This window comes from Zosterops lateralis (genome assembly GCF_965231275.1).
Source record: "Zosterops lateralis genome assembly, chromosome: 9".
Classification (NCBI taxonomy): domain Eukaryota; kingdom Metazoa; phylum Chordata; class Aves; order Passeriformes; family Zosteropidae; genus Zosterops; species Zosterops lateralis.
The window spans coordinates 18699873-18765953 of record NC_139769.1 but is presented as its reverse complement, the minus strand read 5'-3'; the positions used below and the strand labels follow the sequence as shown (position 1 = coordinate 18765953).

At 39.5% G+C, this 66081-nt stretch overlaps 1 protein-coding gene across 1 annotated transcript; it reads left to right on the top strand.

Annotated features, from left to right (window-relative positions):
- Positions 1 to 5780: 5780 nt before the first annotated feature.
- PLPPR5 (phospholipid phosphatase related 5) lies at positions 5781 to 50233 on the top strand (the record flags this gene model as incomplete). The annotated part of the gene is made up of 6 exons (XM_083867818.1): positions 5781 to 6011; positions 26591 to 26723; positions 28968 to 29218; positions 37730 to 37906; positions 39537 to 39656; positions 48021 to 50233. The coding sequence occupies 6 exons, from the start codon at positions 5781 to 5783 to the stop codon at positions 48051 to 48053; spliced, it is 945 nt and encodes a 314-aa protein (XP_083723944.1). The 3' UTR covers positions 48054 to 50233.
- Positions 50234 to 66081: the final 15848 nt, after the last annotated feature.

Below are 66081 nucleotides of genomic sequence, written 5' to 3'. Positions count from 1 at the left end.
AACTGAGGAATGGCATTTCAGGTGTAATGCTAATGAGAAACGTCTGGTATAATTTGTAAGAACATAAGTAGTTCTAGGGCACAACTGCATGTGAGCTTACCCAGCAGAAACTGTTACAGAGGAAGTGTGGGACTCCTGCCAGCATGAGCCGCATACATTAAACTACAACCAGAGCTGGAAGCATTCTGTGACTTTGGTGCATAATTTATTATATTAGTCTATGTGTCTGTCCCTTCTGAAAGAAAGTCAATAAGTAGGTTAATTTCATCTTATGTCCAGATTTGTGCTTGAAAGTGAAGTCTTGTATACCTTCCCTGTCCAGGATACAACTGCTAGAGGCCAAGCTGGGGTAAGGAAAGAGGGAACTCTGCAAGTTTTACTCTATAACCATCACTGAATTGAGGAATCATCAGACATGAAAGGAAGATCTCACAGTTCCATGTTGGGTCTCATGCCAAAGCAACGATTAATTTCTTTACACACTTTTGGAGGGTTTTATGTTTCCCCTCCTTAGTATCGCAAAATATTTTATTTTCCAGTCATGGAATTAGCAAAAGATAATGATAGCAAGTATGCAGAGCTAAAAATTAGTCATAATTCTGTTGAAGTGTGGAACTTAAAGATGAGAGAGTGGGTTCATCCAGGTAGAGACAGTGGCAAACGTGGCCACTAAAACAGACAGCCTATGAGTAGACAAGGACTGATTTTTCACACAAGTTTTCCTGCAAATGAACAAGGTCCCTTCAGTTCAAGCAGAAGTTTATCTCCATCTCTCTGGTAACTTCATCTGTTGTTCATAGATCCTTGAGCAATGTCTCTATAGTATCTGTGAAAACATTGGGGACTTCTAGGGTCCATTTCCTATAGGCAGCTAAACTGGGGGTGAGAGCATAAGGTACCCCAGAAAGGTCTTGATGAGCTCACCATTTCCTTCCTTCACACTTCCGGATTTTCAGCCTGATGAGAGTTTATACTGACAACATAGAACCTTGAGGAGTGGGCAAACATTTACTTTCAGTGTCTCCCCTTAATGGTAGTACCGAATCTTTAGCCAATGAATGATCTTAATTAGTCTCACTATTTATAATAAAAACATACAAAGGAGAAGGCAAACTGCAGTGCAGAAAGCTGTCATAATTCAAATGAGTGAAATTAATTCAGTAATATGTAAAAAGAGAGTTTTTGAACTGGTCTGTGAAACCTTCAGGCATTGTTCAAATGTCTGAACTAATTTTAGATTACATACAAAATCAGCTGTACAAATACATGCAGTATCCTGCACAGAGTAGGTCTGTGTGATATTTATTTTTCCCTCACTTGAATGCTGCACCATGAATAGGCTAGTGCTATGTCAAATACCGTGCAGTAATCTGCTATGTCAATCTTTCAGGGTATCATTAATTACCTTGGGAAGTGGCTTTCTTTCCTTACAAGAAAGGATATATTTCATTATAAGAATTCTGGGTGAATGGGATGAGGTAGCTTATTTACATATTATGGGGCTAGTCATATGATTTTTATTGAGCCAATTATGCCAAAGATGCCAAGTTTGTATAGCATTGCAGTTACCAAAAATGTGTTTATCAATGAAAATAAATTTGTAGCTGTGGTAGTAAATTTCTGAGTGGCAGGCTTTTTCCTAAGTTTATCTTACAAAAGATTAAATAATTATTATTTGAGCTTTCAAGTACCAGTGATTTAATTAATTTCCCACTGACAAAACTGTGTCTCCATTTTTTTATTATAAATAGTGGTAGATATGCTAATACAGGCTTTAATTCTAAGAAGGTACAGGTCTTAGGTACATGGTGTCCCTCTGGTACCCCAAGCTTCTGTTATAACCTATGAAGAACTTGCATTCAATAATACTTCTTAATTTGAATACAGAAAGCAGTTTTAAAAATATTAATTATATTATTGATGTAAATACTGATTAGGCAACTAATGTGCCGTGGCTGCTGCTCATTATATCAAACTCAATCATTTCATTGCTGCCTTCTCCTCCTCCTCATTTGTTTCATCTCCATCTGCTCACTCTCTCATATTACTTGCACGGTGTCATTGAGGTAGTCAAGCTTACTGGGGCAAAATGTTGTCTTCTATGAAAAATATGGTCCAGCTCTACGTAATACTGCAATTTAAATACAGTAGTAATGCTTATGCTGCTACTAAGTTGAGCAATTTTTTCCTTGTTTGAGTCTTGGAAGGTATAATTCCAATTTTGGAGCTAGTTTATCTGTGTAAGTGAAAGTTAAGAGTAGAGTTGATGACATCTCACAACAGCCCTTTAAAAGAAGGGTGCTAGTCTAAGCTAGTCATCAAAGCTTTTCTGTCATTACTCTTACAAGTGGTATCATAAGAGGCTGATGTTTCTTAGGATGTAATGAATGACATTTTCAGATGATTCATCCTGCCGTAATGTAGTAGAGCTTAGTCACCTAATGGAGTTGTCTCTGTCAACTACAGAATAAGACCATAGGTAAAACTTAAATTTGGTGCCTAATTTGTTTTAACCATACTGCAAGTGTTCTGGGTGAGCCCCCATTTCTGATTCTGTGCTGATGCTGCTCCAGCTGCTAGGAAATAATTTTTATCTTGCATTATCATGGTCCCGCAAACATAAATTTTAGCAGTATGTGTCTTGGGTTTTAGGACTTACATCACAGCATATCATTACACAATTTACTTTATCAATTAAGATGTCCTTTTAGTTATCTCTTAAAATATCTGTAGAGATTATGGTTCATTCTTTCTTGTGCCTACTGCTGTGCCATCAACACAGATGTGCTATTCCTCTCAGAAAGGGCTGGATTAGTGTATTAGTGTAGCAGCGTGGAGATGTAACAGTGACACAATCACGGGGCTTCAAGCGGCTGACACTGAGAAAGCATGAAAGACGTAAACCAGAAAGATAAACATAGTGGGATGATTTGATATCAATTCTTATTTTTTCTTCCTATTGAGAAGGCTTTGTTGGATTGGCTGTTTCTGCATTGCCGTTTGCCAGAGCAATGTTTTACTGGAAAATACAATAAGTAGTGGTGATGTAAGCACATGAAAGGTTAGTGAATTTGGTTTGGAATTGGAAATACATCTTTGTAATAAAGGTCATTATTTCAAAATATTGCAAAATTGTGTATCTAAGGTTTCTCTTTGTCTGCCCTGCTCTACCTGATGTCTCCTGAGCTGAAAATTCACTTAAAATTAGGTAGCAAATGAAAAGAACAAGATAAACTTATGAAGAACATCAGGGTAACTCTTGCTTTGAGATCAGTGGCACAATTCCCAAGAAAGTTAATTTCAAAACAAGTCTGTCAGTTATTTGAGTTTCAGCTGACAATTTAATGTATGAATAGCCTTCTGAAACAAAAATTGTGGGTTCTGGGCTTTTCTCTGCCATTATTCTGTCATGCATATCATTGCAGTTGCAGAATATATTTAGCTGGTTGCATTAGTCACTGGGGATTGTGTTCTTATGCTTCTATATGTTTGACTTAATATATGTTTGCATATTCAACTGTGCAGGCAATAAACATGTTCATTACAATAAAAAGCTGTCTCTGCTTTTACTTGATCAGCTAACTGTGGTACATTGGTACATCTATAAACAGAAGTTGGTTTGTGATAGCAAAATGCAGGACTATTTCATCAGCTGGTTTCTGGAAAAAGATTGATTTTCCTCAATGCAAATTTTTGAAAGAAATATGCCACTGGCATTTCTATGGGGCATGCACTCAAACAGAACTGAAGAGCTGAGTCTTGTGCTCGTTGCAGTCCAGCTGTTGACTTTTGTCTTTGGATCAGGTCATACATCCTAACAATGAGGGTGCCTGTATGCAGTTTCCAGGATCACAATTTTTATGTATATGGTAATGTGCATTACACTGTGCTAAAGAAATGAGGAAAATAAAATTTGTGCTAGGCAGAATTCACCACAAGATGTCTCATGTCTCACTACAGATTTTTCACAAAGGTAGGGAGCTATCCAGCTAAGTCTGGTGTGTGCAGTGCGAATGACATGATTTAGATTCTTCTGGAGAGTGTGTTAAAAGCACATAAAAATAGACTGGATGTGGAATCCAGACGTGAAGAGCGTGTTCTTCAAGGGCTGATTAAAAATAAATGTACAGAGACTAACATCACTGAATATTGAAAAAATTCTCAAGAAAGGAAAATGAGGAGGAAAATGAACCATTAAAGGCAAAGTACACTAGGAGAATGATCACTCATTATAAAACAGGGTGAACTAATCTCATTTGCTATTTCTTACTGCCTTTACTATGTAAGATAAATGGATTCTATGGCTGAATAGTCCATTAAGAGTGTTTTCCACCCTTGTAACATTTGGGGTGGGGTGTGTACCTTTAAGTAACTATTTTATCTGTTGGCTCTGGGAATCCAGACTAGAGCCCACACATGCGTGAATCTGCACAAGCCTTGGGCACAGTTGTCTATTCTTATGTGTATTGCTGTATATGTATTTTTAAATAGAACTCTTTTGTGTTCGTATGTGTATGACTTCTCTCAGCACTGCTGCAGACTCTCCTCTTACTCGGGGATGTTACTTGACTGAGGGTAGATTCAAGGCCAGCTACCAATTTTCTTTATAGCTGTTAAATAAAAGCTTTAAGTGTTAATTGTTTTCATAGCTATTCACGTACAAAAGACCATTTATTTCAATTCCCAGCTTTGGAAGGATTGGAGGGTCAGGGTGGGTAGTTGTGGGACTGTGGGGAACTTCTGCCGTGGCCAGAAACGAGTCAGAGGATGAGTTGATTGTATAAGTGAAATGTATTTCACATATCTGATGACCCAAACAAGCAGATATGCTCAGGGTAAGTGTTATGTATTGGCAGGATTTTTAATATAAATAAATACACTAAAGGTATTGGGTTGGGGGTATGTTAAGGAATCTAATTTTAAACTTCATGATGGCCTCTTTTGTTAACACGTAACTGTACAATGTATCTCCAAAACTGCTGCCATAAAAATGTCTGGCAAGCCATAGAGCAGAAATGAAGCATGACTTCATGACACAAGAGTACATGGAGGTGTTTAAGGGAAGACTGGATGTGGGGGTTAGTGCCATGGTCTAGCTGACAGGGGGGATTTTGACCACAGGTTGACTCAATGATCCCAGAGGTCCTTTCTAAACTAAGCGATGCTGTGATTCCATGTGGAAGTGTTTCCCAGCGCGGGCAGCAGTGGCGGTCTGTGCCCGCCCGGGCCGGCCGGGCTGTGGCTGTGGCTGTGGCTGTGGCTGTGGCTGTGGCGGTGTCGGGGCCGCGTCCCGCGGGCTCCGGGAGGGGAGGGGAGGGCACGGCGGGAGCTGCCGGCCCCGCGCCCGCCCGCGGTGCAGGTGCGTGTGTCCGGGCAGAGGGGGACCACGGCGGCCGGGGGAAAGCGGGGAGGGTTCCCGTACTAACCACGGCCGGGGTCGAGCAGTTCCCTTCCCCGCGGGCCCGGGGCGGGGCGGGGAGGGGCCGCCCCTGTCCCCGCCTGGCTCCGCCCGCCCGCCGCACGAGCCGGTGCCCGCGCTGGAGCCGCTGCCGAGCGGCGGGCCGGGCCCCGCTGCCCTGCCCTGCCCTGCCCTGCCCTGCCCTGCCCTGCCCTGCCCCGCCGTGCCCCCGGCCCGCCCTGCCCTGCCCTGCCCTGCCCTGCCCGGCCCTGCCCGGCCCGCCCGCGCTCCCGGCCGCCGCTGAGCCGCCCCGCCCGCGGTGGATGCCGGCGGGGAGCGGGCGGAGCGCCGCCGGGCACAGGGGCTGCCGGAGCCCACGTACATGCCAGTGCCCTCTCCGCTCACCAGCATGCTTTACTTCCAGATGGTGATCATGGCAGGGACCGTGATGCTGGCTTATTACTTCGAGTACACCGACACCTTCACCGTCAACGTGCAAGGCTTCTTCTGCTACGAGGGCGCGTACCGAAAGCCCTACCCGGGCCCGGAGGACCGCAGCGCCGTGCCGCCCGTGCTGCTCTACTCGCTGACCGCAGGCGTGCCCGTGCTGGTGGTAAGCAGGGCCGGCCGTGCCGCGCTCCGGGACTCGCCGGGCCGGGCGGGCCGCGGGGCGGGCTGCAGGTCCCGGGAGCGGGGCCGGAGCGGGGCCGGAGCGGGGCCGGAGCGGAGCGGGGCCGGAGCGGGGCCGGAGCGGGGCCGGAGCGGGGCCGGAGCGGTCGGGCTGCAGTCGGGCCCGGCGGGGGGACGCCCCGCGCTCCCGGCCCCGGCCCCGGCCCCGCCGTGCCCACCGCGCCTCGCAAGGGTATTTTTAGCACGGGTTTATGTAACTGCCGGTGCCTGTATTTCCAGCCCCGTGCGACTCCTTTTGGTAAAAAATTTATCTTTTCCTTATCGAAACGCGCGTCGCTTGCGGATAGATGGGCAACCTGAGGAAAACTCGGATTTTAGGGACCACTTACTGATGTGTCACCCGGTGCTAATTAGAAAACCGCTCTGTCAGTTTTGTTGTCTAAGTCAGCTGGAACGTGCGAGGAGCGGGGTGCGGGTTCACTCGGTTTAGTTGTCTCCGTGTGTCACAGTTAGTGATGTATGTGCCAACCAAGCCTCTGCCTCTAATCGAGCATCATCTTCCATCAGTCAGGTTTAAACAGGTGTGTCTAAAAAGTGATTTATTTAATCGATTTTCTTCGGGGATCTTTTTTGGAAAGCAGCTAGGAGAAAGCTTTTTGGAAAAGCAGTGAGATTGAAGGTACTCTGTGTGTTGTCAGATAACGGGGGCATCAGCACCGTTCAGTGACCCCTGACCATGCTGAGCAAAGACCTGCAGGGGAACGTTTGACTGCTGGGGATAGATTATATATAGATGCACAGTTACACATACAGAAAACCCTTGTAAAGAGTTGATTTTAATTAACTGGAAGCATTAGAATAATTAAAAAATGCAGTGAGAAGAGGCCTTTTAAGCTAGCAATTATTTTTTTATCACAATAATTATTTTTCTGGAAAATGTAACAAAATAGGAGTAGAGAAAGCCTCATCAGGGTAGTGCTATGGTAATCCCAGATACAATTTCTGCTTTTGTAGCATCATGAGATCTCAGATGGTATCAAACATCAAACCTTATGGTCAGGATCAGCCTTAGTATTGAGACTTGGTTCTCTTTTTAATTTTATTTTTTTTCACCCAAGGTATTAAACCTCTTCATTTGGCAAAACCTGTTATGTAGCATTTTGGCTTTGTTTGGTTCTTTTGACTTGAACATCAATTACTTGACCACTTTATTTACCTGTTTGTTCTTTTGACCCTCTAAATACTGTTGAGATTCATAAAGGGGATTTTTATGAAGTTTTTTTTGATAATGATTTTCTGTTGTTAGCATATGAAGTTTGTTTTGCTTTTAATTCTGTTTCTTTTGTTTGCCTCAGGAAGTTCTAAAGATTATGTCAGATGTTCATGTTGAGCATCTCCTTTTCCTAATATGTGTCAGCAAGATGGATTGGTAGTTTCCATTCATTTCCTGGGTGCTAGATGGTTACGTCAGAGAAGTCTCCATGACATTATGGGTTGGCATAATCTTGTAATTATCCTTGCTAAAAAGCTAATAATAGAATTTAATTATACTTAATTTTGTTTCATCTCCCAGTCACCAGTTGTTTGGGCAGATTACATGCTTTGGGATGTCAGGGTATGGAAAACCACATTGCAGGTGCTTGTGTTTCACTTTTTAAAAAGTATTTTTATTTCATTTTATTAAACAAAAATTCAGCTCCAGGGAGTCCCATGAATTCAACAGCATTAAGTCCAATAATTAACTTTATTAAATTGATGGATTTTTCAGGTTTTGCATAGAGTTTTGTTCTGATTTGCCTTGGACAATTCTCTTGGACTTAGTGTTTACCTGGGATGGCTCTTACTCAGTTGTGCAGGACACGTACATTGCCTTTGCTTGTTCTTTTCATTAAAGGAAGTGGTGAAAGTATTGTCCTTGAACACAGGATATTAAATAGTATGATTTATGAGGTTTTTTTAAAAAACTCCTTTTTTTTTTTTTTTTGGGTTTTTTTTTGTTCCCCTGCTTGTTTGGTATATGGGATTAATCCTCTTTCTGGAGTTTTCAGGTAGAGCAACAGAATCTTTACCTTGGTGTTCACAGCATTTGAGTTTTGAGTGATGAGGCTTGTTAAATTGGAGCCATAGAGTGCTTCAAGATAAGCCAGGTTCTCTTAATGTGACTCAGTTAATGGCTCCATTGCATTGAGTTTGAATGAAGTTGCTCAAAAATCATAAAAAAAGGAGTTTATCTAGATTTTCCTTTCTACATGGCTGCTAGTAGAAAATGAAAGAGGTGAAGTAGCAGTAGCAGCACCTGTCTTGATGAACCTCTCATCAGCAGTGGTTCTGTGGCTGCTGTGAGGCTGACACATGGCCTCACCCCTGGCCAAAACCCCTGTGCCACAAGAGAGGTGCTGCAGCAGCCCTGTGTGTCAGCCCATGGAACTGAGCTGAGTGTCTGCTCACAGGGCAGCAGCCTGCCTGTGCTGAGACCTAAATAACTACCTGTGTCATTTGACAGGGATGTACTGTGAGCACTGTGTTCATCCTGGAAATTTTCTGGTTAGTTCTTTAAAGCACTGCTTCCTGCTCATACATTCCTCCAGCCCTGCTGCAGCACTGCTGCCAGGCTTTCATTCCTGAGTCAGTCTGCTTCCTCAGCCCATCTGCCCCCGTGCCATCCAGGGACAGATGCAGCTGCCTGGCAAGGCAAGGCACAGGTGCTCAGGAGCGTGATCTGAGAAGTGCAGTCCCAGGGCAGAAGCAGAGACTGCTTGCTCTACTGGAATGCTTGACTTTTGGATGGAGTTTTGGCTTCTTTGTTTGGGTTTTTTGAGGGGGGATTGGTTTGCTTGTTTTGTTTTGTTGGGTTTTTGTTGGGTTTGGTTTTTTGTTGTTATTGGGGGTTTTCTTTCTTTGTTTGGTTTTTTTGTAATTTTTATCTTTGAGTCAAGTGCTCTGATATGGGAAAGGGAAACTGTGACTGAAGGAAAGAAATTTCATGCTCTGTACTTGGGACTTACTGGATTTGTATATCTACAGTCTTTGGTCAAGTAATTACTGTGCATTTACCAAATATTTGGTCAGCCCTGACTTGGTGGGCAGCTGGACTAGGTGATTATTGTAGGTCTCTCCCAACTGAACTATTCTAAATATCTCATAGGTTGTGTAGGATCTACTTAGGAGTCAAATTATGCTATTCATTTTGGCTGTAACAAATTTATTGTCTGCTAAGGTGTCTCTGCTTAAAGACCCTGCAACTTCAGAGTTTCCTGGAGAAGCTGTGGATGCCCCATCCCTGGCAGTGTTCAAGGCCAGGCTGGATGGGCTTTGAGCAGCCTGGTGTATGGAAGGTGTCCGTGCCCATGGTGGGTAGATGGAACTAGATGAGCTTGAAGGTCCTTTCCAAACCAAACCATTCTATGATTCACAGGTGTTGCAGCAATTGTAAGAAACCTGTAGAAGAATCCAGAAATCTTTCTGTAGGATGAGAAGAGCTGCTTCTTTCTATTTTTCCAACTGGTTTCCCTTTATGTAGGTTCCATGAAATGAAGATACATTATGATGTTGGTTTTCTGTGGATTATCTCTAAAGGGTGTAGGCACTGTTTCTTGTATGTCAAATATATACTTTATGAGTTCTTCCACTGGAGAATTTTGAGGGCCCAACCAGTTGCTTTTGTTTAGTCTGCTTTTATAGAAGTGCTGAAAACAACTGCAGCTTAACATATAGTAAAATATATGATGCCTTCCAATGTTAGACTTTTATTTGTTGAAAGTCCCCTAAGTCATACTTTTAGGCACAGATAAAGTAGTGATTTTAATGAACAGATGTGTTTGCATAAGGAGCATTAGGCACACAAGCAGTAAAATCTTATAAAAAATGTAGATGAGGTAGAAATTGCAATCAGAAGAGTGGAAAAGCCCTAAGTATGATATTCTTTGAGGGAAGACTGAGACTTGAGCAGAGGCAGTGCCCCTGTGGGCTCCCTTTTTCCCCTTTGTGACTCAGGTTTGGAAGAGTACTGCTGGCTGTGCTCCTACCCTTTTACTGTCCATAGCACTAATAGCCTGAAATCTCTGGTATACTGAGGAATTCTCAATACATGGTTTATATATATATTTGTTTTGTTTTGTTTTGTTTTGTTTTGTTTTTTGGTTTTTTTTTTAATCTTAAAGTCAAATGTGAAGGTGACATAGGTTCCTGATTTGAATCTATTCAAATATTTAATAAGCATAGAACTGCTAGTTGAGGGCTCAGAGCTATTTAAGCCATTTCCCAAAGTGCCAGTTCTTGCTCAGTGGGCTGGTTGCTTTTTTAAACTTGTTATGACAGATGTAGCTTGGGAAATACACGTCAGTCTAATCCTTTAGTTTCCAGTAGAAATGATTTCTAGAATGGTGAGGCTAGTGTCTCATGTTTTCAGAATCTGTGGAGTGATCAGTTGTGCATTATTTCTTTCTGGTAGATGTTATTAATTCTGACCTCTTTCTGATACTGTGAAGTGCACTCAAGGATTCTTTTAGTGATTGCACATGCTAATATGGATTACTTAAAATGCACAATTGTTTAAACAATAAGTGGTATAAAATTTAATATATTGGAGCTACGATGTATGATGACTGTCATATAAAAGCCAGGAGGAGATACTGACACATTTTAATTAAGATATGTAAACAGTTTTATTATGCAAATGTTGTTTTTATTTAAAAATACTTGTTTTTATTTCCAAGTAACAAATATATGATTACAGTACTTATCTATAAAATATACACTTCTATTTGCCTGTGTGAGTTCCTAGCATATTTGTATTTTCCTTGCAAACCAATTAAAGACTAATTTGTTTTAGGATAGTGCTTTTAATGTCATCACTGAAAAAATATTTGCCATTTACAAGGAATGGATATCAAAAATCAGACATTTTGCCTTGAGCTTAGCTTTAGTCAGTAACTTTTTCCTTTGAGGAAGAAATTTTGAGTCCTGGCAAAAGAAAGACTGTGAAGTGAAAGATCCAGTATCATTGTTCTTGTATCAAATTTACTGTTCTCTGATGCTTAAGAAAAAGTAAGATCATTCTGTGAAAATTGAAAAAGAGGAGCTATCTTTAGAAGTATCTGCACAGTCTTCCTAGGTCTCGTTTTTTTCTTCACTGTCTTTGCTGCTGAGTAGCTCAAGAGCAGTTGAATATGCAGACCTTAAGGAGATGCAGCACTTGATTCCAGCACAGAGATCTAGCTGATGTGCCTGGACACCTCCCATCTCAGTCTTCCTTTCTGAGCCTGCTAGTACCTATTTTCCTTCTGACATCTATGATTCTATGTGCTGTGGCATCAGGGACTGATCAAATTTTATCAGGCTGAGTTCTCAAAATGCTCCTGGCAGAGAAGCTTTTAGTTAACCTGAGTAGTTCACTGAAACTATTCTATTAGTGTGTAACTTAGTGCTGTACGTGAGAAAGGTTCTAGATTGTGCCATCTGGGACATCAAAATACTTAGTTGTCTGATATAGTGTGAGGAAAAGCATAATCTAGAATTAAAGTCCTGAAGATGTTTTCTGTGAATTTGCTGTGTCTAATGCCTGAGCTGTTTCTTCATTCCTCACCTTAGTCAGAAAAAGCCTTCACAAGTGTTCCTTCAATCTACTTCAGACTGATTCTTTTTCTACTTTGTGGCTGGTACCGAGTCACTTTGGCTTCTATAGATGCCTTGAGTGTATTGGAAAAAACTAAAGCACAGGGACATTCTGGTTTTGTGAGAGCCCCCTGGAGTACTGCATCCAGCTCTGGGGCCCCAGAATTAGAATAATGTGGACCTGCTGGGGTGAGTCCAGACAAGGATCACAAAGGAGATCAAGGGGCTGAAGCATGTCTCTTGTGAACACAGGGTGAGAGCTGAGATTTTTTAGCCTGGAGAAGAGAAGGCTTTGGAAGGACCTTAGAACACCTTCCACTACATAAAGGGGCCTACAGGAAAACTGGAGAGGGGCTTTTTTGCAAGGGCTCATAGGACAAGGGTGAAAGGGTGTGGATTTAGAATGAACATTAGGAGGAAACTCTTCACTATGAGGATGCTTGACTCTGGAACAGGTTGCCCAGGAAAACTGTGGATTCCTCATCCCTAAAATTGTTCAAGGTGAGGTTGGATGGGGCTTTGAGCAGCCTGGTTGCAGGACTGGGAACCAGTTTATCTTTAAGGGTCCTTTCCATCTGAGGCCATCTTGTGATTTTAAGAATTGAACAGACTTTTCTCTTGGTCTGCTACTTGAACAAGAAGTGACCTCTGTGCATCCTGAAGAAGATTAAAGTGTTTTGTCATTTCTGCCAGAAAAGAATCAAGGAAGCTTGATAAATAATGCAAGGATGAACAATTGCCAGCAGCTGTGTTACAGGGCAAAAAATCCCAAGGATATGTAGCAAGGTATTCAAGTTTTCAGTTCTATTTACAACCTATTGAGAAGGTTAAGGAATTGCCCAGCAAGGTATGCAGTCTATCCTAGTGCACTTTTTCTGAGAACAGAGAACTTTTATTATGATCTTTGAACGTCTCGTGATGCTGTTTTTGATAAGATGGTGATGAAGCAACAGAAGATTAAAGTTTTACATCCTGGCTTGTGAACTGGGTAGACTAAGCAGCCTCTGAAATCAAACGGAAGTGGTTTTATTTGAGAAACTAATTAGCTAATCAAAGAAAATGATTCCAGTATTATTGAAATATGATATATGTCAAGAAGCGAAAGCTTTCTAGCTTTATGTGCCTTTCTCTTGCTGGTGCATTTTTCAGCTGTTAAACTTTACGCAACTAAGGAGTTGCCAGAATACTTTGTTTACTCTCTGATCCCATTGTTCTTGCAGGACTCATTTGGTCACTGTCATCATAGCTCTGTTTCAACCTGTGTGCACAGCTGCAACTTCTTTACTTTATAGGTTTCTACTTCCATTCCCACATATTTGTAGGAAAGATATAAAACTTACTGCTTTTTTTTTAAATTTTATTTTTTAAATATGGAAGTGCTGGGGACTTCAGGAAGCCTTCTTTTTTGGGAGGAGGAATGCCCTTTTCTGGAATTCAGAAGCTTAAAGCTAAGGGCCGGTTTATTTCATGATCTTCCTTTATGACTGGATAATTGCTTTGCAAATTTACTTAAAAGAAAAAAAAAAAACCAAATCACACTGTTAGGTCTGCAGTAACTTTGTGTACCAGATGTCAGTATTGGCCTGTTGGGACACATAGCAAGACAAATACATGATTTGATAGTCTGATGCAGGTTTTATCTTAGCATTAAACCACTAATCCAACAGAGCTATAACCAGGAGAAACAATTAAAAATTCAGAACCGCTGTGTGTTTTCTTGGGAATTCTTCTTTATCTATCTGTCTTCCTGTAGTGGTGTGATGGCTTACAGGAACGGTGCCTGCCGAAGTTATGTTTGTACTTCCACTTGAATGTATTTCTGCTGTGCTTAGTATGCCTGTGATTTATAAACACTTACAATATCGAGGCCATATGCTTCATCCTTTGATGGGCTCTCTGGAAGTAAAGTGGCAAGCAGATGTGAACAAGGCAGGCAGGGTTCTGTTTGCAACAGCTGAATGCCTGCCTGTCCTACAAACGATGCACTTATGTTAAAGTGAGAAATTGTTAATCCAACTAATCCTGCACGATTAAGGAATCTGTGCAGTTGTTTGTAATCTAAAATAGTAGGCTTGAAGTAATAATCAGTTTTTCAATGAAACAGTTCTTGCTCATTGTACATCATGCAGGATTGAGGAGATGGGTGTCCATATGATGCATAATAAATGACAGCCAAAGTAGAATAATAAGTAGCTTTAGTGTTTTTCAGCCTTAAAAGCAGAGTGATGTTTAAAAAGCTTTATATGCTCTTGCAGCATCTCTCAGATACACTGAAGTGCATGATGGCCCAGCTTTCATCACACGTGGTTTTTATTTAGCAAAGGTGTTGTAATCCCGTAGATTGCAAGTTAAAAGTCCAGCTGAAGTGGATATACCATATCTCTGGCACACAAAAGTTGTACTTGAGACATACTGTTTTAAGGAGGAATGTCTATTGAGAGCAAAGTCCTTTGTATGTGCACATAGTACAGTGAACATGGTGTTGGATGGTGACTAGCAAAGCAGAAGTTCTAGGACTTGCTATCTCTGATGGACAAAATGCCTTTGCTAGGATCACTTCTATTTACCTGTAGATCAGAAAATATTTATTTTCAATGTAAAGTGCTAAGGAGTCTGCAGTAGAAAAATTACTGTATATATTAAGGCATTTTAGAATCTGCTATTAGTGTAAAAAATTGTTCAGTGTATATTCAAAACTGACTCCTAATTCTGGATGCCACTTCCTGGGGTATGAGGAACCATAAAAAACCTTCCTGGTTATATAGTATGAAAACTTGGGTTGTGGGTTCCTCTTCTGGTAGCCAGTCTGGACAACGTACAGTTATCTATAGTTCTGTGTGTATTGTGTAAATGTATCATGAATAGCCATTGTTGAATTATCATACATTATGTATTTATATGAAAATTTCATTAACCATATGCACTTGTTAATGTACAGCCAGTTATAAACACAGTTTTAAAAATGTTTTAAAAAATTTGTTTTTCTTTTTCTGCCGTTATTACTTCTTACCTCTCATCTATGTCAGATTAAAGACTATGTATGAAGGCACTCAGAATTTTTAGTTTTCTAAATAATAGTTAAGAATAACACAGCTACCAAGAACAGAAGTCAGTCTAACAGTATTTTGCTATTCAGGTTTTATTTTTGTCTTTCTCTATATAGCATATTGAAATACCTGTTGTTTTAGTTTGGTAGATTTCATGCTGTCTCTGAAAAGAATCAGTCATATATTTTATTTTTTTATCATTCAAACTTTAATATTATGAGAATTTATTCAATACATGTATAGTTTGGCTCTTTATAAATCAAGTATTGATTATTAGAATCAGTAAGTGGAACTCAGCTTCCCAGTGGGGTTATTTTGTGTAATAGTAGGGATTTCAGTGACCTGTCTGTAGCAATTTAGGGCTCAGACATGACTGAATTAATTCTGCTTACAGATTTCTTAATCACGGGTCAGCTGAGCTGCAGTAGCCAACAACATGGACTTGCAGCCTGTGGGGGAGCATGAGGTGAAGTATTTGAGCTTGACCTGCTTTAATCAAGACTCAGCCCAGATGTGTTATTTTTTTGGTTTTACAGTTGGGTGCACAGGCTGTCCATAGCAGGGCTCTGCTGAGAAGGGGGGACCTCCCAAGGTGCAGCAGCTCCTGGCTGGTGCCTGACCTACCAAATGCAGGTCGGTGCATGAGTTCAGCTCTGTGCAGAGCCATGTGTGGGCATGCCCAAGCTTCAGCACATACTTAATAGTACTTTGATCATACTTGCATAGATTGAGCCTGATATCCAGAGCCTCTCCACTGCTCAGTTTCTGCTTTTCCTGTTCCTGTGAGGAGCATCCTTGGCCCTGTTGGGGTATATCAGGGCTCTGTCATAAGGCCAGGCCTGAGGCTGCTGCCATTGCACATTCAGAGTGCACAGACATGAGTGTGAGCATCTGAGAGCCCAGGGGAGGACTGGAGAGCTTGTGCTGCATTAGACTGTGGGCCATAAGTGTGTCCCATGTGGATGGTGTGGGGACATTCCAGCTGTTAGGATGGGCCCCTCTGCCAAGTGCTCACGCTTGACTGAAGTCAGCGCTCCAGTCGGTCACGGGGACTCTTTCCAGAGCATTTAGCAAAGGCAGATGAGATTTATAGGCAGATTGACCTTGGGCCATGTGAGTGGTTTGGGGACATCTGCAGCTGGCAGAATGAATGTACAGAGCTGGGCTGTGAGTCTGTCAGGCTTTGCCTTGGTGAGGGGATCTGCCCACTCAAGCGGGATGGACACGGAGCTGTTAATGCCTAGCTGTCAAATGGTGGTTGTGAAATTAGGCTTCTCTGTAAAGCACCAGGAGATTTGTGTATGAACAGTTATACCAGAGCTAGATTGGTACTGTTAATGAATTATCTTGCTATTGATGGAGTTTAATCACATGCTTCAGTGCTGTTTGAAATCAAGGCTTTCCTGAGGTGGAGTGCTGTGTGTGCATGAGTTTGGTGCTGATAGAATCTTTTTCTAGAGCCACATTAATTTTAATAGTCAGTACTGCAGTTTTACTCATTTTTTTTTTTTTCTTTCTGAATTGATTGTGATTGTTGTATGATTTGGAGTAGATGGAAATCATCAAGCAGAGACTATTTCTTTAAAAACCTAAATATGTTTGCATATGCAATGCGTATGCCCAATGTGTTGCCAGAAGAAGTCATGTTTACGTGGTTGACTTGTATCCCTAGTTTAGTTCACATGTACTTTTAACCTTGAATACCAATGGCAAAAATGTAATGCCTCAAAGAATGGATTCATTTACACCGAATACTTAAATTATCATCATTGAATGTGTGCAAGCAGCTTTCATTGCAGCACACTTTGAGCTTCTCTTTGTAGTAATTTAAATTGTTTCAATAATGAGATTGCATCCAAGACTGGCTAAAAACTTGTCTTTGTACATTTACATAACAGTGTGTATTTTATATAATATCCTTTTTTGTCTTCACAGAGAAGACCAAAAACCAGCTATTATAAAGTCTGCCTTGAAGACAGTCAGTGTCAGAGCTTCACAAGATCTAAAAATTTTAAATAGACTCATTCATCCTTAAAACACTTCTCTCGCCACTTGAGCTTTTTTTCAAGATATTTGATAAAGCCAGCAGCATATTTGCTATTATTTTACAGATCTGTGCAAAGGAGATGATCCTTGTTAGGGTAAATCATTATGCACTATTTTATGAGTGGAAAGAGATACAGTCACATATTGAAGAAGAGTAGCTGGGCTTACTTCAGCCAATAGACTTTGCAATTAGATTTCAGAATACCATTGCATGTCTTAAAGAGCTGTTTTTATGCTCTGCTGTCTTCACAGCAAAGTATACAATCTCCCCTCTGTCTTGTAGGCATTTCCTGTACTAGGAAATTTTTGCTGAAATTTCCCACTCTTGCTACTCCTGTTTCAGCTCATTGGCTGCTGTGCCAATGAGGGCACTTGGGACTTCCTCTTAATTCAAGCACTGCATTGTGTAAACTTCTAAACAGGGTCAGACAACATAGTGTTGCCAGCTGCACATCTGCAGCCATCTGGATTTGTGGCAGGAGCAGTAAAATAGACATTGTGTAGCAAAGTTGAAAGAGTGACAAAAGTGGTGCAAATCATATTTGCAGAAAACCCACCATAGAGAAAAACCCACCATAAAGAAAATCCACCATATTTGATCTACAGAATATACAGTATCATCATTGAAAAGGTCTACTTACTTGTGTATTTGGCAAATAAAGATAAATAGGATATGCTACTGCTGTGCAATGTTTTGTGAAAAAGCTTACTCATTCCCATTGCATTGTTAAGAGCAGAGGTAAGTAATTATTAAAGCTTCTGGTGCTCATAAAAAGGCCTCTAAGCCCACCTGTATGACTTCATTACAATTCTGTTTCTAATAAACAGTATCTTAATTTATTGTAGTAACATTGTTTAGGAGAAACAATGGCACACTGAAATTGCAGCTTTCAAGTCTGAGGGAGGAGATGCTGGAGCAATGGTCACATATTGTTTTGTATCTGGCCTTTCCAGTTTTTTGAGGTGAGGCTAGAAGAGGCACTTCTGACCTCTTTTCTTTTGGATTCTTTCTCCCTGACCATCTCAAGTGACCTTTCTGAGAACAGCATCATGAGTCTGCCTGGTCAGTGAAGCTTGAAAAGTTAACTTCTGTAGAGTCATTCTCTTTGACTGTGTTACTCAAGTGTCAGTACAAGGTGCAGTCTCTGCTTTTCTCTACTTGAAAGCTTTTATTTGGTCATTTGTTTCCTGGTTCTCAGAGGCACTGGAAGTGAGGATTAATACTGACACGGTTTGTTACTGTGTAGTTTTACTGCTGGTTTTACGTTGGATACGCGTATTATGTACAAGTAACATAATGTGAGACAGCTCAGAATAAGTTGCAGTTTTAGACCAAATGCCTCCATGCATTGGCTTTTTAAAGTGTTTTAAACTCATTTTGAATGACACCTGGATTCTTTGCAGTAATGCTTACAGTGTAAAGACATAAGGTATATTAGAAGAATGACTTACAAGTTAATATGTTCAGGAATGGGCATTGCATTTTTTGACTTGTCTTTCTGATTTATCTGACCTATTAAACCTCTTTCTCAAATATTTGGTACTGCTTCCCTGTAAAATTGGATTGTCTTCCTAGTTTTGTTTTATTATTTCCTTGGGACAGTATTCATAGCTAAGACCTATTTCTGGACTTTAGATGAGGTATTGCTCCTAACCTAGAGTGCCACAGTTTTCACAGCGAATCCAGCTCCTGTTGAAGTTAGTGGGGTTGCTACCTTTGATTTCAACTGGAAAAAGTTAATAACCTTAATGTATTTCATTTATTGGCAATTATACTGTAGCCTAAGGTAATGGAAAGAAAGGTGCTCATACAGAGGCCATTATTAGTACGAGTGGAGCTACTTACATGATTACAAAGAGAGCTATTTTATTTTGAAGGTCATTTTTAATAAAAAGCTTAGAATTATTTTATTGAGCTTTCTACTTAAATTTATCATTATGAATCAAATACTAGATGATAATAATAAACATAAGTAATAAACCAGTTGTGTGTATGTTTTGTAGACATACATATTTTGCCACAAAAATCCAGAAAACAATTTTTGTGGAATCTTACAGATAATAATCTTATGTACGGCATGTTTTTCTCATCACTTTTTTAAAACACAGGGTTCTTACACTGTTCCAGTGTTTAGTCCTCCATTTTCTGTCGTTTGATGGCAGTGGCAATTCAGTGAAAGTGGCTTTCCTTGAACTGATTTCAGGGATAATGTATCTGCAAAATGTTCTCTGGCCTTGAGTAGAAGTGAGCTTGAAGTAAGACAGTGGGAAAAGTGAGAAATACAGATATTCTCCTCCTTCTGAGCCTCTGAGAACAGTTGGCTACAGTCATACACTGACTGTAAAACCACTACTTTGTGACCAGAATCTTTAAGAGATGCCTTTTATGTGATCAGATTTTATTCAAACAGGGATGAAAGACCGTTTATGCTGAATTTTGCAATTGGATGTTCATCCTAGATAGAAAAGTGCAGTTGCATAGATCACCTAAGGCTTTAAATATGCAGTAACATTGCTGTTGGAAATGATCACTGGTACGGGTGTCAGATGCATTGGTATTGTGTTTATCAATATGCACAGAAGGGTTAAGACACCAGTCTGCCTCACCAAGAACAATGTACAGTTTTCTTGGCCAGTGAAGAAACAAAGGGGTTCACCAAGGCCAGGTCATAAAGAACTGCAGTCTTTTCCACATGTCACTTGAAGTCCAGTGGAGGACTTCCTTGACACGGCTGAGTGCAGAGGTGAACATATATGAAATTCATCTTCTAATAGAGAAGATGGATCATAGAACTTTAAACATTTTGTTTTTCCTTCACAAATACCACAGTATTTTAAAGGTTGACGTTAAAGGTTGCCTGAGAAAAATGAAAAATTTTGATGTAGAAGTCTTTTTCAAACTGCTTCATGAAATAATTATATTTAACAACAACCTTTTTCATGTATCCATTAGAGATCAGGAGACTAAAATCAGTTGATATTTGGTCATATTAACAACTCATTTTCCTAAAGAGGTGTGTGTTTGTGTAGTGTGCAGTTCAGAAACTTTGCATAATGGCATCCTTGGTGTTTGTAAAAAGAAAATGAGAACAAAAATCTTTAAGAATTTCCTATGATAACCTTATCTGGAGTATTTGAGCCTAAAGTAGCTTCACAGTTTGAAAATGTGAATGTATGTCTTTAGAAGGCAGTTTTGAATTAATTTTTCTCTCTTCCCCTAGGGTTTTTTTTTAGAGGTAGTGATTTTCTCTAGATTAACTTTTTTTCACTAGTTTTTTGGTATTATTTTTTAAAATTAGAAAAGCTTGATGCATAGGCAAGAATTTTCATGAATGTCTCTTATCTGCTCCCTCTTGCAATATGTTCAGCAAGAATACTTGTGTCAGTATTGTAAAACTGCCAGCATTTAGGTAGTTTCAGAGCCAGGTGCCAGACACTTGGTTGGCCCCAGGCTGCCACGTTGGCGTTCCTGAGCGTGTTTTCCTCATGTCCTGGCCGTCCCTGATCGCCTGGAGAGCTGCAGGCAGAGCAGCTGTGTGTTCTTCATCTCCCAGCGGTAGGAAAGGCTCAGAAGACGGGGCAGGAGCTGTGGTGGCAAACACAGCGGGTGGAGCAGGCTTCATGACCACATGAGAGGAAAAAAATGAAGTATTTTTCACCCTGCTCAGGGCGCAGGGGGAGCCCGGCGGGGCGGGCACAGCTCTAGGCTGTGTGTGCCCAGTGCCCGCCTCAGTCCTGGAGCATCCAGCCCTGCAAGGCCTTGCTCTCATGTGCCCCCAGTCATGGGCTGGCCATCTGGGGATGGCACAGGGCCTTCTCTTAGTCACCTTGGGACAGCAGGGCCGTGCTGTCTCTAACTGCTTCTCTAAATGACCTTTACATACCCAAACTGTGCTCTGGCAGTGCGTGGTGTCAGCCCTGGCGCTGCTCTGCGGGGGCTTTGCCCGTTGGACACCACGGATGGGCTCCAGGGGAGCTGCCATTTGCACACATGGCCAGGTTCTTAGTTAAGGAAAAAGGAAGTTCTGAAGAGACTCTATACTTCAGAATATTTCATTTTTTTCCTCTCATGTGGTCATGAATGAAGATAATTCAGTGAATGATGAAGTTGCCCACATCTCTGTGGCTGTGTTCTCATTTGGTTCATTTCTGGCTTCCTGCTTTATAAAAATGCTTGGTTATTGTGTACCTCTTGCTTTCAAATACCAGAGAAGTCTTTGTGAAGGGAGCAGCCTTTACCATTGGGACATACTGAGAATGTCTACAATGTATTAGAAAGGGCAATAAAGAATATTTTTTCCTGTCAGAAGTAACATTACTGTTTAATAGAGTATAGCCATATTCCACCTTACAGAGAAGTAAGTAAAGCAGATAATATTTCACTATTAGATGTGCAATCTTTTACTGCTATTTTTCTTTTGTAAGTGGACATGACCAAATATATAAAATTTTAGTATTTTTCTCAAAAAAATATGGGGAGTACATATTTTAAATCAAAATTTACAGGCTCAAAAAGACTGAGTATTTTTTTTCAAAATCTTTCTGTAGAAAAGCAATTTTCTTTTCACATCTTTTCTGTAGACCTTTAGAAGCTTCTATGCAGTATGGTCCCATGCTGAATGCAAGAGGGGATATTTTGTATTTAATCAATACCACACGAATTTATCTAGGATTTATTTTTTCATTTTCCGCAAAGCTAGTGGTCATTTGTTACTATAGAAAATGTACTTCTCTGAAAATTGACCAGGGCATTTGCTGTCAGTTTAAGCAAGCAAGAAGCAATGAGAACAAGAAAAACACAAAGAAAATGGCCTCAAGGGAAAGCTCTGCATAATGAGCTTGAAATTGCTACTGCTGGAAATACTGTTGCTGCTTTTCCTGCCAGGGCTGTCACCTCACTCAACAATTTTAGCTTCAAGTGGAGAGCAAAGCTTTACTTTCAGCATCACTAAAGGCCAAGGTTTATGCTGCTGGATTTCCAAACTCTGAGGCCACTGTGCTCATTGGTACATGGGTGGCATTTTTACAGAGGAAATAGGCCAGGAATAGCCCATGGTCTCAAAAGTTAAAAAGACAAGGTAAAGAGCAGGAATAACAAAGCATACAGAAGCCATATTTTTAGAAGAGATCTGCACCACACTTAGTGGGAACTCATAAGTGAAATGAATAGGGAGGCAATGCAATTTAATTGATAACAATTTTCCTAGAGATACTTAAATAATTCCCAAGATTTTTAGCTCCATTTCCTACTTTCCCTTCTTGCCTGATCGGGAAGAACGAGGAAGGTCATTCTAGAGAGAAAAGCAGAGCCACGCACTGCCTGAGATGCTCATTCCCCCAAGGTTATTTCTTGAAGATGATCTCATGGAAGCCTTGGTTACTGTTCAAGTCATGCCTAAATGGGAGAAATACAATGAATGAAACTAATTCAGAAGAGAAATGCACAGTATTGTAAAATATTCTTCTTAACTTGATGAGTTGAGCACATGGATGAATATTTAGTGGTTTTTTCAATGCAGGAACCACTTTTCAGTGTTACTCATCTATCTGAGTGGTTGCTGTAGTTACAGCATAACCATGAGAATTGGCAGGGAGAGAATCGTGTATTCTATGACATTCCCTAGCCTGTGTGAAATATTTCTTGAACATTTGTGTAGCCTAAAGTAGGTGTTAGCTGGAACAGTCTATAACTGTACACACAGGATTTTTTTTTCTAATCCCAAATAGAGATTATCAACCTTACATTAAAGGATTTATCTTGTTTAACCATATTCATGTACCCTCAGATATCTTGTCATGCAAATGAATATTTAAGTCTTACTTGAGTCCTGGGGCTTTACAGGGAGTTACATGAAATATATGAGAATGTAGGTCATAAAGTAAACCTCATTAGGATTTTAAGAAGTGCAGATTTAAGGTCATTTATTTGTATAGGAGCTGGCTGTAAACCAAAGGAGACAGTAGGGGAAGTTTGTTTATGGAGTCAGTTTAGTGGAAAATCAACAATGTCAGAGCTGCTCTAGCTCTAATATTTGGAATGAGTCAGGCTTGACATTTCAAGTTGAAAAGAACGCAGAATTTAGAACCAAGTTAAGAATATACTGGATGGAAGGAAAAATTAGATTTTTAAATTGACATGCAGTGCTAAAACTAGGCACAGCTTGCCTGGAATCAGAAAAATGACTAATACAGAAAAAACCTGGACTAACTTGGGAGGAAGGAATCAATGTAGGGAATGTGTGCAAAATGTTGTAAGAATCCTGAGAAGAAAACAAGGAAAGGGCAGGTATTAGGTGGATGGCAATAGATGCAAAAACCTTATTACTAGTGTAAACATACCATGAAAATCAAACAGGTAATATATTATTATGGAGTTAAGAGGTGAAACAAGAAGAAATATTAATTTTAGAGCCCACCCCTCTCAAATTCTGTTCCTCACTGTCAAATGGATTGTCACATCACAGACAGGATATGATTGCCATGGGATAGTTCCAAGAACTTCTGTAATTTAATTTTTTGCTGGGTTAATATCTTTTTATGTGATTCCATAAGAGTAAATGACCATTCTTGACTTATTCCTTGTTATGTACACTGTGTTTTTATCTAAGTATTCTGCAAGTTGTTCATACATATGTTCTTCAGGATGCTGGAGAGCCTGCACTTTGTACTGTTAGACTTCAGATGAAAATTGTTCTTTTCCTTATATTTTGCATGCTGTAAAATGGAAGGATGGCCTTAGGCAAGGATGGCCTCCCTTGCTTTTAATAACTGTTAAAATATCTGTGAGCTAGGAATTATAATTCATACCTTTGAGAAATTTGTACAGTGATCTAAAGTAGTATGACCCTGGTAGAATAAGGTAAAAGATGCTTCTAATATCCTCTCTTTTTCATTGCAATCATATTTATATACCTGAGCTTATGTATTTTGTCCAGGCATTTATGTTGTCAGAACATTCAGATTCTCCATTGCAATCTTTCACTGCCAGTTCTGGAATATTCAAAAAACTTTTTGCCCCAAGACTTATAAAAGAAGTACACAAATAATTCAGTTAAATTAAATGTCATTTGTTGGCTGGTTGCAACTTGCATATGCAGTGGAAGGGGTAAGGGTGGTTCCTGTGCCAGCAGGAATACAGAAATTGCTCCTTCCAGGAATATACCAGGCATGCAAATTGCTGTAAAGTGCAGGGGGAATATTGCTCTCCTTTTCCTGTGCCCTGTAGAGCTGATTATTGCCAGTGATGCTGGAGAGAAGAAGGGGAAGGAATTGCACTGGAAGCGGAATTTCTCCTGGGATTTATTGAGATTGAAAAGGATTTTTCTTCCATTTCTTAAACATCAATAGGCTGATTATTGAGATGAGCAGTGCTTGTTCTGAGAGATGGAGGAAGGAGAACAGCTTCAGCTGAGCTGCCAGTACAGAAAAATAAAGAACCTGTATTTATTGCCAAATTCTAGAAGGATTCTATCGAAGCGAATCCACAGAAGCATAGAGATGAATGCCTTGTGTGCTCAATGACTCTTATTACTTCTGACAGTGGAGCACTAGGCCTTCTGTAGCAGAAGTTTTGTCTTTAGCCGAGTTCCACATCCTCCTGACCTTTGCACATACGTGCCCACCCTTAAAGTATTCTTGTTCAGCTAAGAACTTGCTGCTCTTCTCAGAACAGAGGATTTTCTTCATACAGGTCACCATCAAAGAGAGGAAATGTAACAAGGAAAAACCGTTGGCAGCAGCAAAGATCTAGATGCAGCCAATGAAGACATTGCTGGAAGTGAGGATCTCCTTTCCTGTAACTGAACAAGTAGTTCTCTCTTTAGTAAACCCCAGCTTCCCTACCAGCCAAGAAGAGAACTTTTATTCTTAGATCAGCAGATTCAGTCTCTGCTCAGAGCTGGAGAGTTGAGCTTGCTGGCACTCTTAGTGTTCTTGCAAAAGGTTGAGCCCTGTATCTCACAGATGCTTCCTTTATGCTGAATTCTGCTCTTTCCTGGAGTTTCAAAATCTGTGAAAATTTTACTGAAATCTGTTGAGTTTGGCAGAAAGAATTAAAGGCAGAATCTGACTCTCTTCAGGTTGCCTAGTCCTTGAGAGGAAAGGAAACCATTACTGTGACTCACAGTAAAATATTAGTGTTTCTGTTCTCATCTTTATAAATCACATTAAAACTGATATTTTTGTACATTTTTTCATGAGAGTTACAGGGATCACTGGGTTGAATTCTTCTTCTCATAATTTGGATGATCTTGAATTCAAGGTTGAATTATTTTTCATGTATACTGATCATTTGCTAATTATAGATGAGGAAATTCTGCTTCACTGGACTGAAAATTTGCTTGCATCACAGTAGAGAGAGGTTATTTGGTAGTTCATGTATTGAAATTTCTGTTTTATCTAAAAATTCCACTAGGATCTGAAGCCAATCTAAAGTAGAAGATAATGACTGTTTAGGTGACAAATTAAATTTTGCTTTTTACATACTTGCCTCCAGAGTTATTTTTGTTGCTTGTACCACATTATTTTTAAGTAACACTTTCATGCACAATTTTGCCCAAGGACATCTGCATAATCTACGAACAACCTAGGAAGGTCATTAATTGCATCTTTCCTGTTGACAACAAAATGTGCAGGTGAGCTAGTGCCCACAGATTATTTTATTTATTTTGTAGAACTGTTCAGACCTATTGTGATATATGAAAAGATTTATATTTTCCTGATAGGGCAAATGTTTAGAAAAACCTCAGCAATTAGTCAGATTAATGGCATTATTGCTTGTATTTGTGGAGTTTTAAGATTTCACTTTCGTAGTCTTCATTTTTGTTGATCAAAGTGTGATGTGCTTGTCAATAAGCTTTAACTTTTTCACATAGAGGTGTGGAAGGGCCTTGCCTGTAAGTCCCACAGTGAATGAAAGCTAGAATGCAATGGTCAGTATTTGACTATTTTGCTCTGCTTTTCATTTATCCCTGCCATAAAGCTTCAGTATTGTAGCTTTAGAAAGATACATGCTTAAAGTCTTGGCTTTGGCTATGAAGTCTCAATCCATAATTGTAGTGAATAAATTAAAGGTCATGCTTTGTTGTACAGGTAAATACATAAGCCAGAGAAGATATTTTACATCCAAAATATTTTTTTCTCAATTGCCAACCATAATGTGAATGATAGATAGACATGAGGACTTTATTTATTTTGGTGGAGTGAATGTGAAACAGGCCATTCTTAATGTTAAAATATCAGTGGTGACACTTTGTTCAAGCATGAAGAACAGAGCTAAAGCTGGACTTCATAAATTCAGCTAGCAAAATGTGAATCAAACCCTGTTAAGTACCTCCTGGCAAACCAAACCTCTGATCTGAACAGAGGTTCACATCAATAATCTCTGTTATGATTTTTTTTTCCCCCTTTCTCTCTACCATAGTCCGAAATTTAAAGCTCAACCCTGCGAAGTACTGAGTGTCAGTGAATGCCATGTGGGAACTGAAATGTTCAGCATCTTCCAGGATTAGGCCTTTATTTTGGTCCAGATCCTTGTGCATTATACGATCTATTGTTCTTGAACTAATAGATTTCTTCTTCTTTCCCCTCATCCTGCAAACTAGGTTATGTTATGTTGACTACAAATCCTGGTTGTAATAATTTATTCTCTTTTAAGGCAAATAAGGTAAAGCAAGCCATAAGGCATATTTCCCTCATAAGAAGATTAATGTACAGAACTTGGTTCACTTATACTGTCTTTTGTGCTGGTTTGGTCTTGTTTCTTTAAGATGAGATGTCTGTCTCTGTAATATTAGTGTATTTTACTTGCTGTAATCTGATGCACTATTTCTCTCCCCTTTTTTTCTCCTCCCCTAAGATTATCGTTGGAGAAACTGCAGTCTTTTGTCTACAGTTAGCTACAAAGGATTTTGAAAACCAAGAGAAAACAATATTAACTGGAGACTGTTGTTATATAAATCCACTGGTGCGCAGGACCATCAGATTCCTTGGTATGAGCAAAATTACTGCTTTCATTTTCTCAATGGTGAGAGTGATCAATTATGTATTAATTTTGACCTGGGGAAAATATTCAGATAACTATATAATTTTCACGTGTAGTCGTAACTCAGTTGCAGTTTTCCTTTTAGGTAGCAAATTGAGCTTTTTGGAAGTTTGGATTAAAAAACAGTTGCAGAAACAGCAGTAGAAGTAGAAAAAAATGGGACCACTAGGAAAAACAACCAGCAGGCCTGAAGTGGGGTGAAGTGGAGAAAGCTGATATCCTTGTATCTACAGCTGATAGTAAACACACACACCCCCCAAAGATGAAGACATTTGGATATAAATGTGTGTTTGAAGCCAAGCCATTTAGCTGCTTTCTTAGCCTGGATATTGTACTATAGTCTCTAGCAGAAAACTGTTTCTCTAGCAGAAAAAATCCATGCTGCATTGGTTTTGGCTGAAGCTCCCCCATTGACTTTAGTAGATATGAGATGTCATCTTTTCTACTTAGTTTGTTCTAAATATATATGGAAGGAGAAATCCCACCACTCAAAATGTGTATTGAACATTTCCAGATGTTGCATTTTAATACATGTAGGAATGCCATAGCAGGGCTCAGTTCTGCTGTTTGCTTCTCTCTCACGGTTGCATCTGAAGGAAACAGCTGGAGGAATGAAGCCTTGGGGCAGCTAATCCTGCTGTGTGCCCCAGTCTCAGGGGGAGAGAGGGCATGTGCAGCTGTGTCTCTGTTTGCAGTGTTTGTCTGACAACTGTGCCTGCCTTCACAGAGTGTGATTGCTCTGGGTAAGGAGACTGTCTTTTGTAGGTCTGGAGAAGGTGGGGAGTGATGATGAGGAGCTCCTCCCACTCCAGTTCTCTGTGTAATCAGTGCCTGAGTTTTCTTCCCACTAAGTGGTCCCTTCCTTCTTCGCAGAAGCAAAAAACAGTTTGGTAGGGGTGGCAGGAGTGAACAAAGGCCTCTCTGATGTTTCAGTGGATGAGGCGTTGCTGCCCATTATGTCACCCAGAGTGATGTGTCCACCTGTGTTGTGCAGTGCACACCCTTGTGACTGTCTAAAAGGCCCTTCTGTGAAGGGGCATGGCCAGGTACAATGTGCTGCTCACCAGAGTCTAGCACCTTGGGAAGAATTAACATTAGTGTGACATTGCTGGCCAGTCAGGATCCCAGAAATCACCCCTGGTCCTCTGGTTTTGCTAAGGAAAAAACCTGACCTGCATAAATGCATGTTTCTGTGGAATTACGTCTGCTCTGATGTTGATCCATTAAATTCTTCATAGTGCCCCATGAAATTGGGAAATTTGCCAGAACTCACCCTATATTCACAGTGAATTGGAGTATGGGAAAGGTACAGTGTTTTGCCCATGGAAATGCAGGAGGAAATCTATAGCTCAGGTGGAATTGGAACCAGCACCCACTGGCTTTGCCTGCCGGTCAGGCTGCTGTGCTTGCATGTTCTTCCAGAGCTCATTTTCTATTTACAAAAGGATAGAGAGGGACCTTAGAATAGCAGAAATCTGTTTTCTTTTAAGTAATCAGATACATGCATTTACATTCTAATGAATGAGTACATGGAGTACGTGTGCTTAATGCTTTGCTGGTATGTCTGATTAAAAAACCTCTTTAGCATAAGTAGTTCCTCAAATATATAAATCTTTAGCTAACTGTGTTGATACTGTGATGAATATGCTGTGCATAGAGATTTACCCAGTAGCAGGCAGATGAAGACAACTGGTGCATGGAAATATTGAATTATTCAGTACTTTAGATTCTTTACAGCTGCAAGGGGATAAAAAAAAGTTTGTCCAGTTTGTGTTATGACTTTACAAGTTACTTCTCCATCAGGGTCCCACCTTGGTTTTCAAGCAGATTTATCGGGTGAAGAATTTCCCTTTCGTCACTTCTGTTTAGTGAACATGGGCAAAAGTTAGGTACCAGTAAAGCCAGCCACCCCAAACAGGGGATGTGCATGCCTACAGGGCCTGGGAAAGCAGGCTGCTTGCACAAGGGGTGAGTGTTCCTACAAAAGATGGGAGAGCCATCAGGTGTGTGGGTACATTGCAGTGCTGCTGCTGCAGTTTTGTGGGGAAATACTATCCCCAGTGTGAGCTATGGTCTTTAGGTTACAGTACATGGGAGGATTTTTCATGTTTTTGAGTGGAAGAAGCTGGTATATTGCTGTGATAAATACTGTTAATTGTCAGGAAATTTAACTCTTTGTTTCCCTCTTTAGGAATTTACGCATTCGGACTGTTTGCAACGGACATCTTTGTAAATGCTGGACAAGTAGTAACAGGGAATCTTGCACCCCATTTTCTTGCACTTTGTAAACCCAACTATACAGCACTTGGATGTAAACAGTATACACAATTCATCAGTGGTGTACATGCCTGTACTGGAAATCCAGACCTTATCATGAAAGCCAGAAAGACTTTCCCATCCAAAGAAGCAGCACTAAGCATATATGCAGCTATGTATCTGGCTGTAAGTATATTATTTAATATCTCCATATTTTTGAGAGCAAATGGCTGGCGCTGTGAGGGGGAGGAGGGAGGAATGGGCAGAAGATAAGGCTCAAAATTGGCTGATTTTCTGCATGCAAACCTTCTGTGAGAATGATTCACTGGGCTTAATTCTGACAAGGTGTAGTGGTTTCTGAGCCTTGAAAGCCAAAGCAATGCTAAGAGAGGGCAGGTTGTCCATAAAGGGTTTGGTTTACTTTTTCCCCTTTTCCAGAGTGTGTGGGACAATCCTTTGCTGCATGCTAAGGAGTAAGGGTAGGGATTTCCACTGACTGGTGGTGGTACCTCTCTGTGTTTTAACCCAGTGCAGATCAATAGAATTACACATGTCCATATTCTTTGGTGAGGTGAAGCAGAAGGGTGAGCTATATGTATGTCTGATCTCTGCATGTTTCTAAGGATTCCTGTGTGTCTTTTGGTAGCACATGCAAAGTCGGTTTGGCTCTTATTATGCAATAAAGTGGGCTACAAGACAATCCACCTTTTTTTCCCCTATCTCCTCTCTTTTTACACTGCTGAACAGTGCTGGGATAAAACTTGGTGTTTACTACCTGAATCAGAGCTGTTGTATAGGTTGTAGAAGGGCAGGAGAGAGGACGAGTCACCATTTAATCTCACTCAAGTAACTCTGGCTTAGTTTAGAATGCATATCATTCCAATCCTAAGCAGGAGCAAGCACATCTTGTTCCTTTACTGAGAACAAGTGCTCCCCAGCACATGCCTATGGGAGTGTCTTACCTGACCTGTGCTGGTAATCACAGCCCTCTGCAGGCCTTTGGATGAGCCCAGGGCTGCCTTCATAGTGCCAGTGGGAAACTAGGCAGGTGTGTGTACCTTTGTGCCCATTACAGGAGTCAGCCCTTACATTACCTCAGTATTTGAACAGTGGCTTGCCCATAGATGAGTATGTGTGTGTATATGTGCACATGTGTGTGGGTGTGTATTGCTTTTGAGCACGCACCAAATGAGCCAGCTTTTGGTTTCTGATTGATTGGAAACTGATACTTGACAACATGGCAAAGATCCCAGCCCCATTCACAGACTGTGTCAACTCAGTGCTTGTGCACAGAGTTTTAGAACCAGTTGTTTAAAATGTGCAGCCCTGATGATAGCATTTACCAGCTTCCTTGTGAGCAATGTCTGTTTAAGAAATGCTGATCATCAGTTAGGGTGGGCAAATGTTTGCAAATAAGAGATGAACAATAATATTCTCTGCTAACTTGAGGCAAGTATAACTCTTCTACTGGTATTGTCTTTATTTGGGGAGATATCTAAGGATGAAACACTCTAAATTTGATGCAAGCTATTTTAGAAAATACTCAGAATTTTTCAGTTTAATTGCTCCTATTTTTCTCATCCATCTGTGAAGTTGGATTTCCACTGTTGCCATGAGTCAGAGTAACTAAGAAACCAGGTATTCAACTACTGCAAAGCAGAAAGTAAAACAGTATTAATACATTTTAAAAACAAAAAGTAGACATCAGTAAGGTTTAATACCAAATATAAGTGGCTTTTGACATGAGCCAGAATACTTTGTGCAAACCTTGTCTGTGGTCAGTATAAAAAATTAAAGATGCTGAGATCCATTTCATTACTATTTGCTCTTTCAGTAACTATAGAAATAAATATATCCTATGTCAGTATTGTCCTGCTGCATGGTGCTTGACACTGCTGTCATTTAACTAAAGCATTATAAACTACTCTCTGGACTTCTGAGTTACTATAGTAGCTTGTTACAATATTGGCAGGTTTGTTGTTTTGGTTTTCTTTTCTTAAATCCTATGGCATGACTCAAGCTAAAAATATTTTGTATGCTCCAAGGGAAGAAAAAAAATTTACAATGTTCCAATATTGGGGTCATGACCTTGCACTGCCATGATGTTTATCAGGATAGCTGGCTCTAAATAACAATTTTCTCATCACTGTTCACTGGAGTAGAAGATGTAAAACAGTAGCCTAGTCTTTGTATAAGCCATGCTACAACAGTTATTGAGAGCATGGACATAAAGACCTCCATATATTACTCACTGTTTCATTAGCATATAATCCTTGGTACAAAATGTGCTTTCTTTTTGGTTAACAGAAATTCTGGAGAGAGGGAGAGTTTATTACAGATGGAATCTTCCCTGGATTTTTCAGCTAGCTGTGCACAAAACAAAACCAGCTTAAAGGAAAAAAAAATGCAAAGAGCTGACCCTCTTGAGGTCCTTGCTCTCTGAGGTTGTGAAGTAAATGATTTTAGACTTGTGTGATTTCACCAATCAACCAATTTAGAAAGAAGGCTATGCTTTATCTAATAATTCCCCTATCTGGTTCCATTTAAGTGCAGCCACATCCTTATCACCTAGCATCTCTGCATATTGTCTTGTTAACAATAGCTTCTTTTTTCATCTGAGTTCTTGTGTCTTCCATTTTTCCCCTCTTCCCCCTTTTGAGAGTGGGTGGCTGCTATGGTAACTCAGAATTCCCCTCCTGCTTGAAAGTACAATAGTTTTCAAACAGTTGTTTTGCTGATATTTAGAGCTTTGTAGTGCTTGCTTCCATTGCTTCCACTACCTTTTAAGAGAGACTTAAGCAATGGAATGTTGAATGGCAGTGCTGTGATTAGGTGTTTTCTTTGCCCTGCTCCAAACATAGATGCATTGCCTTTCTTCTTCAGACTTTCAGGCTCATTCTTTCCAGTGTACCAGTGTTTTCAAAAGAGATCTTTTGTGAAATCTCTAACTAATCTTGCTGGTGCCTGGATTTTTCCTTAGGTGTCTGTTCTGATCTCACTGGAGATCTTTTGTTTGTTTGTTTTTGATTGAGTTGGGATAAGAAGCTGACTGCATCTGCTTTCATTTCTTATCAATATTACAACTCACCCTTTCTCAGATGGAACAATATTTACTATATAGGTATTAAGGCAAACAGTGCAGCTTTATTAAACAGTATATAATTTTATAAGCCACATTTTGATATGCATAAGCCGACATAGCCTGGACGATTAGAGGTAAGATTGGAGCTAAGTTTCGAAGCAGCTAAGTATGCACATACTTGGGATGTTTTCCACAACTGAGATGCAGGAAGTCATGAGTCTTTTTTTGGTAGGATTTCAAAGTGTTATATGAAGATTTTGTCAGCCTGTTCCCATAGATTTAAATATAAGAATTGTGACTAACAGTTGTCCTTTGATACTGCAGACCTAGGAGATTGGTCATAGCTAACTGTAATTACAGGGAAATTTTAATTCATTCTGTAAAGTTATGCCCTTTTTTTGTTGTTCTTATTGCATTGCACAAAAGCAGTTGGGTAGGGTAGCGTTTGAACTTTGTATTACTGCACACATTTCAGACTTGCTTTGGGTTTGTAATGATAGAGGAACTGGCTGTATGTGTTGATAGTTGACATAGCCCTTAAGTCTGTAGGCAGCTTTTGTTGCTTTGTACTGTGAACCCAGTCTCAGTTATGACTTCAGACAAAAGTAGCAGATTGTAAAGCCGAAAAATAATTTTTTCCTCTCATAGAGCTTTTCTTTGGCCCATGATCATGTTTTCTGCAAGGCTCTTGCTCCTGGCATTGTGCTGCATTTATTTTGCTGTTTAGTTCACAAGTCACTGGGAAGAGACAACAAGACAGTCTGGGTAACAGTGCTGGCAACAGGGTGACATTCTCCCCAGTGTCTCTCCTTGATCCAGTTATAGGTGGAGGTGTAGTCTCACCTGTCCTTTGTCTAGAAATGCCTGTTAGATTCCAGCTAAATGGGCAGCTGGGGAAGGCATGATAGGCCTCTCGGGCAGACTTAAGGGAGTATTCAGGAAGAAAAGGACTAACAGAGCCACCTCACTGAATTGACTTCGTTGTCCATTTTTTGTTAGGAAATTAAAGGATTCCTCTGGCTGCCTTTCAGGGACAGTGCTAGGAATGTGGAATTTCTTTTCAGTATCTGGTGCAGCAAGTATCCCTCAACACTGATAATAAAATGTAAGCCATGAGCTTCACATATTGACTATATTGGTTTCTTTCAGACCAAATAATAAAATAATATTACCATTTGATCCAGGAATATATCTAAAGACCTCTGTAAATTTCGTGTCAGTCAGCTCTTCATTACAATTCAATTCCTCAAGGAAACATCCTCTGTAATAGGTATATCTTACGGTCTTGGTGCAGTGAAAGATACCTCTTTCCTTCTCCAGTTGTTTTACAGTTACAGCTGTGGGGAGCTTATAGTGGGAAAAGTAATAGTAAGGTCCAGAATTCTAGAGCTTCCTTTTCCTTTTGTCAAGCCAGCCCCTGACTTTGAAAGCTAATTTTTTCTAGGGTGATAGATAATTAGATCAAAACCTAAAGAGAAAGCTGGAGGAGGCTTAAGAAGCACTACAAGCAATCTTCAGTGGACAGTTGCAGAAGGACCCAGATGATTCAAGAATATGATTTTGATTTGCTCTAGAAATAGTTTGACCCATTAATTATTACCAAAGGAAGCTGAAAAGATTTTAGATTGTCAAACAGGATTCTAACCAAGCACTGAATCTGTTTGTAGCCCACTATTTTTCAGCTTTTTGATATGAGTGTCTCTTTTCTTGTAGGTCTGATGAATATTGAAAAATCATTGGGTGGAACATTTATAACATTACTTATATTACTTAAATAGTTCAAGATTATATCTTTAATGCTAGCACATTGTAAAAACAAAAGAAAACATGAGATAATTTATGTTTGAAGTGCTGCCTGAGATGGGTGCCTGTACAATGATTTCTTCCTCATTCTTCTTGCCTTATGAGTCATTATTTACTGTCCACTGAGGGGACTGGTTTTTGTCAGTCTCTCAGGCCATCTAAATCAGGGAGGAATGAAATAGCAGACACAGAAGGGATCTTCTTACCCTCATCCCTGGGCCCCAGGTGATGAAATCAGCAAGGAAAACTGTCTTCCCTCCTGGCTGGAGTACCCAGCCTGATGTGTAGCTCGTGTAACTAAAATGGGATTCCGAGACCTGTTACACCTATGTTTGTGTGCAGAGATGATGGTGTGGGTGGGCCTAAAGATAGCTGAAAGATGCCTAGGAAAAGCTTGCAGCATAGCCCAGGAATTCACTTTGTCCTGCACTTTGCATACAGTTCCTGTTCTTTTCTTAGCATGTTTTGGAATGGTTTTATTTGTACTAGATTTAGGACAAACTTTGTGTGAGATTTGCAACCTTGCAGTTTTGAAATACTTTCCCAGTACAAGCTGAATGCCAAGGCTGTGATTGTTCCTTGCACTGTGGCCTGAGCCAGTCACATCAGAAACCTCACAGGTAGCTTGCTTTGTCTTTGGTGGTGATAGTGATAATTTCTTTCAAATTCATATTTTCAAACCCACTTCAATAAAAGGTTTTCTTTCAATTTATGAGGTTCTCTTACAGCTTCACTTCCAGTATCTTGAAGACTGAAGGTCAGACGTTTGTGCTTTTCTGAAAATCTAGTAAATATTATTATATTGTGTAACCAGGTAACAATCCACCTGCTTCCATGACTCTGCCGGTGTCTGCTTACTGGTGACAGCTCTATATATTTTAATACTAAAATCTTACTTCAGGAAAAAGGAACAGCAATAGCAGAAGTTCTTCAAGAGAAGATTTACTACTGATGTTGCAGGAGAATGTGCAGCCTGCTATATTAATTCTAACTACTGTATCAATCCTTGACCTGTATACAAAATCTCTGCTAATGGTCTTGCTGTTGACCAGTTTAAAAGTTTGCTTTCATTAGAAAACTCCTCTCCCAATTTTTGTTCTTAAAAGGAATGGAGATGTTTAGTAAACATCTTTAGCCATGTAAAAAGTTATATTGTCATTCATTCTTACTAATGTTTTAAAAAGCAACACAGTGATTTAATCTGATGTTTTATTCTTTGTGTAAATCAGGTCTTTGACTGAGTTGACTGTGTTAATGTATTGTACTAGAGGTGCAAGAGGCCAAGTTTAAAAATGGATGTCTATGAATCCTATCTTGGAGGAGGCTGTATTTGCTGTAGAGTTTAGCAAATACAGACTTTTCGTCATGCTTTTCAGGAAGGTTTGGCTTGTTTTTACTGATTCTCTTGTGTTGTAATATAATGCTACTCCTTACATGAGTGGTACCTGTTCTTTAAGAAAAAAGATAGGGATGGTACCTATGCTGGCAGAACCCTCAGATTACTTCAAATAATGAACTGGGCATGACAGCCATGACTGCTTATATAAGGAGGGGTTTTGGCAGATGAAGGTCTCTACTCATGTGAGGCACAGCATGAATCTGCAGTTGTTTTTTCTCAGTGCTTTAAATTTGAAGGACATGCTTGGTTGTAAAAACATTCAGAGACTTTTATGCAGAACATTTTTTGGGTTCAGCCTTGTATTAAAAATGTTGAAATTTGAAATACTGCAGAATAAATTATTTGTACTATAATGTGTTTTGTCTTATTAAAAATTGAGATAATCTTCTTGGGCAATGACCAGATAGTTGTTACAGATGACTGAAATATGTCACTATGACTTGCCTTAAACAATCAGGTTTTTCCTTCTCAGTAGTCATTCCAATTTAATATAACACAATAAAGAATTAAATGTGAAATAGCTTCCTGCTAACTCCCCTGTGTCATCTTCACCCAAGCTGTGTTTGAAATTTGATTTTCTTATTGTGTATTAAGAATATTCCAGTGTTTTTCCTAGCACCAGCTGTCCTAACATGTAGTGTGAATGTGGATAATGGGGGTAGTATCCAGGAGAGCAATGAGACTTACTAAAATGGGTGACTGCTGAGTTAATTCAGTGTGCAATAGTCTGTCCTTAGCTTGAAGAAAACCAGTGAGGCTAAAAAGCTGGAAATTAAAGTTGCAGTTCTCTTATCACCTTTCCGCATGGTAAGAGTAATAACTCACTGAAGACAGCCTGCAAAAGTACAGTGGTGTAGGGAGAGGAGAGGAGAATCTGGCTTGGGGATAAAGCAAAAACCTCTTTTTTTCCAAACCTTTGCTCTGTCTGAATTAGTGGAAATCTTTCTACATGTTTCCTTGTTTCCTTTCTACTCATTTCATCATGTAAAGTACACTGAAAGTTTGTATGTTGCACTTCTCTGGTTTCATCCTCTAAGCCATGGATCTTTCTCTAGTGTTTTGAATAAAGTTACTGTCAGATGTTGCTCGTTTTATACGAGTGCTGACCACTTCTTCTACAGTTCATTTATTATAACTGTAACCACACTTTCTAAACTGCTTCTTGGCTGGATTATTACAGCAGTTCATAAACTGGTTCCCTGGTAAATTCCACTGAAGTGGAAAAACCCCAAACAAACCCAGAGGGACTGTCCCTTTGTCAGCCAAAGAAGTGGTACTGGTGCTTCAATGCAGACTCATCTGTTTTCCTTTGCAGGTCAAAGTGATGGCATTACAAACTTGGAATCTCTAGTGAAACTCTATAGGAAATACTTGCATTCTTCAGTTCAAAAACTTAAATCTTGTTTAAAATTTGAAGATTTAGGCTTTCAGTGTTTTAATTACAGAAACATCTTCTGCAGAGAGTAGAAACTTCTTTCGTCAAAAATCTTGTTAGTTGAAATATAAGGGTTTTTTTGGAGGAGTGTCACAAGCAGTCTTAAGGCCAAGATTCAAGAGAATAGGAAGTCAAATATTTGGTATTAATTTCTTCTGCTGTCTCATCAGAGCTTGGAAAGTGCTGGCTTAAACGTGGTAGTCACCAGTGCACTCTTAGGGCAGAAGAGCTGCTCTGTTATCAGGAACTGCTTTTAATTCAGTAATATTACACAGGGAGAATTAGACTGCAGCAGGGCAAATGGATTTCTCAGTCTGATGCATAAAACCTGCAGCATTTAGATTGGTTTGTGTGAAGCATGGGATTGTAGTAGTTCAGCACGGAAACTATTGCTCTAGATTTATAAAAGTAGATGCTGGCATTTAGTTCAATTTTCAGTGCTCTTTGACACTGTTTTTTTACCTTTTCACTGATTTTTGACAAGTCACTGATTAATCATGTGAAGAATTAGTTTATAAGGAAGAAAGGCTTTTGCTAATAAAAACAAGGTCTTTATGTATTCCCTCTCTTACTCTGCCTGGCAGCTTGTAATAGTACTAATAGTACTTCAGGGTAAAGATCTTTCTCTGTTACTGTCAACACTGCACAGTGAAAAATCAGTCCCTTCTATGCATTAATAAATAAATACATAGACTGAGAGTAATCAGATAGGATTGTCCAATTGCCCGGCTTTCTGTAGGCTTTTCAGGTTTACGTAAAATGCAGTTTTGCTGTATGGTTTAATTCTTTTTCTATATCCCTAGGAAAAGGGTTTGATGACTTTACTACTTTACCTCCTAGTTTCTTTATACCCTCCCCTCACTCTGGAAAAAAAAGTACCTAATACACATAGTCTGTTCAAATAAAATATAGAGCTTTTATTCATCAATTAGTAGGAGATACCATCAGTCTTACACTTTCTTCCTTTTTAATTTTCAGATGTATATCACCAACACAGTGAAAGCCAGAGGAACAAGGCTTGCAAAACCTGTTCTGTGTTTGGGTTTAATGTGCTTGGCCTTCCTTACTGGAATCAACAGAGTAGCAGAGTATCGAAACCACTGGTCAGATGTAATAGCAGGATTTGTAATTGGAATATCTATAGCAGTATTTTTGGTAAGTAGTGTCTGTGTCACTTCTGTTTGAAAAAAATCAATGTATAGGTTTGTATCTCTAAAAAAGCCTTCAGATAACTACATAACAGAAGACATGTTTATTAGGTTTTTTAATTAGTCATCAGTTTCCTTAGTAGTATTTGCATACACTCAGAAATGTGAAGTCGAGAAAGGACTGATCCATTTAACTCTTTTGACTTCCATGTAAACCAGATTGTAGCATTTCAAAAGTAATTTTTGCAGCAAGGCCCACTTGCAGGAAGTATATATTCCTCAGAATAAGACATAGTTATGATTTCATGTATGAAGTATTAAATTTGATATAGTGGTACCCACACTGGTCAAAGAATAGGTAGTATTTGTTTTTCTGGCTTGACAGTAACACTAATGAATTTATTTCGTAGTGATTCAGGTTTGTGTTGAAATTTCATATTATTCTGTATCAAAAAAATCTTTGTTTAGCCTTTTCCTTTTCTGGAGCTGTGCTCCAAAACCAGATAGTTAATCACAGTTGCCAATGACTACTGTCTGTGTCATAAAACTATTTCTAATCTATTAATCACCTTCACTAATATCTGCAGTGCAAGACTATAGAATAGAACAGTCACTGCTGTTTAATGCCTGTAGGCTTGTCTGCCTGTCAGCTTATAATAATACTAAATACACCTTTGAAATTTTTCCCCTTGAAAACATTTTTGAACCTGACTCTGGGATCACAGGGTCTTGGTCTCAAGATCCTGGATCTGAAAGGATGGCTTGGCTGAGAGCACTCCCAGGGATGGCTGGGATGGGTGTTTTCACTCCTCTAGACATGTAAGGGTAGCTGAAAGTCTCCTTTAAAGTACATCTGCTTGTATTTCCAAACATTCCCTTCTACATAAGGTATCCAGGAGTTACATTTGGCTGTCTCATTTAAGTTTTTCCATTCTATTTCATGCCCCTAAATTAATAAAAGAGAAGAGAATAGAGAGGAAATCTGTCCCAGCATTTTTTCCTCATATTTTGTCATATGTATGTTGCATAAACTCCTTTGAGTACCATGACATCAAATTTAATTGTGTTTTGAAGAAAATGCAGTTGGCAAACATTACTGCTCAGCTGAGTGTTGGAATTAGTAGAAGCACAAACTGTTACACATCACATTTCTAAGTCACTGTGTGAGAATCTGCTGCCCTGAGCAGATTTGTAGTTACATTTAGACTTGGGCATGGTCCTTGCCTTCTTATTCCCTTTATTACTCTTCATTTGAGAAAGTCGTTGCTGATCAAAACTGAGATGGCACTGGCCTTCCCAGGAGTTTAAGGTTAATGCCATGTGATGCTGCAAGACATCTCTTCATGACAATGATAATAATTGGTGTTCTATTATGCAGCTTCAGTAATGGATTTTCTTTTAGATAAGAGTTTTTTGGTTCTCAAATGATACATGTACCCATAAATTGGTAGAAAGACTTTGTCTTAAAATATTAATTAAGGATTTTCCGTAAAACATGAACTTCACATTTCAGTGTTTCTACTGTAAAGCTGTGACTAAAGCTGGTGTCATTTCTGCCTGATGATAATTGTCAGGATCAAAGCTTGAAAAAATGAGTTGTTTCTTAGGTATTCTGTTTATCTTCTAATCCCTTTTAGGTTGTTTGTGTGGTAAATAACTTCAGAGGACGTCAGCCAGAGCATGAACATTCTCATCTTGATAACCTGACCCAGATGCCCATGATCAGCATACCCAGAGTAGAAAGCCCTTTAGAAAAGGTAATGTCTGACTTTTTAGAAAACAATTGATAAAACGTAGCTTTCGTGGAAGGATGAGCACAAACTATTCTGGAAAGAATGCCAAGGTAGTCAGAGTTAAAATAAAAAAAACATATCAATGAAAGAGAAAGAAGGAAAGAATTTAATTCAGTGACATCTCTTGGGAGGCACTTCATGTCGTCATTTCCCAGCCATAGCTGCTGCTAAGCACACAGAGTCAGGCTGAGTAGATCTGAGGCCCTCTTCCCTCATGTTCCTCAAGTAATTGTGACTAATACTCTGCCTGATAGTCCACAGAACATAGAAAGTTCTTGGAATGCTCAGAAAGGTCTAACCCCTGGCCCAAGGGGCTCTCTAGTTCATATACAAGTGGCATTTATCCCATTTGTTTGCGGAATGTCCTCAGCCTGGTGTAGAGCATGGGATGCCATCCCTTCTGCATCAGCTGTGGGGCTTCTATCATCAGAGAGGTGCTATCCTCAGGGCAGGGCACTCAGCTGGAAGCAAAAGTAGCAATGGGCTGCACAGTAACTGCAGTAACCCTGTGATCTCTTGTCAGAGCACAAGGGATTGTAGGCTAGGACATGCTAGGGAGAGTCTCCTTGGTAGGCCAAGACTTTTTGCCTAAGTATCACAATGAAATTTATTTTAGTTTACTGTGGTAACCATTTATATTTTTGAAGATGATGTTGTGCTATGTGTTAGATAGGATTGTCTGACTAATTTTATGAGCAAACAAATACTGAAATAGATAGCATAACCAAATAAGAAAATATTCTGGACATTTTTAGCAAGGAGAAACTTAGAACTAGTAATGCAAAGTTGAAAGGGAGGTTTACTTTTTCTAAGGACTTTATCTGTCATTATTCATTAAAATCTATTGAGCTATCCCCATATTTGAAGATAGTAAACAATTCTACACTGGGTAGAGCACCAAAAATATTTTTCTGTGGTACTTTTAAAATTCTGGATTAATTCTGATTTTTTTTTTTTTATGTTAAACAGAAGAAAGGATTTCAACTACTTCTCAATCTATCTTACTCACTTGAAAGTGGTGGAAGTTGTCCTTTAGTAAGAATTGCTGCTAGTCCTGGGTTTTTTATTCCTTTCCTTGAAGAGAAAGAAGATTTCTTTTCAGAATAGTCTAACATGCATTTTTTGAACCAAATATGTCTAAGTTACTTCCACTGATATCTTGTCATAAGGAGATCAGAGTCTCATTTGCTTGAAGAAGCATTTCGATGATGAATGTGTATCTTCAAAATAATCCATTCAGTAAATTTTCTGTAAAATGTCAAAACAAAACAAGCTGTCAGCTGGCCTGGAACATACCACATTAATAAGAGCATGTTTTATTTACATGTTAGCCTCCCATGCAATAGAAACATTTTCTGTGGCTCAAAAGCCATCATAGGTAGTAAGTATACATTCTCTGAATATTGAAATATAATGTTTTTTTCTGGGGATAAAGACTTCACATTAACTTCATGTTACTATCATCACCAGGTTTGAGAACTTCTCACTCATGGTCAACAATGTTCTTTTCCTGAGACTTGGCCTAGTTTGAGATGCTGTGGGGAAAGCTATGGGAGAGTGTGGGAGGATGGTGACAGGAATAATGTTTGCTCTGCTTGAGGGTAGCCACTGCCATTTGTGAACTGCCCAGGACTCTGTCATCTGAATGAGCTTCTTTCCTTCTGAACCCATATTCTTATGGCAGTAAATGATAGCTGCTTGCTCTCATGCAAATTCTCTCTAGATAACTAAACTGGAGACTGACCACAGTGATACTACTTGTGGAGATCCCATTTTATGGGTTCATCTTTGTTGCAAAGCCTTTTTCCTTTTCAGACAGAGAGGATGGGATGCAAGGACAATAAAGTGAAGACTTTGCTAATTGCTTGGAAATGCTTTCTTCTGTTTCCACTTTCAAAAAGTTTAAAATTGAATTAGTAAATAATTGATAAAGAAGTTACTTACGTGTGAGTGCTTTAGGTTTTGAGTTTCTGTGGATATTTTTACCTTTTTTTAAATCTAATTTTTTTTGTGTAATCTAAAGTTTTTGTATAGAAGACAGACCCTGTTAAATAAAAGGCATTAAGAATAATACTTCAGGGAGCTAAGGTCTAAATTAAGTTGGCTAGTCTCAACTGCCATTGCTACAAGAATACGTGAATTAGTCTTTGCTTTTTAACTTCCTTCTTATTTTACATAACTTGTTCTCCAGCGGAGAGAGTATGATGCTAAATAATTTGTGCGTTATTTGCCTCTTCCTTCTTTAGACACAAGAGTTACTTTTCACTATGTTTCAGTTAGGACTGTTCCAGATCAATATTCTGAATGCACATAGATTTACCTTTTGCTTATTTTAAACCTGTTTTTTTCTTATTTTCAGTCTGCAAGCTTCTGTGCCAATATTAAAGACAAGTTACTGTCAGAAATTAGCTACTGGGAATAGCATAAATCCTAACTGTCTGAAGTCATCAAAAGCTAAGGCAGTGCAAGCTGGAAGCAATGCAGCTATGTGACTTACTGAAAAATAGTAACTATATAGGTATCTGGGAGCAAGCAATTAAAAATTCCTGCCTTAAAGAATGACAGAAAGTATAGGACCCTAGTCACTGCTAATTTGTAATAAATTGACCTGTAAATGAGTAAGCACATGAGGCATCCTGCAGACCTGGAAGCACATTACTTTGCTGTTTCCAGATCTGTTACTTGCTATTCCAGTGCTTTCTGCATGGAGAATGACTGCTCCTGGCATGCTCACCATGCTGTCACTGTCTGAGCTCTGGTGGAGGTCTAGCTATGTTTGAAGTGCACTTAAATAGGCATAAGTTCTTGTAATACTCCAAATTGAGCTGCTGCTGCTTAGTGACAAGGTTAGATCACTCTTTGCCTGACACTTCTGTTTCATTGTGGTGCATGCAGATGATGTAGCTGCTCTGCACAGATGCTCATGCAGGCAAATAAGGTGTAGGTGCAGTGTCTCTTTGAGGGATGCTTCCCAGAGCCTGCTCAGCAGTGCAGACTTAGTGCTTTTACCTTCACTATAATCATCCTCAGAACTAATGAAAAGAGTGAAAGCCAAGAAACCTCATCACTTACCCATCTGCTTCTTTTTCTCTTTTGTCTCTGACCTTCTTTATCTCTTACAAGACAATTGGTGTTTCAGTTAGCTCGCAGTGTCCTGCTGAGAGGAGAAGCTCTCATCCTACCACAGTCAAGGTTAGAGAATCCTATTCTTTTGCAGGACTTACTGAGACATGGAGATATTCTGGATAGTACCTGAAAGGGTTTGAAGGTTCAGCTTCATGAAAGTGCAGTCAGAAACTGTTTCCTGTTTCAGGGGAGACTGACTGTTACTTCATGCAAAAGTTGCATGAAATTGGCCAGGGCTTACAGAGGTCTCCTCCTCATCATGTAGTAGCTTATGATTCTGCTAGTCTTATTTATTTTTACAAGTATTCTAGCTTTTGAAAAACCAAATACAAATACATCATGGAGCACTTCAGGACTAATGGAGGCAGTAGATAGAATACTGAGATAGAAGGTTTCAGAAGGAAGCATTGGGTTAGGAGATGCACCATGGTTCATCTCCTGTGAGATGAGATAATTACTGTGTGTGATTATCAGTGCTTTCTGTAGCTATTCAGTATTACTTATTTGCACAGTGGGTTCTTGGCAGTGCTCTGCTTGACAGCTAAACTGCATTTATTCCCTGAGGTTCTGCTTGGCATTCCTTCATACTGCTGCTTCTGTCAGCAGTGCCGAAATCTTCTCAAATACAGTCACTGTTCCTTGTTACAATGAAGTTTCTTATACTCCCCTGTAGGACTGACTATCCAGCATGACTGAACTCAAAAGAGATAGATTAGGTGCTCTCTCCTTCTGCCATTTCCAAGTTTTAAAAGTCATAAGTATTTGCACTTCTTCTCACAATATGTGACATTCTTGTTGCCCATCATACCAGTTTTTAGTGACTATCAGGGTTAATTGTCTCAGAAATCTTCTTGATTTTGTACACAGTAATTATTGTTCTGTTGTGTGTGTGTAAGGTAATGATGGTGATAAAACATTCCAGCAATAGTAAGTGTAGACATTGCAATGGATTCTGCTAGTATTTTTAAGACTGGGAAAGCTTTCCTCCTCAGAATTTAAGGAGTAGGTTTTTTTCTATTTACTCCATCTTGATTACTCACGAGACACAGAATGCCTTCTTCATAATGTCAGAAAATTTTAATTCTCAATGTTACTGCTTTTTTCTTGATCTTAAGCATGCTGGTACCAAGTCGTCGAATGTTATGTGCCCTGGTGTACACACAGCACCATGGCCTAGGGAGCCTGGCCTGCTCCCTGAAGCTCTCCAGGGAGATCACCTCTCACTAAGCTAACAGCTAAAAGCAAAACACAAAGATGCTTTAGCTCATCATACTGTGGGCAGATGGAGGAGAGAGTTGTGTCCATTTCTGTTGGACAAAATATTTTAGTGTAGAGGTCTCCAAATACTTGTATTTGTAGTGCTTGATGTCCAATAGCATCCATAGGTGTCCCCTACTTGTTTTTCCAGGACGATCTGGTGAGAGCCCATGAGCTTACATCAGCTTATAGGCAGTTTTTGGCATAATTATTCTCTCTTGATAATGCGGTCTGTTAAAGGTGATACAATACAACATTGCTTCACACACACACCAGAAACCCACACCTAGGAGAGTCAGCTCATAAAAAATCATAAGCAGTTTTGTTTCAATGTCAAACATTTGAATTTGTATTCATGTCCTACCCTTCTGCTTAAATCTGCTTCTGGGGGATTGTACAAGAATTATTTCTGATTGAATGCAAACAGCGATCACTACATCTAATGCTCAGATAAACTAATACTTAAACATGGGAAGTGGAACAATATATTCAGCGTGACCTCCTGAAACGTACGTATTGTAGGTGTTTCAGACTCAAGGCATTAGTCACAGCCCAGAAGAAGCTTTGCCAGGATCCTCCTCCCTCAAAGCACGCATCCTTAGGTGGTTCTCGTGGCTGTCGGGGCCGGAGCGCTGCAAGCGCCTTCCGCTAAGGCAATGACACCAACGTATGTGCGCGGGAGCGCACCCAGTGAGCCGTGGGCTGGCCTTCCCTGCAGGGCTCAGGGGCATCTTACTGCTCCAGCAAAACCAGAAAATACCTCTGCTGACTCAGAGTTGTATGAGAGCATCATTATTATTGTTTGATCAATTATCCTTTGCCTAAAGTACTACAGTAGTATTTTTATATTTAACAAACTCTGGGAAAAAATTGAAATTTTACAAATTCCTGTTTTCAAAAACGGGAGAATCTTCTTTTTGGGATGATGACTATTTTTGAATGTTTCCAACTGTATTGATCAGAAGAAAGCAAAAAAAAAAATTAAGCAAAAAACATTTAATATATAGAATGAAAACTGCAAATCACAGAAAGTTTAATGTATTTCTTCAATGCTTAGACATCATAGCATTGCTTATCAACAGAAATTAATTAAAACTTAACAGAAGGTTTACAGGTGTGGATCATTTGCCCCAGAAACCTGCACTCAAGGCTTAGCCTTTGGCTTCCCCTTTTTTTGTTACTGGTGTGAGAGCACAGTTATGATGCATGCTTTGCTCACCAGCCTGGTACTGTCCTCTTAGAGCGGATGCTACAGTGCTGGTCTGCGTGCCTGTGAGACTGCTGCCATTGAGCAGACCCTCAGAGTTTCTGATTCTTTTGAGAACTCTAGGGAAAATAATTTCCCATGGAGTTGGAGAAGCTGAGGTCTTGTGCATGGTTTTTTGCATGTCTTCCTGCATCTGTGTGAATCTGTTTGCTGACTGAGTAATTAGTATCTCACTCTGACCCTTGTCACAGCAAATCTAAGCAGAAGTAAAAGAGTTGAAATGTAGTTATTCCAGAGGGATGCTGTTTGTGTGGGGTTTTTTCTGCAGAGTCTCAGCAAGGCTTATTTGTAGTTTTGCCTAAGATGATAGCATGAAAAAGCACGAGTAACCAGACAGTTACATGAATCTGTATCAGTGATTCTTGCCGTCAGCAAGTGATTAATTTTGACCTAGTTATGCATCACCCTGCTGAGTCCATTGGAAATGAATTGACAGGCCTTCAGTAGGGTCCAAATCAATAGGTCTGTCATCAGCAGCTTAGCAGCTCTCTTTGAGGGCTTGTTGAGAAAGGAGGATTTTCTTCTGTGTTATTATATCCCATGCTCTGCATGTCTTCCCAGGATGGTGGCCTGCTCATTTTGGAAGTATAGCTGGCAGGAGTGTGAACCAGATTCTCCTTTCCCTAAATAATCGTTATCCACTCTTGAATTAATGCCACATGAAAGAGCACTTGGTTCTCTGCATCACAGACAAATGTGTGTCACTTAGAGACAGAGATGGCATGTAGCAGGACTTGAAAGAATTGATTGAAATAAAGAGGAATTATTTTTTTCTCTTCAATTCCTCATTTTTAGACCATCTTACTTAGGGAAAAAAGTGAATAATTTTAGACTGAGGATAGTGTGACAGGATGACTTTTGAAGTCTAAATAAAGAAAATAAAGTAAATAGTATGAAGAAAATGCCATTATAGCCTCACAGCAACTCCAGAGTTATTGAGTTTGCCCTCTGTATCATCTTTTGCATACTCAAAACAGAAGATGGCGAGCCAAACAAGATGCTTGGAGTTGATTTTTTTTTCTAATTAGGAAGTCTAATTTTGCATTTCTTCTGCTGAATAAAAATCTGCAAGCAATAGCATTTGTAACTATTTTTTACTGAGAACTTTTTCATAGAAAGTTGCACTCCTTTTTTTCTAATGATTAAAAAAAAAAACTGGCTGTGGTTTAATAATTGTTGTTTATTTAAAAATACACAAATTCCATTTCAAGGAAGAATATACATAGATGCTTGCTGTTAAATAGTGTGCTTTTATGAAAGCTGCCATAAAATACAGCAAGAACATTGCTAGAGCTGAAATCTATATTGTAGGCAAGGTGGAAGAGAGCTTCTTCCCCTGGACACAGTACAGTTATGGCACAGTGAGAGGGAGCAAAGCTGCCAGCCTGGCTTGGAGATGGGAGCATAAGGGGAAGCTCTCCAATCAAAGTATTTCTAATATCCTCTCTCTAATGTGAAAAGATGCCTGCCTATCTCCCCTGCTCACACTAATAGACAAATATTCAGGCAGTTTAAAGAAGAACTGAGAAATAGAAACTTACATGGTGGGCATTGTTTCACTCTAGCACTTTTTATGCTGTGTGATAAGAGATTTTCTGAAGGACTTTCCTCAAGCAAAAAAAAATGGGAGGTCCCACTTCCTCCAGGTCACCATATCCCCCTCCTCTTCAGCTCACATCTCCTCTCTTCTGGGTTTAATCTGCCCCAGGAGGCAAAGTGATGAGAAAAAAGATGCAGTGCTTTGCTTGGTGTTTTTACCCTTTGTGCATTTTTGTGCTTGGGCACAAACACGTGGCTTAACATCAAGGTTCCCTTGCAAAAAATGGTGGCAGTCAAGGATATTGTGTGCCAAAAGGAAATATGCTTCCTCTGGATCCTGCCCATCACTGTGTGGTTGCCTTCCCCTTCAGGTGTCTGCAGAGTCACTTGCTTAGGTTCAAGTATGAAAAAGTAGCCAAGCTCTTTGGGATGCTGCAGGGTTTTAGAGTTGCACGTAGAATGTTCATGCTCCATCTCAGTGTTCCTTATAGTTGTCCCACTGAAGGAAAGAGGAAAATGTTTGTAGATTGCAACTGGACACTGGTGATTCTGGAAAAAAAAATTTGAATAGGAGTTCTTAACTGCCAAATGCCACTTGATTTCAAGCATTTTGATACTTGATTCTGTGCCATTGATCTCATGGAGAGAAAATAATCTTATAATATATTATTATATGAATAATATTCATATAAAAATGAATATTAAAAATGTGTTTACACTGAGATAGAGTATTATAATCTGTCAGAAACTGTAATTTTTATTTCTAGAATTTTTGGTTTCAAATATGAAGAACATAGCAATAAAAGTACAGCTAACTCAATTATTCACATGTGATTTAAAATTAAACTTAATTAAAAACAAACCAAAATCATCTAAAATTAAAATATAATAGAACCATCACACGTAATTACTTTGTTAGGCATACTTCCCTATCCAGTCTTTCAGCATTTAAGAATTGCTATGGGAGTGAGTGAGAGCACTGCAATGAAAATCAGTTATATTTGTGTTATATCCTGCTGTAGTCTCCAAGTACGAGGCTGCCCTTCAAGCACAGGAGGCAAAAGTTTTCACAATGGTGACTGCTGTCTATCTGTGTGGTTTTGTGGTTTTTATCTGTTTGTTTTTCCTTTGACTCGTAGAACCACATCACGGCCTTTGCAGAAGTCACATGATGTTGACGCTGATGTATATTCACTCCATTGGACTTCATCTCTTTTCACAGCCCACACATGATATTTGCAGTGTATCGAAAATAAGAAATTTTTAGAAGTCCTATTTCTGACTTGATTTTTACATCACTAAAATGATACCAACATTTTGAAGAATTCTTAAATATTAGAACGTCACTTTACTTTCTAGCAAAAATAGTAACTGTTTACTTTTATGATGGAATGGGATAAACTGAGCACTAATTATCCGACATTACCCTCTATTTTGGCTTCTCCTTGTTTTCAATGGTTCATGTACCTATTCCAACAGTACTTTGTATTTCGGTTTAACTTTGATTTTTAAAATCTGTGTTTTTAATTCAGCATGAACTTGTTTCCATTTGAGGCAATTTCAGTGTATAAAAACTAGCAAATATTATGTTCTGTATGAAAATGCTGTTTGCACATTGTATTACGCTGTATTCCATGTAAGATATCATTCAAACAGTATGTTATATGTAAGACTGGTGCTTCTGCTTTTGAAGAGAAAAAAAATGCCAATTTTTACTGTAATAAGTATTGTATCATAATTAAAAGTTTATTTATTTGGATATTTTCCTGACATAATTGTAGTTGAATTGTTGTTTTGTAGTTCTTGAATGTCTTGGATGACATATATGTATCTAGGTTAAAAGAAATGAGAATAATATAGAAAGTTTGATCTTTGATATATTCTTTATTACTAATGATATCCCATGAAAGGTTAAGGGCTCCGTTCTTAGCTTAGCATATCTGATGGGAAGCCGTGCTATTCATAAATCATTTAAACAAATTATTCATGGCAGCCTGCATCTTCTCATATTATTGTACTCCCTGATACTATGCTGGGAGGATGGGTGCTAAGATAAGAAGAGGGTCACCAGCTTAGTGAGAAAAGTTCATCTGAGTTTCTACTCTCCATTTTCATGGAAAACTCATGGAAAAGCCAAAATGGCTCAATTATTTATTTTTTTTTCCAGCCTAAGTGACCAGGACAGGCAGACTTTCTCTCTACAAAGCTTTTTATCTCTGTTTGTGCTTGAGGCTTATGTTCTTAAAAAAAAAAAAAAAGAAAAAAAAATCCTCTGCTAATCTGCGTGGTGTTGACGAATTGATTTTTCTTCGTCAGCCAATGTCACCATATCTCTGTTAGTGCTGTAAATATTTAGATTAAGCCTCCCCTTTGGAAGAGTCTTGCTGACTATTCATAGTGAAGTTGTCCTAAAAAAATTGAGTGCCAAATGGATCTGAATATTGTAAATACTGAAGACATTCTTAACATCTGCCAGAAAGTTTCCCTCTGGCAAGAGCTGATAAAATGCTAGCACTGTAGAAACATTGGGAATACTATTGGTCAGTGCAGGCTGTTGAGCATTTTAGGCCTTAAATTTTCCAGAGTTTAGTGTATTTTCTGTACATTAATCATTGTTAGAGTATGTTTGAAACACAAGGATGTAGAGTCAGGTATATTTTTTCTATGATGAATTTTAATGCATTCTCACATAGTCATCAGGTAATGCCTGCATTTAATTTTTGTTTTAACCTCTGCTTTCACTGAAATAGAACTACCTAAAGAGTGCTTGGCAAACAGGGCAAGGCCAAGTCATCTCTGAGTGCAATAGAGTATATGCCACGAAGTCATTGTGCTAAGCTGAGAATTAAGAGATTGAAGAAATATATCTGTGGGGAGAAAAAAACCTAGAATAGAGTCCTTAGATACAACTAGGTTACGTAGATGATTGAAAATCCACCTTTATTAGACTATGAACTGTGTTTACAAAATTGTAGTAGATCCAAAGTTTGTATCACCGTGTTAAGCTCACTTACCCTGCTCTTAGTCTAGCTAGTTAGGTTCCAAGGTACTAATGATTTTTCTGTGTGCAGATTTAAATGAAATCTTCACTCATTTTTGCATGGTAGCAAATCTGCATTTTTTTATATCTGATTTATAAGATTACCAAGAGATTCTTTTATGTTAAAAGAGATGACTCTTTTTCAGTGTACTGTATATCATCAGCTTGTAACTGGTCTCTTTCTCAGGATCTTTCCCAGTCAAATATTTGGGTTAAATTTATCATACTATCTCTGTGAACCAGCAGTGAGAAAACAAAAAGAGAGACACTCTGCTGTATAATGTATTTTTAAATAAAATAATTTTTCATTCATATGTAGTGTAATTTTTTAAAATGCCTGCTTTACATATATTCTGGTTGATAGTGTGCATATAATGAAATTGTGATTTTATGTGAATTGCATTTGGTAACATATTTTCTCAATTAACCAGGAATCCTCACAGTTAATGATCTTCCCTTAGAAATCAGTTAATGACCTTAGAGATGGTTCTGGTGAACCTGAAAAGCATGAGAGGAAGAGCTGTATTGCAGAGTCCACAGCCTGTTGGGGAAGGACTCTCCCCTGAATGTGGACCAGCCAAGCTCCAGACACTGCTTTAACTGATTTTCGGACGTGGCAAGAATTTGCATTCCCACATCTGTAACTCTCCGCTGCCCTGAAGTTTGGGCTTTATCTCTTCCTTTCTGGACCCAAAAAAGCTTTGAGTAGGAACAGTTTGCCAAAACAAAAGTAAGTTGCCACTCTTTTACTAAAATGGCTTTTTGGTGATTGCTTAAAAAAAAACCCCACTGATGAGCAAGCATCAGTCCTCATTCAGGGAATATTCTGGTACAGAGTGGTTCCTGCTGAAAACAGTGGTTTTGAATGCAACTGATTTTATTATTCTTGTGGACCTTTTCCATGTGCACTTCAGTGAAACAGCTCTGCTCTATTTATAAATGAGATGTTTGAGAAGCATCCCTAATGTTATATGCTGCTGTGTTCCTAAAAATGGAATTTCTAAGGCATATGGGGACACCAGCTGGGCTCCTATCCATACCATTTTAGATTCTCTTATATGGATTCTGCTGTTCATTTATAATCAGGAACTGCATAAGACATACGGTGATAGCATCCGGGCTCACATTTCTTCAGCTTTTAAAAATGTTAATTTTAACAATATATATTAAAAGGGGATGATGTTGGTGTTATTTATCTGCAATTTTCTTTGCTGTTTGCTGTTGCCTTCTAATTTTGTTGCTGCCCAAGATCACAGTAAGTGCAACAGTCGATTTGCACATTATGTTAGTGGGGAGCTTTTTATACTCTTCTGAAGTCTAATTTTGGTATTTCTGAGGCTTGCCATCAGAAAGCAGAGTGCATTGCATTTTAGGAGCAGATAAACTGAGTCTGTTTTGGTCAAATACATCCCTGGCCATCTGCATAGCTGCGGCCTTGGGGACACAGAGGAGCATTTGCAGGCGGAAAGGCGAGCAGACCTCCAGACCTCTCTGCCCTACAGCACCTTCCTCCAGGCACATCAAGAGCATTTTTACCCAGCTCTGCCTCTGACAGCTGCCTCAACCCCAGCATACTGTATTTTCCTGCTGTACACCAGCATGAAAAGTTTTTTTCTCCCCTCAAGCACCTCTGAGAAACTAGACAGATCATGAAGTGCACTATGAGCGTGACTGCCGCTGGAGCCAGCTGCTGCCTGGTTCTGACTTGGACAAGGGGAAAGCTAAAAGAGGACCTAGTTTGGCTTCAGCTTTTGGTCTTCTCCTCCACTTTCTAGGCCTTTTGGTTTTCAGGGATTTCCACAAAAGAAAGCAAAGCAAATACTTAGAGTCTCTCTGCCACTTGAATTCCTGCCACATGCCTAGGGCTATGAGAGCTTTACGCTTACTGTTGGCCACTAGGGACTTTTCGGTATAGCACAGTGTTGCCTTTTTGTCATCCTCTCCTGTGTGAAAATGGCTGATAAAACTTCTTAGAATTTCTAGGTGTGACCTGATGTTCAGGGAAGATGCTGTGAACCCCAGAAGGACCCTTGCCAGGGTGGGAATTGAAGCCCTCGTGTGACTGTGTTAAGCCTGGTTTTTGCTCAGCACTTGCCCAGCTGCCAGACCAAGGTATGACTCTTAACAGGTTTGTTGCTCATACTAAGCTGCCTGTATTTGCCTCATTGTGAAGCCTCAGTCTCCTTCCAACACAGAGGATTAGGTACTTGGTTCTGTGGTCAGTACTGGAGCTTGTTCTTTCTCTGTAGAGAATTCTAGGAAGTGCAGCATATTCCTGCATGAAACTTACCCCTGTGTCTGCTGATGCTCTCCTGGTCAAGCTGGAGGTAAGCAAAGTGTCATTAAGCTTTCCAAGGTGCTTAGCTTCCACTTGCCTTTAACCATCTTACGATGCAGGCATTTGGTGATTGCTGTAGCTGGAAGCACTGTAACCAGCCTGTGCCCAGGCTCCAGCTGCGTGTTTTCTGAGGACTGACATCCAGTTCTCTGCCTGTCGTGTCCTTGAACTCAATTTCTTCCGTTCCAGTTGTCAGCTCTTGATACTGTGTTCTGCTGTGAGATGTGATATTCCTGAGGCATAAGGGGCTGTGTTCATCAGCAGACCATTTTAGGTAGATACCCCTTCATGCCTTCTACTCTGATCTGTTGTCGCTAGCTGTGTAAAACATTTGGAAGTAGGTTAATCTAATTTAATTAGGACAGTTTAATTCTGAACAAAAGTTTACACCCAGAGGTTTTACTTGATTCTAATTAATCCACAGCAAATCTCTAGCTAATTCAGATAAACCATCCTGAATTGTCCCTGGTGTGGACAAGTCCCAAGCCTTTCTTTTTTTTCTCCCCAGAGTAGGTCTGCTGTTTTAATATCTTCCCCTAGTGACTACAGCCAGAACAGTGTGCAGCTGTCAGCTTCTTGAAGAACTACTGAATCCATCCTCTAAAATGGGGGTGTAGAAGCCCCTCTAAAGAACTTGAGTCCCCAAAACCAAATTCTTGGCACCAGTGTTCTCATCTGACAATGTTCACAGCAAAATAAACAAAAATAAGAAACCAAATCTTTTTTCTGGCAAATGTCTTCCTACATTTCTTCCTACAAAGTTAAACCTAAATACATATGCTCTGCAGGTACAGGGAACTTGTTGTCTTGGTGGCAATCTTTAGTGTGGTTCTGAATGCAAGATCCTTAAGCTGTGAATTCCTAGGATTGCTCTGAAGTAGGCAAAATATCCTAAAAAGGGAGTGAACATGTCTACAACTGTAAAAGACAAACTGAAGGGATGGCATTTCTATGTTTTTGAAATACCACAGTAGAAGAAAAATGCTACTTTTATTCTGCTGTTCCTGCTAAGAAATCATCTGCTGTTTCTTTTTTTTTTTTTTATTTTTTTTTTTTTAATTTTTTTATTTTTATTTTTATTTTTTTTTTTGCTACTGTTGCTTAAGGAAAAGAAGCTACTGTTCCTTCCTTAGCAACCTCTATTTATAAAGTAGGAACTGACAAAGATATTCTATTCAAATATTCTAAAAATAACTCTGATGTGATGAGAATAAAGTGCTTATTTAGCAAAACAAAAGAAGCTGCCCTTACCTTCTCTTTAAAGAGGGGAAGCTAATCCTAGTAGGAAACACAGGAAGAAGATGATACCCTTGTCTTTTGGAAACAGTTTACAGTGTTATCAAGACAAGGTGATAGGTCTTCTTTGAGATTAATACCCTTCTTTTTTTCTTTTCCCTGAGAATTTAGAGGAAACATTGTAAGGATGTTGGCTTGTATCATATAATCTTACAAAGAAAAACATAGAATGCCATTGGTTTTGTATTATGTGTGTTGTTTTGGAATCATTCTCAAAGCCAGTGAACACCAGCCCAACAGAGGAGGAATAGAAGAACTAAACAAACTATTTCTTGTCAGTTGGAGGGTGAGAGATTTCCCACACAGTGTCTTTTCAGGAAAGAAACTAAATGAGTAGGGAGACTTGATATCAGCTGATTAAGTGACAGAATTCTGTTATCCTGGTCTCTCCTATGGGAATGCTGCCTGATTATATATATGTTTCATTCAATTAACATTTTGCTTAGAGGAACAGATAATTGTGAGATGTTTGATCCTTAGTTCTTTGTCAGGTTGAGAAGTTGATATTCTCATGGCATTGGAGACTATGCTGCTGCCTTTTATTTTCTGCCTGATGAGCTGGCTTCCCTGCATATTGAAGGTAAAAGACTGTATGTATACTGCATTTTAATAAAACTAATAAAATTGACTTTTTCTTCAGGAATCTGGTGACTTGCATATAGAGCTTGAAAAATATCTTTCTGATGGAGGTAATTTCTTTTGAAGTTTGGGATTGTAAACTCACTTCTACTTGTATACTGCTATAAACCTGCAACTAAAAGCTTCTTATAGTTGAGGGGAGGAGTCACCTCTATGGGCTCAATGGAAGAGATACAAATCTTAAGCACTGTGGTGGAAGATATCACAGGAGTTTGCTCACCTGGGAGCCTCTTTATGACTTTCTTGATCACATGTGTTTTGATTTTCAAATGTCTCACTCACTGCACTGGGATTGTGGTTTCAATTGGAAGGAAGACTGTTGAGAAGCATACATGTTAACACAAAAGAGAACAGTACTATGGGTTTCTTCTTTATCCTCAGTACCTTTTAGTATACCTGCATAACTGCCTTTTGCTACATGGCTCTGTGCCCAGTCTTCACTTTCTGACTCCCCCTCTGGCATTTGTATTTCTCAGTGGATGTCACATACTGCTGTGTCACATTGTGTAATAACCAGCAAGTGGATTGGACTCAGGCATTTGCCAACATAAAATTGCTTTTTTCAGATGCAGGTATGACTATAAGAATAGAAAAATTTGGTGTGGTACCAATTATTTTAATGAGAGGAGAACAACAGCAGAAAATGAAAGTTTCAGAAGAAAAATGAAGGGTGGCGATGAAAATTTGATAACAAATGTGAGTGAGATAATTTCAGGTAAAGAGAGCTCTGAATACAAGTGAGACTTCAGAGGATACAACTTGCAATGACTTTATAGACAGTGAAAACTGCTAAAGCAAATAGATCATACTAGATTAATTATTGACACAGCAGACCTCACAGGGAATGGTCTGACAGTGATGTTTATAGGCACAAATATGGCCTGTATTTGTCACGAATCAAAAACTAATGGGAAAGCCAAGATGCTCAGAACTGTGTGTGTCATACTGTCTGCAACATACCAGGAAAGAAAATTGGTCAAAAGAGGCCTAGATAGTGCTCTTGTTGATTCTGGTTTAACGCCAGGTGGGAGCTGGGGAGGGGGATGCTGGTTTTGTATCTTTTTATCATTTGCAAATTGGAAAGCCACATTGTATCCTGCTTTGAGAGGCAACCCATACCCCACCCCATTCTGGTTTGAATTAGACCTCAGATGCTGCACATCCTGTTGTACCTCCTCTCCTGCGCATCTTTCCTCTGCTTTTGCCACTCCTCCAGCCTGTGCTCACAGACCATCAGCAAGCAGTTTTTGAATTAGCTTTGAGGAGGACATGGGAGAGCTGCACCTTCCCCTGTCACTGCTCATCTGTAGCCAGAGCTGAGATACACAGCTGTGCTTCCTCCTTCTGGGGTAAAAGGATAGCAAATGTCCTCAGCAGGACAGTGTGCTGTGGGAAGTCATCGGTGGTCTTAGCTGCTGCTGCTGTGTGTTTGCACATTTGTATTGTTACACTGGTATTGTTCCTCCTTACAGACTTGGTTGCTGCAACAGGCTGCAAGCTCACATAGTCAGTGGTTAGCCCTGGAATATGGGAAGGCTCTTTCACCTGTCAGATGGAGACTAGAATTATGATGAGAATTTATCAGCTGTGCCTCCCAGAAACTTCCAGATGTCTTGGCATAGCCCTTTTCCAGGACAGTATGTTATCAGTTTTCCTTATTCCCTGAGTATGAGCTCTGTAACAGATGACATCTTGTTTTTTATATGCCAATTTCTTTTTCTTGATTAGTTTTTAAACTTATTCACTATTCCATGTTGTTTTTTTATTGCTCTTATTTCCAGATGGCAGCATACATTCACCTGACGTCATACATGTTCCATTTCCCTTCAATGCCATTTCTCTCTGCTGAGCTTTATACTTCAGCAATGTTTAAGCATTTAATCTTCCTCGTTGTTTGATGTTGGTTTGCAGTTTATAATTTCTTAGAATATATCATAGACAAATACATATCTTCTCTTTGCACTTTTCAACACCTGGGCTCCCAGATTCCTGTGGCAATGGGGGATCTGAAATTCTTCCAGGTGCTGTATTGTTGGTTGTAAGGGCTGGTTTTAGTGCAGAGGTACAGGCAAGGATAAATGTGACATTTGCCAACAGCAGGGAGAGACCTTCTGGCCTGGGCAGCAGTGTCCTCATGGCTCATGGATTCCATTGCTGAGCACAGTATTTGTAAACCTGGAACAGTGGCTATAGCACAGGGGTGCTCCAGGTGGGCCATAAACATGAAAGAGCAGCCAGGATATATGTGCATCTTTATTGTGCTGAAAGCTTAAAATTGAGATTTCTATGAAAGGGGGAAGGCATGAAAATGAAATTAATTCATTTATTAAATTAAAAAGGAACTAGACATTTATCTAAATATGTAAAGAGATATTTAGATATTAAGATCCTAAAGGGGAAAAGTTGCTTACTGAATCCTGATTCCAGCTGGAAGAGTGTTAATTTTCTTCCTAGTACTGTGTTTTGGGTTTAATATGAGAATACCGCTGGTGACACATGATGGTTTAGTTGTTGCTAAGTAGTGCTTACTCCAAATGAAGGCTTTTTCAGTTTGCCATGCTCTGCCAGCAAACAGGTGCACAAGAGGCTGGGAGGGAACACAGCTGGTACAGCTGACCTGAGCTGGCCAGAGGGATATTCCACCCCACAGAACGTCCTGCTCAGTAAACAAACTGGGGGGAGTTGGCCAAGAGCTGCTGATCACTGCTTGGGGATGGGCTGGGCATCAGTCAGAGGGTAGTGAACAGTTCTATTGTGTGTTACTTGTGTTTCTTTTGGTTTAGTCATCTTTTTTTTTTAATCTCCATTCTTGTTATTTTGTATGTTTGGGGGTTTCGGGGGGTGTTTTTGTTTTGTTTTGGGCTTTTTAACTTATTTATTAAGTTATTCTTATCTCAGCCCACAGTTTTTACCTTTTTCTGATTTTCCTCCCCTCCTCACTGAGGAAGACAGAGTGAGTGAGTGGGTCTGTGGTACTCAGTTGATGGCTGAATTAAACATGATAAGCACATCAGATGAAAAAATACTGAAAAGAAACTCTGCCAAAAAGGGAGCTTTCCAAATATTTTACTGAAGAAACAATGTAAACTCAAAAAAATGCAAATAGATTTCTGCCTTTTCTGTGAGACTGAGCCTTTTGCTGTGCCATCCTATGCAGGAAATTGCAGCATATTATCAGTGTACAAAAGTATAAATTGACTGTATTTATAGATTATAGTTATGTAACAGGGGTTTGTTTTCTGACCCACTGTTCCCTGAATGGAGCTCATCATGATCACTATGAGCAATCAAGTGGAGTTTTGCTGAATATGGCTTTGCAGGCAGGACTTCCTGATATCAGCTAGATAAAAACAGCAGCTGGGGGTGATGACTACTGAATCCATCATTCCCTTATCAAATACCCATGCTCCTACAAAAAGATATAACCAAATCACTCAATTCATGACCTGACCAGTAGGAATTTTGATTGTTGGTAATAGCATTACAGTTTCTAAGTAGAGCAGTGATTAGAGGCTTCTAGACAATCAAACTGACTATTTGGGTGCAGTTTGACTTCAGCTATCACAGTTCTAATGTTTCTTGCTACTCATTTTTTTTCTGGAGAGGTCTAGAAGAAAGATCTGTCAGGCAGAGAGTGAAGGAACATCAGGAAAAAGTTCTACAGCCATGTGAGTGCATTTTGAGTAATAACATAGGGCTCCATTTATTGGATAAGGTACTCAGCTTTATAGGACTCTGTAGCTATGAGAAGGCGCCAGAGGAGGATTCACACTCATCATCTGTTAAAGCATTTGATCACTGTGGTATCTAAAAGCAACATCATGGTAAGAGATCTTTCTTTCATCCCAGTATAGTCCTCTGCTCCCTGCCACACCTGCCCAGCCCACAGATATTTCTGAAGCACTTAGGAGACTTCAGAGACGTGAAAGTTCAGTTTAAAAGAACTGAGGAATTTTTCTCTCTATAATAGTTGTCTTCTGCATCTTTTAGTACCTGACGTCAGAGTTAGCCTAATGAACCAAAGATTGGGAAGTAGAAATGCAAGATCCCGCCAGTGGAAAATCTTGGCTTGAGTTGGCAGATAAGTAAACCATTAAGAACTGGAGGCAGACAGTAAAATTACAGGATATACATTGAATTTTCTTGAAAATTTAAAAAATAATGCATTTCTCCATTCTGTTGATTTACTGGATACTCTTATGACAAAGACTAAATGTAGAGGAAATGCATACAGCTATATTTCCTCAAAACAAAAATACCATTTAAGAGTTGTTTTATTTTCCTGAGTTCTGATTTTTTTCACCTAACACAATCCTAAAACGATTGAAAAAACCTGAAATATATGCTTGCTTATAATGCTTAAACGGATGTTTAAAATGAGCAGGGGATTCTGGTTGGCTCGATATTGACCAGTGTGATCACCCAGGTAAGCAGAACACATGACAGTTTAACTTGTTTTTCAGGAAAACCAGACAGTTTGATCCTTACTCAGAGTTCTGATAGCAAAGGACCTGGTCCTTTGGCTGGTCTCCCCTGACTCTAATTAAAAACTGCTTATTGCCTTGGGGACTCTACTCTGTAAAATTGCTCTTTCCATCAGCAAAGAGGCTGCTTTTAGAAATGGAGCACTGCTCCTGTTTTCTGTTTCTCTCCTTTCCTGGTCTCCATGTCCCCCCAGCTACTAACAAAGAAGCAGGATGTTGCAGACAACAGCAAAAAGATCTGAGCCTGTCTTTCTCTTCCCATTTTTCCAAACTTTTGCTTTAAAGGTCACCTTAGTTGCAGATATGTTTGTAGCTGTCTTATTTCCTTTGCTAAAAGGAGTTTAGCCTGATTTGTCATCCAAGATCTTAGTCATTTGGATGAGAAAATCTGTAGTACATTTTGTATTCTGGCTGAGCTCCAGGTATATTCTGCCTGCCTTAATTTACTCAGTGCCACCAACAAAATGATAAGAGTTTTTGGTTCCTGTACTTCAATTTGGTGTAGTGTTGTTGTCCACCACTAAACCTCCCAATTCTAGATGGTCACTGGGCAAAATGGTAGTGGCTGAAAAGGCAAGCCCTTGGCCAGCCACACAACACCCAGCAGGACAGTGCTGGCTGGGGGTCTGGCCTCGCTAGCTTAGGGGATATTGTTGCCAAGGTCCCTGGAAAGCTTTCCCAAGGATGACAGGTGCGTAAACTGTGTCCAGACTGGATTTTGGGCATGAAATTTGCCTCATGTTTATCTCGTTTGGAAAGAGTTTCATAAAGCAGGAAGAAGAACCATAAGAGAAATATTACAAGGAAAGGTCTGTCTGTGGGCAGGAAGAGATGTAAGTTAATTGTGAAAGGCATCAATAGTTTACTAGGTTTCATACTTGCATATCCTCTAGCCCACTCAGTAATACCTCTCAGGGTTTGGCTGAAATCTGTGGATGAGATTGATGGCTGAGATTTCTCACACCTTGCTATCTGTCTTACTGTAGAAAATAGAATTAACTGAAGAACAGTGAGGTGAATACGTGAGACATTATTATAAAGTGTGAAAAAACAAGGGGATAGATGGGGAATACAGAGTTGGAAATATGGAAAGTGTGTTTAAAGCAGGACATTAATGGAAAACAGCACATGTAAGAATGAGATGCCTGTGCTTTGAAAGTCATTCTTCACAGAGAAATCACATTCTGATTTGTGTTTTATATGGAGTTCTTTATTATTTTGTAAACTCAAGATTCTCTTAAGTGCTTGTAAGAAAATACATTACTTCTAAAAGTGCCTTATTTTATTTATATAGCTATTTTTATACTGACAGATCTTTTTTTGGTGACAATAAGCTTGAATTTAGGCCTGAAAAGATGGTAGTAGAGCTAGCTTAGGTGAGTTACAGCTGACTGTTGGTAGCCATTTTAATTTTTTCTGTCTTTGGACCAAAGTTTTCAAAAGTTTTTAACTTTCAAAAGTTAGTATTTTTTCAAGGGTATTAACTGCCTGTATCTACTTGAATGTGCTTCTCTCCGGATGAAGCAGTCTAATATTAGGCTAAAACTTGGATTTAGGCTTAATGTGCTGGCAGAAATGAGCTGATGCTGGAATGATCCTATAAGGGTCAGCTTGAAAAGCTTCAGGTTTTTGGCTTTATCCAGTGAAGTATGATTGCATAGGATGCTGGGCTGTAGAAATACATTACAAGGGGACAGACACAGTGAAGGGCTTCCAGACATGCTGAGGAGCTCAGCTTGAGGTTTTGGATTTCTCTCAAGCTCTTGATGAGCTCATTGGACACAGCCAGCAGGAACTGAAAGCAGTGAGTGCCTCATCAGTTAGTTTGCAGGGACAGAGGCCACCCAAACAGTCCGTGCCGAACAGATTAGCCTGGAAAGATTCCCAGGAATGAAAAGTATGAAAGCAGAGATTAAACCTCCTTCCAGCAGGGTGGTGGAGAAGGCAGTCCTTGAATTCTCCCTTCCAACCATGTGCTAGAGGACAGACATGGCAACAAGTGCTCTCCTGCATGGAGTGGCCTTGCTTCTTCCTTCTGGGGTGTTTGTGCTGGCCACAGTGTCGAGACTGCCCAGCCAGCTCCTGCTAGGACATAAAATAGTCTCTGCAGGAGGTTGTTTCTTTAGGCTGGGAAAAGGTGCTTATATACCATAGCTGAGGGATTTGCTAAGGAGTCTGTAGAAATCAAATGTCAAATGGCTTAGTTTCTGATGGGAGTTCAGCAGATTTTGTGTGCCTATGAAAAGCACAGTCTGTGCTATTCATTTGAAAAATTTAAGTAGCAGATTCATGGGTTCTGAAAAACCCTTTCTTGAAATCATAGTCTGCGGATTTTTAAAAGCTCTTAGGTTTCAAATTGGTATATTGCTTCTGAAGGAAAGAAATATTTTTTTGACACTAGTGTGCATTAAGAGATCCACCCTGTTCACAGGAAAGAGCTTTACAATGTTCTGTATGGGAACCCTAGTTCTGCTGCACTTAGCACAAGCAATTTAGTAATATTTCTGCCCCTACTTGTCTGTGAATAAACCAGAAAGAAAACACAATTTTCCAGTATCGCTGATGTTGACTTGAAACTTCCAGTTTAGATGAATTATGTTTTGGAAGGAGAAGAGAGAAGAAAAAGTTTGGAGAGCTGAGTTGTTTTTTGGCATGTTAGGCTGAGGGTCGGAGGTTTGGAGTTCTTAACCTCTGTAGAAACCTGGGCAGCTCACTGGGAACAAAAGCCTGTGACTTATCGCACAGTTACTGAGCAGGCCTCTAAGAGGAGTTACTGGAGGATGGCTGACCCTTCAGAGGATGGAGAAGCCTTCCTGCTTTGATTGCTCACACATCACAGCATGGATGATCATTCATGTTTTCCCAGTATCAGTTGTTCTCTGGGTGGTAAAACAAAGCAATGGCTCTGATAGGCAGGGATGGTGACTTTCAGGGCCAGATTGGTAACCCTTGTTAAGCTGCTGAAAAGGACATATTTAACCTGCTCTGTGGGTGTTGACCACCCTGTCAGTTACCCTTGCATCCTCAGTGGCTGTCACAAGTTACCAGGATCCAGTCACTGAAAATGTTTTTCCAGTATTTTAAAAATACACACTTAAATGTAATTTGTTAAATGAGGTCCCTAATAGTGGTTCTTGAGAATCATGTTTTGGTCCAGGGCAAATTAATCAAAGTTCAAACTATAGAATAAACAAATTTGAAATGAAAATGCAATCAAGTATTAACTTTGAAAGCACCAATGGTTTTGCTGTAATAAGTTTATCTTTCTGCCTGCAAGCAGTCCTCTAATGGAAAAAAAGTATTAAATTGTGTTTATGACATATTATGGCATTTCATTGCATAATAACAGTCCCATGTTAGAGAAAAATCTGTGTTCTTGCATTTAAGCATGAGAATGTTTCTCTGATGTTCAAGAGCTCATTTTGAAATGAAATTTTAGAGTCCTTACCAACATTCATTTATAGAGCCTAGCAGGATTTTATTAAAATTACTTTCTAATGTATTTGTGATAATTTATGCTTTGTCCAAACAATTGAACATGCAATTTAATTCAGAGAAGCATGTGATGATTAAAATATGAAAAAAACCAAATCATGCAAAAGCTGAGTTTCTTCTGTAATGCAGTTAATATAATGAAATTCATTCTGAGATTAAGGGTAGATCTTGTATCTATATCTCATTTTTGTAATTTTTTCAGGCAATGAGTTAAACTCTATAAACTTTATTAAAATATCTTAACTTTGTAGAGTTTTTCTGGTTATAATTTTCTGGATTTTATGCAGCCTACCCACTGTGTTGTAATACAATGTTAATAATACATATTTTCATCTTATTTGGTAGTGTGTACACATTTAAAATAATGGAAGAACAGTTCTCCAGGACTCATCGATGATTCACTGCAGTGCTGCACAGCGTACTTGCAATTCATTTCTAATATCATCTGCAGCTGTTATAATGGTGCATTGTACATTTGCAGGCTGACATCACTCGAAAATAAAAACAAGATTTAAAATATTTCCAGGTAGTAAATAAGCAAAGAGTGATGTTCTTCTTGCTCTTTACTGCAGATGCTTTTACAGTTACTTCAAAACAGCTCAGGACCTACCCAGTAGTTTATAGGTAATAATATCCAATTAAACTCTATAATTTTCCTCCACACGTCACCTCCCTGAAAGTCAGGTGTATGGGGAACCAAACAGAGCATGCAGAGGTTTTGTTTTTGTTGATTCAGTATCAATAAATTCTCTCTGGTACTGGATTGCTGCCAACTGAATATTTTTTTTTCTTCCTTTTCCCTTTCAGGAGTTAGAAAACAATTTATTTTTTCAGAGAACTGGGACTAGAAATAGCTTTATATACTAGTAGTGATATAGGAAAATTACCCTTACTCAATTATTCACCTTGCACAATTTTTACAGTTATTCCAACATATTAGTGAATATTTATTTTAATGGTTATTGCTGACACTTATAAGAACTGTGTGCTGTTCATAACTGCTTGTAACTCTGTCCACAGTACACCTTCTGTGCGTGTGGGTGTTACCACAGACTTATTTTTAATTCTACAAATGTCATTGTGGGCTTCTGAGAGCTAATTTTTCTACCCTAGTGATTTCCTCTGCCTCCTCTTTGCTCCTGCTGGGTTTGGAAGCAGACATGTGCTACAACTCAAGCTGTCACCCATCCGCTGTCCCCTTGTCCTGCCACAGCAGTCCAAGGAGTGCCTGCTGTTCAGTGGACACCCTCTGACTGCTTGGGGGTTGGGGCAGTCCTGGCACTGGCACTTCTCAAGGAGAAGTTATTGTTTCAGCAGGAATTGTAGCCCCCACAGTGTACATTAGACATTTTATTGGGAAGATCTAAAATATTTCAGAAATTACCTGCTGTTGTGAGTAAGAATGGTTTAGAAAAGTTTCTGATTGCAAGTTGGAAGTTTCTGAACTTCAAACTGGGCTCTTTGTAGCTGCCAATTGCCAATGTGCACATTTTGGGACAAAAGCCTTTATTCTCTGAGGCTTTTTTTGCTAGGTATTTCACTTGATATTTAGCAGTATTTACAGTTTAAACTGTCCTGTTTGGAAGTGAGAAAATCAGGAATGTGGCATTGTTTCTGCTTTCTGTCTGACTAAATATACAGATGCTTTATTAAAACAGACCTGTGATTTAAGTTTTTTTGTCAAAGTGGGTTTTGTCAGTAATAAAAGATAAGGTCGTAGCAATGGGGAACAAAGTGACACAGACCCCCCCTATGCATCCAAAGGAGGTCGCTTTATTGTAGAAATCGCAGTCTTTTTGTATCTTTAATTTCCACCTGACGTAACTGAAACCAAACTGAAGCCTAACAGAAGTTAATGGAAAGAAGGCACCCATTGGCTGGCCCAGCTGCAGTGCCGCTGTTCGCGCCTTCTACCATCCAGTCACATTTCTGCATATTTGCTGTCTATGCATCCCTCCAGCCAATCACCATTCTCTCATACGCTGTCCATATGTTCTCCATCCAATCACCATTCTCTCATACGCTGTCCATGTGTTCTCCAGCCAATCACAGTGTCACTTCCAGCTGTCACTCAGCTGACTCTCCTCCCTCCCGCCTCTCTCCCCTGAACCTTCCAGCCGCGCATCCTCAGCTGTGCCTTTCCATGGGGCCTTCTGGTCAGCACGGGCCTGAAACACTGTAACAGTTATAACCCCATGTCCTGCAAAAGGTGAAAGTGCTTCATTAGGGGCCAGCAATACTGCAAGTTTTGTGCAGACAGAAAATACTGTGTGGATCATAAACAGCTAAGGAGAATAATGTGAATCACGATAAGGGATAATGTAATGCACTGCAATTTCTTACATGTTGTTTCCTTTGCCATACGGACTTCCTTCTAATATTAAAAACTATGGAAAACTTTTTCCTTTTTGTTTTTTCAAGAGTAGTGTGAATGGCATGGAGTAATAAATTATAATGCAGGGAAAAGGCATTATTTACTGTAGTGCTGAATAGAGATAAATGAATTGTTGTGCAGATTACAAAAACGTGAATCACTGAATAGCAGTGTATAGACACTGTGATGCACTTAATAGAAGTGTGGTTTAAGGGCAAGAGCTCTTTAGCTGTAGCCAGAAATCAGGTATAATGTTAAACTTTTGGGATGTTTTAGTTTAAGTTGTATAACATTTACACTTGCTTCATTTACACTTGTGGAAAGAGCCTCGATCAATTTTTATATTGATTAGCAGTTTACTCATGGGTTTTGACTGCACCAGGCTGATGCTTTTCCAATATTTCCTACATTAAAAGTAATAAACTGCAGTAAATCTGATTACCCTCAACTTAGTTCTTTGAGAATTAGTAGTATTTTAATAAACTAAATATATTTTTATCTCTTCCACTGGGGTTTTTCATTTGAGAAGACACAGCTATCTGAACACACTGTGTGAACTGAGCAGATCCGACTGTAACATTTTAAGCTTATTGTATATCATACAGTTTGCCACAATATGCAAAGAGATGATGTTTTGGGGCAAACTGTTGAATTCCTGTGGGTTATCATTTTGATGTAGTTAATTACATGTACAATTGTAGGCTTAAGGTATTCTGTTCTTTTTGGCGAAGATCCATCAGTGCATGAAATTGTAGAGAACACCCTGGATTTTCATACATGAAATTTCCTTCTTTACTTACTGCATTTCAAAACACTCTCCTCACCTATATTTCCCTTTGTAATTGTCTTTGCTCTAGGAATAGTAGTGTGTTCAAAGGCAGACATTTAATTCTGATAACATGACAACTGTAATATTTTCTTCTTGTGAGCAGATTTGTCTGTTTCTCTTAGGTTTTCAAGGAAGCACCTTCCCATAACAAATGTCAAAGGCTGCAGAATCCTTAATGGTGCTTTAAGAGATGGGTAGCCAATGAATTAGAAATGCTGATCCTCTCATGTCAAGCAGGAACTTTGATTAGTCATTAGCAATAAATGTGAAAGTCATACCAAAACATCTTCCTCACTCATAGATAAATATTATGTGTCATGCCTGTCTCTTTTGAAGCAATCTCTCCCTTTCTTTGCAAAAATGACCAGCAGCCAACACGTGACAGAGTAGCAGCAAGCAGTAGAGTGGCCCATGAAATATTATGTCAGTTATGTAAGGATGAAGGGCATAAAATAATAGATATATCAAATGCCTTGCATAGACAGCAATAGCTGCAGTTTACCTAGGTCAATCATTTTTAATATCATTTTTTCTCACTGTTTCTTGTGAGAAAACAACATTCTGTTTCCTAGTGAATGATGTAGACTGTGTAGTTTCTCTGAAGCCCCATTCAGCTGTGGCATCTCTCTCACTGAGGTGAGCAGGCCAATGACAGTGCATTTTCCAGGTGCTTTTCCAAGTGACCTCTTAGCTCCCAGAGAGCTG